This window comes from Salmo salar, chromosome 16, assembly GCF_965601325.2.
Source record: "Salmo salar chromosome 16, fSalSal1, whole genome shotgun sequence".
NCBI lineage: Eukaryota > Metazoa > Chordata > Actinopteri > Salmoniformes > Salmonidae > Salmo > Salmo salar.
Window position 1 is genome coordinate 23521692 of NC_138306.1, and position 72089 is coordinate 23593780.

Genomic DNA, 72089 nt, shown 5'->3' on the forward strand with positions numbered 1-72089 from the left:
GAATGTCAGTGTTCTGTCATGGCCAGCGAAGAGCTCGGCTCTCAATCCCATTGAGCACGTCTGGGACCTGTTGGATTGGAGGGTGAGGGCTAGGGCCATTCCCCCCCCAGACATGTCCGGGAACTTGCAGGTGCCTTGGTGGAAGAGTGGGGTAACATCTCACAGCAAGAACTGGCAAATCTGGTGCAGTCCATGAGGAGGAGATGTACTATAGTACTTAATGCAGCTAGTGGCCACACCAGATACTGACTGTTACTTTTGATTTTGACTCCCCCTTTGTTCAGGGACACATTATTCAATTTATATTAGTCACATGTCTGTGGAAATTGTTCAGTTTATGTTTCAGTTGTTGAATCTTGTTATGTTCATACAAATATTTACACATGTTAAGTTTGCTGAAAATAAACGCAGTTGACAGTGAGAGGACGTTTCTTTTTTTGCTGAGTTATCTCATACACATACATACATACATACATACATACATACATACATACATACATACATACATACATACATATATACATACATACATACATACATACATACATACATACATACATACATACATACATACATACATACATACATACATACACTACCGTTCAAAAGTGTTTGGTCACTTAGAAATGTCCTTGTTTTTGAAAGAAAATCACATTTTTTGTCCATTAAAATAACATCAAATTGATCAGAAATACAGTGTAGACATTGTTAATGTTGTAAATGACTAAACGGCAGATTTTTAAGGGAATATCTACATAGGCGTACAGAGGCCCATTATCAGCAACCATCACTCCTGTGTTCCAATGGCACGTTGTGTTAGCTATTCCAAGTTTATCATTTTAAAAGGCGAATTGATCATTAGAAGACCCTTTTGCAATTATGTTAGCACAGCTGAAAACTGTTGTTCTGATTAAAGGATCAATAAAACTGGCCTTCTTTAGACTAGTTGAGTATCTGGAGCATCAGCATTTGTGGGTTTGATTACAGGTTCAAAATGGCTAGAAACAAAGCACTTTCTTCTGAAACTCGTTAGTCTATTTTTGTTCTGAGAAATTAAGACTATTCCATGCGAGAAATTGCCAAGAAACTGAAGATCTCATACAACGCTGTGACTACTCCCTTCACGAAACAGTGCAAACTGGCTCTAACCAGAATAGAAAGAGGAGTGGGAGGCCCTGGTGCACAACTGAGCAAGAGGACAAGTACATTGGAGTGCCTAGTTTGAGAAACAGACGCCTCACAAGTCCTCAACTGGCAGCTTCATTAAATAGTACCCGTAAAACACCAGTCTCAACGTCAACAGTGAAGAGGCAACTCCCGGATGCTGGCCTTCTAGGCAGAGTTGCAAAGAAAAAGCCATATTTCAGACTGGCCAATAAAAAGAAAAGAAAAGATTAAGCTGGGCAAAATAACACAGACACTGGACAGAGGAACTCTGCCTAGAACTCTGCCTACCCCTAAACAAAAAAAAGTGCTTTACGGTAATTACTCTTGCTTTTGGCATCAAACAGGCAATGAAAACGTTGAAAATTTGACTAATGAAAAAGTAATAAAGAGATCCAAGTGACTGTGACTATTGTCTGTCTGTCTGTTACTGGAGGAGGCAGTCAGGTTCTAGGTTAAAGGTCCAATGCAGATGGTTATATCTCAATATCAAATAATTGGTGGGTAACAACTAAGTACCTTACTGTGATTGTTTTCAATTCAAATGGTAAAAAAATAAACAAAAATAGCTTTTTAGCAAAGAGCCATTTCTCAAGCAATAATTTTGCTAAGACTGTCTGAGTGGGGAGGGAAAAACAGAAAACTAGCTTTAATAGGCAGAGAGGTTTGGAACTATTTCTTATTGTTCTATTAACTAATTTAGCCGCATGGTGATCTAGTTTTTGACTGCACACCACAGATGATTATGGATGGGACATGCCTTTTGGCTTAGCATACTCACAATGATGCACAGACACCAGAGATAAATCCAAATCTCCCCAAAAGCTTTAATGGCCAGATCTCACTATTTGCACCAAGCTGTCTCCTCCTTTCCAGAGACCAATTTCACTGAAGAGGCTAATAGCGTTTCGCACCAGGCAACCACACCACAGCCTCATTTATAAACTAGCCCACCAAATAAGTTCAACAGTGACGCTGACGGAAAGGACAATGAGAGTTTGTTTTATCATTTTGATAAAACCATAAAAAAAAAAAAAAAAACACTGCAAGGAGAGATTACAAAAAAAACTTGATCTTATTGATGTTAGCCTTATTGTTGATATAAGGGTATTAAATATGAAGACTTGTACATAGACAGAGGCTGTGTGTAATGTACGTTCTCTAATGCTGTGCTTAGGCCTACATCCTGAGCGTCCAGTGTGCCATTCATCAACCTCTGATGCTTGTGACACTTTTATGAATATGCCCCCCCCCCCCATATGTCCACTCAGCAATCAAGGTCATGGAGCATGTTAATGGTTTAAGAACATTAGCTAATTTGTGGAGTTACATGCTTGTCCTTTAAATGCATACGAATATAGGAATGTATAGGTTTTGTGCAAACTACAATTATATAATTGTTTTAATGCCCTAAATTTTGTCAAGAAGCATGCTTCCATATCCCATAAAAGGCCACACATCCCTTCCCAATAAGAGCCTCACCAGCTTTTCTGTAGAGAGGTAGAGCTCCACCAGCATGTCAGAGTCCTTGTAAGCAGCAGGGGTTGGGTTCATATGACCAGACCCACTCAGCTAAGTCACCAGTACCTTCTCTGTGCCCGGCCGCGCCAAAGGTACAGAGTCCTGGGAACAACTCATCGCTCACGGACACCTGGAAGCAATTAAATAAAGGTGAATAATAATAATATGTTAGTGAAAGCATCAACATATTTATGTGTGTGAGATGTGTCTACTGTAACTGCAATGGAAACCATTGAAGAATATAGCTAAGATACTAAAAACAAAGCACATAAAATGTGACATTGCTAGCTAGCGCCACTTCTACTGGTGTATCTAACATACTTGTTGCATAAATTCCTAAACAAGACATTCTATTTGAGGCATATTGTCAGAAGAAGTCGCTCGTCTGGCTATTTGGTTAGTTAGCCTTGTTAGTCAGCTAGCTGACATCCCACACTTAGGGGTTGGCGCTGCTGGCTTGAGTATGAAAAGAAGCTCGCTAACTTCTCAATATCATACAAATGTGTTGATTGGCTGCAGATAACAAATTAATTTAAAAGTCCAAATGGAATCACAAATAACTTTTCATTTTGGTTATCCACCAATACCCAATGTCGTATTTTATCTTACCTTAGATAGCTAGCTACATTCGTAAACGTGTGAAGTGCACATTCTTCAGAGAACATTTGCAAAGACACGCACAAGTTTGCTTGGCAACGGCAAATGACTTCCTGGATACGGTGATAAAGAGGGCTTTACCCCTTGGGATATGTAGTCTAAAGTGTATTTTTTTAATCGCATGATCGATAACACTACGATGATAAGTTACCACACATTAATATTAAACATACAATACTAAAGCTCACAGGTTTACTTTATCTGACTGGGCTATGGTTCGAAAATGTGAAACGCATAAATCACGTTAAGATAGGGTACTACGGAATTTGTAGTTGTAATTCTGTATGCCCACACTGCCACTTTTATATTTTGAAGTTATACGGAAACCGCCCAATGTGCTAACTAACGATGGTCAAAACAGGCAACTGAACTGTTCTCGCCGGGGCGGTTCATACAGGGCTGGGCGTGGGCTCTAACAGTCTCCTCTCCCTATTCGAAGCACATTGTTCGCCGTGAGCTAACCTCGCATACAACACTGAACGAATGCTTTGATACATTTCACTTAAAATTGCAGTATCTGGAATAACAACATACATTTCTGTTGTCGAAAACTATTGAGAGACATTCGTTGAGGAAACACCATCTGGACTTCAACGCTTGGAACGCTCAGAAGCTACTGAGTAATAATACATTGTTTCCAGTTGACCACCTCACCCTCTTGATAATTAGGGTAGAGCTCTGCTTATTGTAAGTATTCCGTGCACATTTTCACCTTTTACACAAATGTATGATTTTTGAAATGTGTCGCTCAACGTTGTTTGTGCACTGACCAGGGAACCCATACAGGGGACCAAAATGTGCTACAACTGCTCGAGCTCGTTCACACCGCCACCACTGCGGCGCACCTTTACATTTTGTGTTTTTACGACGTCATTCACGCCTGCATCAGGCTGTCTCGTTGGCAAGCACAACATTGGGAAGTGTAGCCTAACGTTTCGCCAAACAAACTGCTATTTCCGTGATCATTGACGCAACATATTGCTATATAATTTGTTTACTACTATTTTCTCAAATATAGGCTATATTTAGTTCGTAGGCAAAATCCCGGCTCGCCGCCTAAACTTCACGGACAGGAGAGGATCATTTAATGCCGATATGTAAACTAAACCATGGATCACATTTTCATTGTCAAGAAATTCAAGTGTTAAGCTGTTGCCATTTTTTTTGTATGTTATGGCCAGTCAATGAGCGCTCCACAGCCGCCCTGCGGCTGTAGTTTGTAGACCACACAGACACGGGTGACGCCCAGTCACAGTGAAAACCGAATTGGAGCACTGCGGAAGTTGCATTCCATTACTAGGCGTTTGATTAAGAACGCGATTCCATTCCGACGTGCTTGGTCATGGTCCAGGAATAACTGATTTCTAGGCTAGAGACAGTTGGTTATGCCGCGTTCAAGACAACTGGGAACTCGGAAGAAAAAAACTATCTCCGACTGGGAAAAATACTTTTGAATGATCGTCCAAACTATAGACATTATTGCAGCGTTCAAAACAACCGGGAACTCGGACATCATAGATTTCAGTGAGTATAAGACAACTTGGAACTAAAAAAAAATTTAAATTAAAAAACGATCTACGACAGAAAAGTCATTTTAAACAGTCATCCATCTCGAAATTCCAAGTCGGAAACTTGGGCATCTTTCTAGAGCTCCGACATTCCGACTTGAAAATATCAGATCTCATGATTTAACCTTGTTTTTTTCAGAGTTCCCAGTTGTCTTGAAAGCACCATAAAACCAGTAGATAGGGATAACGCTGACGTCATCCACGTATTCCTATGGAAATCTCCCGGCGGGCCTGAATACGGAAGTATTTGAATTTGAAGCGAGCCATATTGCTGAATGGCACCCAAACATTTCTAAGGGTTATGGTGAAATTGGCCGTAACTAGCAAAGGATCATGGTCGATGTAGTCGTTTTCATCCTGCCTGAGAGTTAAATGGCGTCTCCTCATAGCCTGCAAGCCTGTGGTTGGTCCGTCAACATGTGGTCCTGTATGATGATAAATGTAGTAGTCAGAATGGATCACTATTTAATTCAATATCTTGATTTGTAGCAAACTTTAAAATAATTCACTGTGGGTATTGAACTTGATCATAAACAAATTTTAGATCTGAAAACGGACATCCAACATTTTTTGGGGCCTTTCTGGTGATCGTAATTTACAAAGGCTTTCTAGGGTAGACCAGGACTTTTGGCACTGCTAGGTTGCTACGCAGTAGCCGACCAGCAGCGCTCATGACTCCACGCACCAGACCGGACACTGGGGGGCCTGCAACCAACTCGGAATTCCAAATCAGAAACTCTTGCTTCTTTCTAGAGCTCTGATTTTTTTTAAATTTAAATTTCAACCTGAAGATCACTGATATCATGATTGGCCCTTTTATTTTTATTTTTTTACTACTATCAGTCCTACCAGACAAAAATGTCACAAGTTTGTCTATGTTGTCTAGCTTACATTCAAAGTTTAGGCATAGAGTAAGTTACATGTGAAACAATATTTTTGAGTAGCCTGACGTTGAAACGAAAGAAAAGCATGGTATTGCGTGTAGTCTATATGTATATAGCCCACACAAGGCTAAATATAACGCTCATTCAACAACATTGCTACTCCCTATCTATGCCTGCCAAAGTGTAGCAACTCTCACCGGGTTTCCACTAGATAGCACAGCCACAAAGTCAAAATTGACTGTATAGTAAAAATTCCTAAAAACAGCTTGGTCTTAATTTAAGGTTAGGCATAAAGTTAGCTGTGTGGTTGAGGTTAGGTTTAAAGGCAACCCAAGTGGGCTGGGTTTATGACTTTGGCAGTAGTAACTAATGACGACCCTCTCACCGCCCCTCAGTGGGGTATGACATCATCCGTGTAGTGTTGACCAAGAGATTTAAGGTAAATCCACACTACAGAGACGGAAGCTACGGAGCGTAGCGCAGTGTTGTAATGTCGTTTTTGGTCACAAAAGCGGCGACTCCTTGTAATACGCTCCGGCATTTGACACAGTTTTTTGCTAACTGGAAATTGAGAAGCGCCATATCATTCCTTGCAAAGACTTGAGGGGCAGTATTGAGTGAGGTTTGCAATGGAAGTCCCGCCCTGTATCTAAATCACATCCCTTCAGATATAAACACAGAAAAGATGGAAGTGCTGCTACTTCGCTGCAACTGCTATTCTACTTGCAAGCATCCTTTTTTTGTGCTTTTATTTCAACATTTGCTACCCGCAATTATGCCTGTCCAGTTTTGAGGAGTGTCTGCAAGGAGGTGAGACGATACGATAACCTCTACAATCCTTCAATGCAGTTGTATTCAGACAAGAACGAAAAAGATAACCGCTGGAGGGAGATATCACAGAATTGGAACAAGGATACTGATATCAAAGAAAAATGGAGTATGATTCGGGACCGGTATGTTTGCAATCAGAAAAAGGTGAAGGAGACAAGGAGTGTGGCTTCGTGTTTACGTGAAACATCATTGTCAGACATATGCCAGATATGGCATGTACTCTTGTCATGCAGCTGAGTACTTTTGAACAGTGTATGTTTTGATCTTATGTTTAGCAGACCTAGTTAGAACATGTGAAGTCATCTCGTTTCTGGATGGGAGAAATTGTAAGTTGGAAATATCCTGTGCCTGTTTTTGTTATCATAATGATTAGCAGGGCCAGTTTAAACATCTGAAAACAGACACTGTGTGTCTGCTAGTTAGATTGGGATGTATATCAAATCAGTTATTTTGTGTGAGCATTTTAACTCAAAATGGGCCAATGGAGATTGCTGCTTATAGGCGTTGAGAGAGGGATTGCATTGTAGACAGAACTGAGCCCCGAGGGCCCATCTACAGGTGGTTCATCGCCCATTGATTCATCATGTCCCCGGACTAGTTCATCACGTCCCCGGACCCTCTCACTAATGCCTAATGCTCTCTGCCCTGGCACTCCATCAAACTCCACCCAGCTCCAGTGGCCGGACGAGGATGACAGCGGAGGATCCTTAGGACACTGACATTGTGTCCTCTTGTGATCGTCACCCGGGGGAAAAATAAAAAATATAGAGCAAAAGGTCTGACAATGTCTTTGTCTGGTTATTGGCACTTGTGACAGAAAACAATTCTGTTTTCTTAATTAGTCACTCAGTAAACTTGTACTGCTTTGCACATGAGCTATGTGAAGTAGATGAGGTTAATGTCTTGGAGGTCTGTCCTTATTCTATACTGCTGGACAGTCATTCTCACCTATTTACCATAGTAGGAAAGTTCTCATTGAAATGTTGAAAGGCCACTACACATAACACAAGGTTGTACATGTAAATGTGTTGTGGGTCTAGCCTTAAAAGAATATGACAAACTAAAACAACACGAGGATGAAGTGACTGTTATTATTGTACTCTTTATTGTGATTAGTAAAGTGTGAATAAGATAAAGGCCAAAATCCAAACGGCGAAGCTAAGTGTGTCGCTCACAACATGACCTAGAAACAGACATCACCCAGAGGAAGAGAACATATGTCCGCCCATGTTTTCCGTACCACACCAACATTTTGAACATTTATTGTAGGGTGCCACGTGTGATGGCAGCATCTTGGAAAGACACTCAACCAGCTGATATGAGGAAGTAGTCCTTTAGGTTATTGCGCACATCAAGGCCAGCAGAACCTTTTCGAATAAATAATCATTTCCGTTAGCCTTCATGTTCCCGTTCAATACTATTGTGTACTGTAACAACTGTGTAGCCTATGCTTTGGACATAGGCCCCAATCCTCTTATTGGGATGCCAGATCACTTTTATGAGGCATATAATTACAAGTTCTATATTGGTATAATTTTCACACCATATATAATTAGTCATATGCATTTAGCGTATCTACATGGATATGGTCACATCAGGTTTACTCTGTGGGAATGCCTCGTCTCCCACTTAGACATACCGTAATTTCCGGACTATTAAGCGCACCTGAATATAAGCCGCACCCACTGAATAAAAAAAATATATATATATTATTTTGAACATAAATAAGCCACACATGTCTATAAGCCGCAGGTGCCTACCGGTACATTGAAACAAATGAACTTTACACAGGCTTTAACGAAACACGGTTTGTAACAAAAATAAATAGCCTTTAACGAAATACGGCTTGTAACAAAAAATAAATAGGCTTTAACAAAACACGGCTTGTAATAAAAAATTAGCAGTAAGCTTTAGTTGTCTTTTTGCACTGAGTCAGTTCCTCGCGCTGCTGTTTCCAACGTCTTATCATCGACTCATTAAGACCAAGCTCCCGTGCAGCAGCTCTATTTCCTTTTCCAACAGCCAGATCAATCGCCTTCAACTTGAAAGCTGCATCATATGCATTTCTCTGTGTCTTTGCCATGATGAGGGTGACAAAATGACTACCGTACTCAGAATGATGGGAAGTTTGAGAGCGCTCGATTTAATCTAAACAGTAAATATAAAAGTTTTGACCTTAACCCGTTCGGCAATTTCATTGGTCTAATGAAAGCTTCATGCCGCCAAAAAACTGAGCACGTCACAGAATGTGGGAAATGAAAGCGGGAAAAATCCATATATTAGCTGTGTCATTGTTTAAGCCGCGAGGTTCAAAGCGTGGGGAAAATGTTGAGGCTTATAGTCCGGAATTTACGGTATGTGCTCTGTGTTTGGGTCCCCGGTATGCACTCCGGCCTTGGTAGCTGCAATGAGTTGGGAGCCGACCATGCTTCGCGAGAAGATTCCCACGTCTCCCTCCTAACCGTATGCACCCATGTCGATCATAATGAAGCAGTACTTTCATCGCAAACTGCAATTAGTACCATTGAGAAAAAGCCCTTGTAGTTGTGGTACTCGTTGCCTGAGTTTTCCGTCGACAGCTCCTGCACACAACTAATAATTCCAACGATCCCAAAACTCAGCCCATTTTGTCCCATTTTGCCATGGAGGGATGAGCAACAAAATCCTCCTTCAGGACATACCAGATAGCCTGGCACTGTGATTATGGCACACAATGTTGATATTTTAGTTTATAACTTGCTGCGATACTTTGTGTGCTGCCACTCGCTAAAAACCGAAGGGTCATAGCCAGCCTTTCTGCAGCATTTAGCTATGGACAAGCTCGTCCCTTCCTGTAGAGTTCACTGGACGAACATACCATTTTCTCCCATTTTTTTGTTTTTATCTCTCCTCCTGAGTAGTAAGAGCAGTTCAAGGTCTTCCAATTCGTAGAGCGACATGTTTGCTTCTGCAACTAGTTAAATCCTTAAGAAGTGTCTGGGCCTCCTGAGTGGCGCAGCGGTCTAAGGCACTGCATCCGGGTTCGATCCTAAGCTGTGTCGCAGCCGGCCGCGACCAGAAGACCCATGAGGCAGCGCACAATTGGCCCAGCGTCGTCCGGGTTAGGGGAGGGTTTGGCTGGTTTGTCCTAGTCTCATCACGCTCTAGCGACGACTCCTTGTGGCCGCCAGGCGCATGCACGCTGACTTCAGGTCGCCAGCTGTACGGTTTTTCCTCTGACACATTGATGCGGCTGGCTTCCGGGTTAAGCGAGCAGTGTGTCAAGAAGCAGTGCAGCTTGGCGGGTCGTGTTTCGGTGGTTGCATGGCTCTCGACCTTCATCTCTCCCGAGTTCATACAGGAGTTGCAGCTATGGGACAAGACTGTAACTACCAATTGGATATCATGAAATTGGGGTGGGGGGTGGGGGGGGTGGGGGGGGAATAGGTAAAAAGTACACAATAGAACACCATACTAGCTAGTATTTGTAAACAAAAGGCACATAACACCGGATCCGGAAGTTCAAATGTCATCACTAGCTATGGTCAGAGTGCCTCGGACCCTCTTGCTTGGTAAGCTACTCTGACATCCCAAGCCCCCTAGTAGATATACACTACACAAGGCAGACTTCCTCTCTGGGAATGCAGAAGTGCACGCTGCTCCAAAAACATCTGACTCCGCCCATGCACACGCAGGCACGTTGATCGCTGGAGTGATGTCTGTAGAGACCTTTATTGATTACATATTTTCACACTGTATAATCATACATGTCATTCATTGCAGGTCAGTTTCACACATTGTCAGTCATCGGGTGTTTTGATTATGACTTCCTATTTTTGTTTATGATGTTGATGCTTATTAGTAATACAGTAGCCTAGCGGTGCTTAGTAATACAGTACACTGAAATATGAGTGGATGACAAAATCAGTGGTCTGATAAAGAATGATTCGTGAAGCATGACTCATGTCATCAATACCCCATGAGTAACAGGTTAATACAAAAAATAATGATGCCAATGGAAGGTCTCTACTCATTTACACTCAAGCTAGATAAACCATTGATTTGGACACGGTCAAATTTAGAAAGGGTTCCATTCACATAACGGGTATTAAGGTGGTTTGTTACATTTGATGAGGGGTAGCCGAAGCTACCTGAGGGACAAGGCCCCTCTAATGCTTGGGCATGTTGCTTTGTGTTAGGGATTGTTGACTAATGGATTGAATGGTTGGTCTTCCAGCTGCTTCCTATTGTCATAGAGCTGAATAGAGAGAGACTCTGTACACTGATGGTCCTGTCTCGTGTGTGTGTGTGTGTGTGTGTGTGAGATGATCCCTGGTTAACAACCTAAAAGGAGGACCCAGCAGGGAAAAAGGTCATATTTTGCTAAGAGGCTGTCTATTTTGAGGCTAGGGCCCTCACTTCTATTCTCTTCTACACACAGCATTTTATTGGGGAGAAGAGGGCACTGTACTCTCACTCATTTACCACTCCCCCTCCTTTCTGGCCTCCAAGGATCTTGATTAGTTGACTGACTGAAAACTGTCACCTTATTCATAGGAGATGCAGGCTTCTATCTTCACATTGTGTTCTAATGGATGAGCCATAAATGTAATGGGGTTACTCACCATCCAGGGCTCCCATTATCCATCCCTAAAAGATAGGGTTCGATACTGTTAGCAAGCAAATAGATCCAAGTTGGCTAAAGATTAGCTGGCTAATCACTAGCATGTGAGCTTGATTGTTGATGAGACCTGTGTTGATTTTCTGTAAGCCAATACCCGCTACAAAAAGTTAGTCATTATTAGTGAATGTGCATTATGTGTGGTTCTAGTAAATTTGTAAAAAAAAAAAAACATATTCTCATTGACTTGAAAGCCAGATCAGTGATTATTTCAAAATAAATTATTAGTGGGTCTTAAGGTTGTGGAAGGCTTATATTCAGCCTAGGTATAACTTCACAAGCCCTGAATTCATTAGATTATTGCTGACTGTTTTAAATGTGATGTATTTGACCTTTTTATTGTACAACTTTTATTTACCGTAATTTACGGACTATTAAGCGCACCTGAATATAAGCCGCACCCACTGAATTTTATTTTATTTTATTTTTTATTTTGAACATAAATAAGCCGCACATGTCTATAAGCTGCAGGTGCCTACCAGTACATTGAAACAAATTAACTTTACACAGGCTTTAACGAAACACAGCTTGTAACAAAAATAAATAGGCTTTAACGAAACACGGCTTGTAACAAACAAACAAAAAATGTGCAGTAAGCTTTAGTTGTCTTTTTGCACTGAGTCAATTCCTCATGCTGCTGTTTCCAGCGTCTTATCATCGACTCATTAAGACCAAGCTCCCGTGCAGCAGCTCTATTTCCTTTTCCAACAGCCAGATCAATCGCCTTCAACTTGAAAGCTGCATCATATGCATTTTTCCGTGTCTTTGCCATGATAAGGGTGACAAAATGACTACCGTACTCAGATTGATGGGAAGTTTGAGAGTGCTCGATTTAATCTAAACAGTAAACAAAAAAGTTTTGACCTTAACCCGTTCGGCAATTTCATTGGTCTAATGAAAGCTTCATGCCGCCAAAAACTGAGCACGTCACAGAATGTGTTTATAAAAAAAAAAAAAAAAAAAATCCATATATTAGCCGCGTCATTGTTTAAGCCGTGAGGTTCAAAGCCTGGGAAAAAAGTTGCAGTTTATAGTCCGTAATTTACGGTAGGTATTTAAAAAAATATATAATAATAATCAAGGTATACAGTGCATTCTTAAAGTATTCAGATCCCTTGACTATTTCCACATTTTGCTACGTTACAACCTTATACCCTGACTACACCGTGCGTGGCCATTGCAATATAAATGTAGAAATCTATACTATTGCACCCACACTGCTCGCGCGTGCCAATAAGTGTCTGCGTTGCCAAGGGCTAAAACATACGTCAGTTCTATTTGTGATGCAGATCTCGCTGCAAATCCTGCCTCTCCCATCTCCTCATTGGTATATAGAAGCAGGTACCCATGTGCCATCTCCTCATTCGTTATACCCACGTGGGTGACTGAAAGACTAATGAGGTCAGTGGCGGTAATGCACCTAATTTATGAAAGTTACCAATCACAATATAAAGTCCAGAGAATAAAAAGCCTGGAAGGAGGAGAGATGACGAGAAACGATTCGGTTGACCGTTTTATGTGTGGATTAATTGTTGGAGTAGAGGACCTTGTGCATTTCAGGTAAAATAACAACTCAATGTTTATATCCCAGGACAAATTAGCTAGCAACAGCAAGCTAGCTAAATATGACAAATTAGCTAGCAAGTGCAAGCTAGCTAGCTAAATTGCCATAAATGTTTAATGCTTTTCGACCTGTCCCCAAATTAATGTAATTGGTTCAGAGTTTGTTTTGATATTTTAACCTGCGTGTCATGATCGCATTTGGTGTGGGGGGACAAAATACATTTATGCACGATCAACCGGTTTGTGTTCCGTGTTATTCTAAAATTGATGAGGAAATGTTTTATTTAATACATCTACACACAATACACGATAATGACAAAACCAAAACAGTTTTTTAGAAATGTTTGATAATTTATTACAAATAAAAAAACAGCCTCCTTATTTACATAAGTATTCAGACCCTTTGCTATGAGACTTGAAATTGAGCTCGGGTGCATCCTGTTTCCATTGATCATCCTTGATGTTTCTACAACTTGATTGGTCAATTCATTGGACCAGATTTGGCTGGCACACACCTGTCTATGTAAGGTCCCACAGTTGACAGTGCATGTCAGAGCAAAATCTGCAGCATTGAAGGTCCCCAACAACACAGTGGCCTCCATCATTCTTTGGAACCGCCAAGGCTTCCTAGAGCTGGCTGCCATGCCAAACTGAGCAATTGGGGGAGAAGGGCCTTGGTCAGGGAGGTGACCAAGAACCTGATGGTCACTCTGACAGTGCTCCAGAGTTCCTCTGTGGAGTTGGGAGAACCTTCCAGAAGGACAACCATCTCTGCAGCACTCCACCAATCAAGCCTTTTATGGTAGTGGAGAGATGGAAGCCACTATTCAGTTTAAGGCACATGACAGCCCACTTGGAGTTTGCCAAAAGGCACGTAAAGGATGAAACCAAGATTGAACTATTTTGCCTGAATTCCACGCATCACATCTGGAGGAAATCTGGCACTATCCCTACGGTGAAGCATAGTGGTGGCAGCATTTTGCTGTAGGGATTTTTTTTCAGCAGCAGGGACTGAGAGACTAGTCAGGATCGAGGGAAAGATGAACAGAGCAAAGTGCAGAGATCCTTGATGAAAAGCGGGTCCAGAGCTCTCAGGACCTCAGACTGGGGTGAAGGTTCACCTTCCAACAGGACAATGACCCAAAGAACACAGCCAAGACAAAGCAGGAGTGGCTTCGTGACAAGTCTCTGAATGTCCTTGAGTGGCCCAGCCAGAGCCCGGACTTGAACCCGATCGAAACATCTCTGGAGAGACCTGAAAAGAGCTATGCAGATAAGCTCCCCATTCAATCTGACAGAGATTGAGAGGATCCGCAGAGAATAATGTGATAAAGTCTGCAAATACAGGTGTGCGAAGCTTAGAGCTTCATACTCAAGACTCGAGGTTGTAATCGCTGCCAAAGCTGCTTCAACCATGTACTGAGTAAAGTTTCTTAATACTTATGTGAATGTGACATTTCAGTTTTATTTTTTCCTCACATTTTATGTACATTTGTTTAAAAACCTGTTTTTGCTTTGTCATTATAGGGTATTGTGTGTATTAATCCATTTTAGAACAAGGCAGTAACGTAACAAAATGTGGAAAAAGTCAAGGGGTCTGAATACCTTTTGGAATGCACTGTGAATTGCCTAATACGTTTTTTTTTCTTTTAAATGGAACATTTTTAGGCCATATCTCCCAGCCCTATGCAACGGTGCCAGTGAAAATGTACCTGGTCACGTTAGTTTTTGTTTCACAATAAACCAACATTCTGAAAAGGCAACAACTGCACGGTTATGCCCCTCCCTGTTTGTCAGGACTCAATAATCTAGGCTAAATAATAGATTTTTTTTAAAAACGGATGGATTTCCGCCGCTGTTCGTTTTTTTGCCGATTCATATTTTTTTTAAATTCTTTATTTATCACACGCACATTGCACACAGCCTATAGATAATCTGTCGGGCAGAGACCGCGTGCAGCTTTCAAACAGCTGGTTGTTGTGTGGAGCGAAGACCGACAGTGGTAGGGGTAGGGAATATGATCCAAGTTATATCTACCAGTAAATGCTATGGCAAGAATGGGTATGCAAACCAGGTATTGAAAAAAATTTAAAGTCTTGGCTGAATTGCCCATTGTAAATATTGAACCATCATGGAATAGCCTAACATGAAAATCAGACATTTCCTCTAGTCTTGAGTCCTTGAAAATTCATGGAAGTTATGGTAGCCGATTTAGAAGTTCTACTACTCCCAATATAATTATTCCTTGATTTAATTTCTGATCAGTTTTTGTAGGCGCTTTTGTTTGTTAACCACCGTTTCAATTGAATGGTGTTGTGCTAGTCTGTTGCGCATGTTGCTGTAAAATCATTGAATGTTGGCTTCAACTTGGTTTCCATAGTGTTAAAAAAAAATTTGGGGGTCGCTTTCTCATTTTGAAACATGGTACAGTAACCCCTCAATAACTCTTCAACATCCCAAATGGCGAGACTGACTAGCTACCACATATGGACAGGCTTCATTAGTGTGTTTGTGTCGGGAGCATGCTGTCTATACTGAACAAAAAATATAAACGTAACATGCAGCAATGTAAAATATTTTTTACTGAGTTAGTTTATAGAAATAAATCAGTCAATTGAAAAATTCATTAGGCCTTAATCTATTGATTAAACATCACTGGGTAGGGGTGCAGCCAATCATAATGAGTTTTCCCCCACAAAATGGCGTTATTACAACAATGAAATATATAATGTTAAGTCCTCAAATTACAATATAAGTGCCTGGGAAAAGTCCTTGGCAGTCGTGGATTTTGACTTGCCGATGTCTGTATGAACCCAGTAGTTGCAAATGGAAGATAGCAGATGATTTTATTGAAGTTATGCACGCATCATTCGCTTTCCTGTCAGATCTTGACCTGGGACAGTTTTTTTTTTCTCATTTGGGGCCAGTAGCTTTGGCCTGGTGTGCTACTGGCAAATTTACCGGAATATCAAGCCCTGCTATAGGCTTCCCACCATGTCTACCACTTGCGTGGCCGTTAGCGTCGCTAATGATAGTATAACCATTTTCGGTTAGATGCAAAGGCAATTAAAAGGTAACTACAAAGTAGCCTATGCCAACCTTGCATAATCATGGTTATTTGCATCAATCCAGTGGCCATTTGTGGCTAAAGACACCCACTAGCCAAACAGCTGTCTGGCTGGTGCACACCTGAATTAAAGGTTAACTACACAAAAAATCTAAATATCTCATTTTTCCTAGACCTCAAATGGTGCCCTGATGTGGTTTAAGCATTGTTGTGGACTTTTCTATAAAAATAATAAGTGTGATTTTGAGAGTCAAAACCTGAAACATCAGACCTCCTTCCCACTTTTTTATTATTGTTTATTTTTTTGCTGTGGTATCGATTTTGCAGAAAAAAACACATGGCACTTAAAATAAAGTGCAATATTTATTTATTAAGTCTCTTTACTTTGCTGTTACAATAAATCAATGTAAGAACACTGGTTCTGTATGGAATGCATGCACATTTTATGGCACACATGCCAGGTCATTATGTTTTTTGTGCGACAATCACAAGTGGAAAAAGTTAGTGTAGAACCCTGAAAGGCCTGGCTAGTTACATCTCCCTTTGCAAATGGAGGGATTTTCTTAAGCTAAATTGTGTCAAGGCTTGGTTACATTGTGTTGTAGCATTGCAGCCAAGTCTCCTCTAGTGGCGCACTGAAGATGCCATTTACAGAGATGAAGTCATTTGTGTGTGTGTGTGTGTGCGCGTGCGGGGGGGGGGGGGGGGGGGGGGGGGTTGGCTCCATGGTGGTCGCTGTGTTCGATTGTGATCCGTCCCTAGAGAGGGTCGCCTTACCATCATCTCTCCATTAAAAATCTATTATCCCTGCAGTGGGCTTTTGGCTCTGCCAATATGGATCCTTTAACCAATTTAAGTGCTTTAGTTGAGAGGGGGGCTGCATGTGTAGACGCAGGAGGTCCGCTGTTAAGTTCTTTATCCTCGACATAGGATGGGTGGGACCGACAGCAGGACAATTCTTTGTTTTCAGGATGAAAGGTAGTCTCCCTCTCATCAGAAACTCGATTGAGTGGCAAAGAGTAGCCTACTAGTATCAAATCAATGCTGAATACAATTTATTTTCTGCCCGCGCGTACTGTGTCTATGCAGTGGGGTCTGAAATTATTGACACCCTTGATGAAGATGAGCAATAATAACGGTATAAAAATAACAAATTAAAATACTGAGCTATATTGTATGCTAAAAAGGGAAATTACATTATTTAATGTATACTAATACAATTGCTCAGAGAAAGAGATTTTGTTTAACAAGTAACCTCCCTCCCTAACCTCACCATTACCAATAACAGGAGAGGTTAGCATTTCTTGGGGATATGATCTTTCATTATTCTCAATTCATTCAGGATTATTCATAATTATGGTAGCGTCCACATTAATGTAGAAGTGTTTAGAAACATACAGTATTCTATTCTTATTTACCATTCATTTCTATTGGGCACACAATCTGAAACACATCCAAAAAGAACTGCAAATGCATCCAACAAATTTGTAGAGTGACAAGCTTGATGTGACTACAGAGTCACATGACTTGCTAGGAACATCAGGACAAATACTACATTTTTGAATACTTTATTTATAAGATTCTTTAAGTGTCAATTTTGACCTACCTCAAAAAAAAATTGTTCAAGTAATCTCTTGAACAATTTGTTTAAAATAATATAATTTCCCAATTTTTTGGGGAGCTTACAATATAGCTCAGTATTTTATTTATTTTATACAGAAATTAGCAATAATCTTTATTAACGGTATCAATAATTTCAGACCCCACTGTATATAAACCCAATGTGTTGGTAAGGCACTGCTACCTTCTAGGTCCAAAATGTATGCCTAACTCGTGGGGTGCAGTGCATACCAGTAAGGTAAGTTGGATGTCTCTGACTGTCTCAAGTCGATGACCCCCCGTCCAGTGAATCCCAGCTCCCAGCCTGCGCCCTCAATAAACTGTCATGTAAGATTACCCTCATGGTCTAGGCAAAGCTCTAGGGTTTCAAAACAAACTGTTAATGTCCCCCAGCTCAAGATGGCCGTGGGCTATATATAACCCTACACATGTACATGTACCTCTCCTTGAGCAAAAGGGCACAGCCATGTAGAGATTTAGTGGAGTAGGCCATCAGACAGGGATGTGGCCGAAGACAGAGAGTATGTAGACTATATTGTCTGTCCCCACTGGAAAGTGCTTACATGAGGTTTGCTCCTCCATTGTTGACCTCAGGAGCTGTGTGGAATTTAATGTAGGTGCTGATGCAAGGTCCAACGCAAATGCTTTTGGAAACTTCTAAAATATAATATATATATATATAGCACTGTGCCCATCCCAGGCTGTATGTGTTTACTGTAGTGATGGGGTTGGACTGTGTGTCTGCGTGTGGGACTATTGTTGCGGTCTGTGTACTGTAGCGTTGGGGTACTGTGTACTTTAGTGTTGGGAGTATGCGTGTACTTTAGGGGCTAATTAAGACTGGTGGAGAGAGACCCAACGTGTTGTGGCACTAATTACCAAACAGTCAGAGGAGCGAGAGAGGGTATGGTTGGCACTGGGAACTATGTGGGGGTGGGGGGGGGGGGGTCCCGTGTGGTAGTGTCCTCCCTCGTGGTAGTGTCCTCCCTCAGTAGTACCTAGACAAACACCACAGAAGAGCACAGATCCCTACAGACAACAAGTGGTACTGGAGTCAGCAGGCAGGGCTGAAAAAAAAAAAAAATCATCTCTCTGTGTATATCTGGATTATTAATCTCTGACATGGCCTAGATCAGGGGTGTCACATTTATTCCATGGAGGGCCTAGTGCCTGCAGGTTTTTCCATTTTTTTCCCCTTTCAATTAAGCCCTAGACAACCAGGTTTGGAGTTCCTTACTAATTAGTGACCTTAATTCAGCAATTAAGTACAAGGGAGGAGGGAAAACCCGCAGACACTCGGCCCTACATGGAATGACTGACACCTGTGGCCTAGATTGTCATTGAATGGCACGGCTTTGTCTCCCCTCACCCATAGAAGTGTGTAATAGACAGCTCCTCTTACCAACATCCACAATAAAATTCACATCTGCCTAGACTGCCGCTATTGGCTCTTCCCAATGTGGGCACGCCTCAAAGTGATATCATGATATGACTACATATGACGTCACATTACAGAGTTAAACTGTTATTCTCATTATAATGAGAATTTAACGATCCATGATCAATCCCTGATACGGCGTAGAAACAAGGTACTATTAGTGCTGAGCAATTCGTGCCTTTTGAGGTCGTTTTTGGTCGAAAATAATCACTTTTCGATTTCTGTTTCGATTCATTGTTATAGACATTAAATGCATTGTGGGTTGAATGCTGTAACACAGAATAAAACAATTACAATTCCCATGATGGTAGCAACTGCCCATTACTGCTGATCACTTATTAACCATCATTTATTCACATTTACTTTAATAAAATGTTTCATTTTATTACAACGGAGGTGGAACAGGTGAGGGGGGAGCACCAGTGGAGTGGAATGGTTAGGAGTCGGGTGAGGGAAGGTGAGGAGAAGTAATTGTCACTCATTTTCCACCGTCTCCCTGATTTGACCTACCTGCCCAGTCCATCCTGTTGATTGGTTGTGCCTCTCTTCTCCTGTGATGTCATCTAATCCTGTCATCCCTGTAGTTGTGTCCACCTGCCTGTCAGGATTGACAGCCCAGTAAGATCGATCTGCCGCTATAAATCTCCATGTTGAAAAGGCAACAATGGCCTGTATGCAAGAAGCCATCTTCCCTATTGATTCAGAGGGATGGATCAAAGCAGCAGCTTCTCTCTCTGGACCAGACCTCTATCACAATAGAATGAATCACTGATTTGTATTCTGTTACAGCCTCCTGCTTTAGGAGATAACACTACGGTAGCCCAGGTCAGGCTCAGCCAAGAGACGCCTCAAAACATGTCCTCCACCTCTGCTGTAATAACCAGTTAAATACCCAGTATCTGGCTATGTTAGTGCATTGTGTGTGCATAGACGGGAAAAGTGTGCATGTATGCACTTACGTGGCTGTTCCGTGCACGTGTGCGTTTTTTACTGACTTTATTTACAGTATGGAAAGAAGGAAGCTAAATGTTTGCCCACACGATTGAGGTCGTGGTAATTCCCTTCCTGTTGCGTTAGCGAATTATATCGGGGGGGGGGGGGGGGGGGGGGGGGGGGGGGTGTGTGTGTGTGTGTGTGTGTGTGTGTGTGTGTGTGTGTGTGTGTGTGTGTGTGTGTGTGTGTGTGTGTGTGTGTGTGTGTGTGTGTGTGTGTGTGTGTGTGTGTGTGTGTGAGAGAGAGAATTATAGCCATCAAGTTGTTTTCACAAGCCTGTGAGTGTTGACATTGGTGATGGTCTAGCCGATCTGGAGAGCTACCTGTTTCCATGAAACCCTGTGGCAGTCTGGTATAGAGCCTGCTGGAACTGCCCTGCAGGAGAAGCTGTTTTGAAGCAGAGCAGAGGGCAGTTGCTCTGTCAGAAAGAAGCCTGCCGTGACCCAACAGTCTGCTCATCAACAAGTCACCCTGGTCTGGACGACACACACACACACACACACACACATAGGGGCTCAGAGAAGCGGAGTTACATGATCTATTAATACACCCAGAGACAAATATAGGAATTACTTGGTGTGTGTCTGTTGCCTTTGACTCCCCGCCACTGCATTAGCCTTGTAAATGGGTTGTTTTTGGGGATTTTGTCGTGTATCCTGCTCTCATCAAACTGTCCAGAGTCCAGGTTGATGTCACTAGTTACTCCTCTCCTCTAGGAACACTGCAGCTGCTGTGTGTAGGCAGATGTGTCTGTGTGTGTACACACAGGGAGTATGTGTACAGTTTTATGAGCACATGAGGAGTAACAGGGCTTCATGGAGCTCAAACTGTAGAGGTAGGGTGGGGCAGACACTCACACACAGGTCAGGACAGGAGGTTAGTGTAGGATGGGGCTGTTGCGTAATAAAGATATTTCTGAGTGCAGTGAGGATGTACAGTGGCTGGTTGGTCAAGAAGGTTGTGGTGTACTTACTACAGGAGTATGCATATGTGGGGTAGTATCGCATCCGCTACAAGACCATGGTGCTTGCCTACGGAGCTGTGAGGGGAACGGCACCTCCGTACCTTCAGGCTCTGATCAGGCCCTACACCCAAACAAGGGCACTTCGTTCATCCACCTCTGGCCTGCTCGCCTCCCTACCTCTGAGGAAGCACAGTTCCCGCTCAGCCCAGTCAAAACTGTTCGCTGCTCTGGCACCCCAATGGTGGAACAAGCTCCCTCACGACGCCAGGACAGCGGAGTCAATCACCACCTTCCGGAGACACCTGAAACCCCACCTCTTCAAGGAATACCTGGGATAGGATAAAGTAATCCTTCTAACCCCCCCCTTAAAAGATTTAGATGCACTATTGTAAAGTGGTTGTTCCACTGGATATTATAAGGTGAATGCACCAATTTGTAAGTCGCTCTGGATAAGAGCGTCTGCTAAATGACTAAAATGTAAATGTAAATGTAGTAGATCCACAGTTTGTTTGTACGTGATCTGTGTGAGTACAGTAGAAGATAAAGGTGGGGCAGATCCATACACTGGGTTGCAGTGGTGGGAGTGAGGAGGGGTTGGTTGGCTGGCTCATTATACCCTGATGAAGACAGCTTGTCTGTCGAAACGTTGGACATAAATATTTTTGCATCTGAGCTCCTAGAGTGTGCGTCTCTCCTTTTATTTTTTAAGTGTTGTACTCCGCTAGCCAGCACCTCGCCTAAATAGGTGTGTGTTTCTTTCGCCTCTAGACGGTTGGCTGGCTGGCCAGAGGATTGGGTGTCGTACTGGAACTGATTCCACCAGTGTGTTCGGTCTTGTCTATGCTCATCTGCTTATTGCCATTTTGAGATATATATATATATATATATATATATATATATATATATATATATATATATATATATATATATACTCCTGACTTACAGTGAAATGTTTATACGTTTTCCCCAGTCTCTTCACAGATCTGACAACAGCTCTGATGATGCTATATCACTAATCTACGTCCTCTATTACATCACTCTGAATTTGTGTAACTAAAGGAGGGGTTCTGCGGTTGCCAAGAAGCATCAGTGAAATTATCTTGTGGTTAGCTGAGGTCCTGGTTACATCCAGAAAATAAAGTTGCAAAACACAATTCTACACATTTTGCTATGGCTTATGCCGTGTTATGCTGAGTGAGTCAAAAATTCTAACAAAATCAATGGGGGCCTCATGCCATGACATGTTTTGAATTTTTGATTCTCCCTAACTGTCTAGTTTTTATTTTGGTGATTTGTTAGTTCTCAAAGATGATCTTATTTAAAAAATATATATAGCTCCATTATCTTAAACACTTTATCTGGTTTTAGTAATTTAAGTTTACATTGAACTTTTTACATCCCAATGTTTTTTTTGCATTATTATTATATAAACTCAGCAAAAAAAGAAACGTCCTCTCACCGTAAACTGCGTTTATTTTCAGCAAACTTAACATGTGTAAATATTTGTATGAACATAAGATTCAACAACTGAGACATAAACTGAACAAGTTCCACAGACGTGTGACTAACAGAAATTGAATAATGTGTCCCTGAACAAAGGGGGGGATCAAAATCAAAAGTAACAGTCAGTATCTGGTGTGGCCACCAGCTGCATTAAGTACTATAGTGCATCTCCTCCTCATGGGCTGCACCAGATTTGCCAGTTCTTGCTGTGAGATGTTACCCCACTCTTCCACCAAGGCATCTGCAAGTTTCCGTACATATCTGGGGGGAATATTTTTTTAATATTTATATTTTAGTCATTTAGCAGACGCTCTTATCCAGAGCGACTTACAGTAGTGAATGCGGAGGGTGAGGCCCTAGCCCTCACCCTCCGACCCAACAGGTCCCAGACGTGCTCAATGGGATTGAGATCCGGGCTCTTCGCTGGCCATGGCAGAACACTGACATTCCTGTCTTGCAGGAAATCACGCACAGAACAAGTAGTATGGCTGGTGGCATTGTCATGCTGGAGGGTCATGTCAGGATGAGCCTGCAGGAAGGGTACCACATGAGGGAGGAGGATGTCTTCCCTGTAACGCACAACGTTGAGATTGCCTGCAATGACAACAAGCTCAGTCCGATGATGCTGTGACACACCGCCCCAGACCATGACGGACCCTCCACCTCCAAATTGATCCCACTCCAGAGTACAGACCTCAGTGTAACGCTCATTCCAACGATGATAAACATGAATCCGACCATCGCCGCTGGTGAGACAAAACAGCGACTCGTCAGAGAAGAGCACTTTTTGCCAGTCCTGTCTGCTCCAGCGACAGTGGGTTTGTACCCGTAGGTGGCGTTGTTGCCGGTGATGTCTGGTGAGGACCTGCCTTACAATAGGCCTACAAGCCCTCTGTCCAGCCTCTCTCATCCTATTGAGAACAGACTGAGCACTGATGGAGGGTTTGTGCGTTCCTGGTGTAACTCGGGCAGTTGTTGTTGCCATCCTGTACCTGTCCTGCAGGTGTGATGTTCGGATGTATAGATCCTGTGCAGGTGTTGTTACACGTGGTCTGCCACTTGATGATCATCCGTCCTGTCTCCCTGTAGCGCTGTCTTAGGCGTCTCACAGTACGGACATGGCAATGTATTGCCCTGGCCACATCTGCAATCCTCATGCCTCCTTGCAGCATGCCTAAGGCACGTTCACGCAGATGAGCAGGGACCCTGGGCATATTTCTTTTGGTGGTGTTCAGAGTCAGTAGAAAGGCCTCTAGTGTCCTAAATTTTCATAACTGTGACCTTAATTGCCTACTATCTGTAAGCTGTTAGTGTCTTAACGACCGTTCCACAGGTGCATGTTCATTAATTGTTTATGGTTCATTGAACAAGCATGGGAAACACTGTTTAACCCCTTCACAATGAAGATCTGTGAAGTTATTTTGATTTTTACGAATTATCTTTGAAAGACAGGGTCCTGAAAAAGGGACGTTTCTTTTTTGCTATATATATAATAATATTTATTTATTTATTTATTTATTTATTTACAGTGGGGGGGGGGAAAGTATTTGATCCCCTGCTGATTTTGTACATTTGCCCAATTATAAAGAAATGATCAGTCTATAATTTTAATGGTAGGTTTATTTGAACAGTGAGAGACAGAATAACAACAAAAAAATCCAGAAAAACACATGTCAAAAATGTTCAAATGATTTGCATTTTAATGAGGGAAATAAGTATTTGACCCCTCTGCAAAACATGACAATACTTTTTTCCCCCCACTGTGTGTGTGTATGTATGTATGTATGTATATCTCTATCTCAGTACAAGTCAAAAGTTTGGACACACATACTCATTCAAGGGGGTTTCTTTATTTTTGCTGCGTTCTGCATTGTATAATAATAGTGAAGACATCAACTATGAAATGACACATGGAATCATGTAGTAACCACAAAAGTGTTAAACAAATCGAAATATATTTGAGATTCTTCAAAGTAGCCACCCTTTGCCTTGATGACAGCTTTTCACGCTCTTGGCATTCTCTCAACCAACTTCACAGGAATAACTTCCCAACAGTCTTGAAGGAGTTCCCACATATGCTGAGCACTTGTTGGCTGCTTTTCCTTCACTCTGCGGTCCAACTCATCCCAACCATATCAATTGGGTCTCTCACATACTACATGACTCCATATGTGTTATTTCATAGCTTTGATGTCTTCACTGTTATTCTACAATGTAGAAAATAGTAAAAAATAAAGGAAAACCCTTGAATGAGTAGGTGTGTCAACTTTTGACTGGTACTGTGTGTGTGTGGATATATTTTATTTATTTATTTATTTTAGGAATATTTGTTTAATCTTTTTTTTGGGGGGGGCAACAATTTAGCGGTGTGGCTGTTTTATCCACGCTACACTACCATCCACCCAGTTCACTGGCATATTGGGTTTGACCCTGTCAGATCAGAGCTTTACTGGTTGGCTCGGTCTACTAAGGCTGGCCTGGGATGCATGTGCTGAGATCATATGGGACAATTACAAGTTGCTAGCTTTCTGTTAGCGGTTTTTGTTTTACAACACTGATGTCCTATAAGTAAGCCACTAGTCTGACGCTGTTATATAGTTACAGGTGACACACTGATTGGAGCCAGTGGGGCCAGTGTGTAGTGACAGACATGTATCAAAACCCATCACCAGTGTCTTCTAGGCTACATTCATATCTGATGCGGTGGGTTATCTCTGAATCCCTCTCACACTCTCCATTCCACCATCTGTTGCAGTGAGAGACTGGATATGTACAGACAGTTTACCCTTCCACTTGACAGTTCACTGTTTATTGGACAATACTCTTATGGCTCCCTTTCCTTGCCTCCTCTCCTTCATAATCAATGATAGGTGAATGGATTGGATATGGTAGATTTCTACCTTTTTATAGCTCACCTGTCAAGAGGATGCATTTCTAAAGGCAGACATTTTGCAGATGCTTTAATCCACAGCAACATACAGGAGCAATTAGGGTTAAGTTGGCTCAGGGATTTGAACCAGCAACTTTTTGGTTACCGGCCCAACGCTCTTAACCGCTCGCCTACCTGCCACAGCCTGTTGTTTTGAGACTCTCTCTCCAGTCATGTCAGATCAGTGACGAGATGAAGTTGCCTGGCTACCCAGACTCCTTGCTTCAGCCAAACGCTACGCCCATGGACGTACCTCCCCAATCTTTCATCGAATGTGAACACATTGCGGGCCGTCTGATTGGTCCAGAAACCGATGGGTTGAGCCAGAACATGTGGGTAAAGTGTCGGTTTCAAAATTCGTCATTAGCTTTGATAATCTGATTGGTTAGAGACGATCTAATCGCTGACGTTTTGTACAATGCCCCTCATCACCACAAACGACTTCACTAAAGTATGTAGTGAATGACAGAGTAGCGGAAGACAATCGGGAAGGATGTGTTCTGGAATAGAATAAGGCCTGGGCGTATTTACTATTAGCCATATGGAAGCAGACAGGACAAAAAAGGACGTCTTGCTTTCGTTGCAAAACGTTTTGCACTAAGGAATACGACCCAAGTTGTTTAGTGAGAGCCAATGATTTATGGGCAGGGCAGCCGTTTGTAATGGCTATTGCTGTGCCTGTTAACTGGACCCACATGGTAGTCCTAAAACCTTCTGACTGCAGGGCCTCCCCTTCTCTGTCCTCTCCTTTCCACTGCCCATCAATGCTGCATTGCCACCATGTACTTTGTATTCAACAGCTGCATGGGCTACATACAGACTTTCAGAGAAACAGCACCTTTACGCTGTATAAAAAAACAAAAGGCTTCAGATTGTGAGGTAGGCAATACTAGGCATCAATGAGGAGCACTCTGCCAGTGTCAAACCCCCTCCCTCTTTTCCCTCCGCTCTCTCCCTCCCCCTCGTGTTGAGCGGGAGTGGATGGAAACATTGAGTACCTTCAGCACATTTTTCACATTCCCCTATGGGGGTCTCAGCCCCCCTACACACACACACACACACACACACACACACACACACACACACACACACACACACACATCTCACCTCTGGGCAGAGGTGGTGGTAAACTCAGTAGCACGGTAGGGGTTCAGGGAAGCTAATGTCAGACTCAGAATACTGCCAATCAATATACAGTACCCCAAATGTATACTGTACATTGAAGAATAACAAAACATGATCAAATGTATTAACCTTTCTCTTCACTCCCTGTTTTTCTGCTGCTCTCCTATTTCTTTCTTTCTCTCCTCTCTCACGCTCTCCCTCTCTCTCGCAGAAGTGTGTGTGGGGTGCAGTGAGGATGACGGAGTACAAGTTGGTGGTGGTGGGGGCAGGAGGTGTGGGAAAGAGTGCACTCACCATCCAGCTTATCCAGAACCACTTTGTGGATGAATACGACCCCACCATAGAGGTATGTGTCCAGAGCTTCTGTCCACATCTGCAGCTGATCACTGTGGGTGATGTCATGCGGATGTGGCCCCTCCCCTCCCCTGGTCTACAGTGAACGGAGTAGAGTAACCTAGTGTGACTCCGCTGGCTCGTTGGAGAGACCACTGTTCACTATGGCTGTGACGATACCAGTATCGCAATATTGTTTTCCATTAAAACACAAAGCAGACTCCTCTTTGATCCTTTAAAACCTGCTGTATGTAAAATAGTGTGTTATAGCTTGAAAAAAAAATAAACGTGACTCTGGATGACATCATGTTGTTTCCAACATTAGGGATGTTTTCCTAAAACCACTTTGTGTTTTGTTTCCTTGCCACGACACTAACGAGTATTCCATTACTGGTATTGTCCCGTCCCTGCTGTTCACTACAAAATCTCATTACCATATATGGCCACTCACTATCAATTCAATTCTCCAAATGTACTACACCTCCACTCCGAATGTCATTCCTCTCCGTTCACTATAAGAGGAGAGAGAGTCTGTCAGATTTCTCCACTACCCTCTCTCTCTCTCCCCCTTTTTCTCTCTCTCGTTCTCACCACGCCTGCCTCTGGACAGACAATGTCTTTTTTGTGTGTGTGCATTCCTGTCCCCTATGCACTAGCACACAAAGGCCCCGCACCACATGTTTGTGCCTGTGTGTTAGGACGCTAAACATTTGCCCTGCTACTCTGCCCTTTTGATACCACTACCTCTTCCCTGGCCAGTCACACAGCATAGGGATTTAGCGTATATATCAACCAGCACACTTTGTGTGTGTGTGTGTGTGTGTGTGTGTGTGTGTGTGTGTGTGTGTGTGTGTGTGTGTGTGTGTGTGTGTGTGTGTGTGTGTGTGTGTGTGTGTGTGTGTGTGTGTGTGTGTGTGTGTGTGTGTGTGTGTGTGTGTGTGTAAAACTAGGTCCCAGGCTCATGCTTTATGCCTAGTCGAGAGTCGTGTGTAAATGGTTAGTTATTATATTGAACACGCATCAATGGATTTCAGCTTATACTTCATTACATATTGCTAGTATGTTAATTTAGTCAATAATGGAATTTATTTGCAAAGAATTTGCAAAACCCAATCAGATTTCGACAGAAATATGGCTGACACGCAAAGAAAATGAAAGGAGAGGGGTAAAAAATGGTCAGATGAATACCGCCATTTAGAAAATTCAAAACAAATCGAGACATGATCTCTTTCAGTGACGGTCTCGCAAAAAGAAGCATTCTTGCATTCTAACTACCCACTATTCAAAGTGCTCTGAACAAATGAAAGGAATCGATAAAAAATTCAAAGATCCGATGACAGTATCGGTATTCTCACCGACAACACCATTCTGTATACTTCTGGCCCTTCTTTGGACACTGTGTTAACTAACCTCCAGACGAGCTTCAATGCCATACAGTTCTCCTTCCGTGGCCTCCAACTGCTCTTAAATACAAGTAAAACTAAATGCATGCTCTTCAACCTATCGCTGCCTGCACATGCCCGCCCGTCCAGCATCACTACTCTGGACGGTTCTGACTTAGAATATGTGGACAACTACAAATACCTAGGTGTCTGGTTAGACTGTAAACTCTCCTTCCAGACTCATATCAAACATCTCCAATCCAAAGTTAAATCTATAATTGGCTTCCTATTTCGCAACAAAGCATCTTTCACTCATGCTGCCAAACATACTCTCGTAAAACTGACCATCCTACCGATCCTCGACTTCGGCGATGTCATTTACAAAATAGCCTCCAATACCCTAGTCAATAAATTGGATGCAGTCTATCACAGTGCCATTCGTCTTGTCACCAAAGCCCCATATACTACCCACCACTGCGACCTGTACGCTCTCGTTGGCTGGCCCTCGCTTCATACTCGTCGCCAAACCCACTGGCTCCAGGTCATCTACAAAACCCTGCTAGGTAAAGTTCCCCCTTATCTCAGCTCGCTGGTCACCATAGCAGCACCTACCTGTAGCACGTGCTCCAGCAGGTATATCTCTCTGGTCACCCCCAAAGCCAATTCCTCCTTCGGCCACCTCTCCTTCCAGTTCTCTGCTGCCAATGACTGGAACGAACTACAAAAATCTGTGAAACTGGAAACACTTATCTCCCTCACTAGCTTTAACCACCAACTGTCAGAGCAGCTCACAGATCACTGCACCTGTACATAGCCCATCTATAATTTAGCCCAAACAACTACCACTTCCCCTACTGTATTTATTTATTTATTTATTTATTTATTTTTGCTCCTTTTCACCCCATTATTTCTACTTTGCACTTTCTTCCACTGCAAATCTACCATTCCAGTGTTTTACTTGCTATATTGTATTTACTTCGCCACCATGGGCCTTTTTTGCCTTTACCTCCCTTATTTCACCTCATTTACTCACTTTGTATATAGACTTATTTTTCTACTATATTATTGACTGTATGTTTGTTTTACTCCATGTGTAACTCTGTGTTGTTGTGTGTGTCAAACTGTTTTGCTTTATCTTGGCCAGGTCGCAATTGTAAATGAGAACTTGTTCTCAACTTGCCTACCTGGTTAAATAAAGGTGAAATAAAAATAAATAAAATAAATTCTCACAGGGCTCAGAGATCAATTGGTACACTCTGATTTACCACCCCAAAATATCCCTGCACAGCGTCTACTTGCCCCTCGACCGGATGGAAACTACAAGTGTAATGGCTGTGCTCAATGCAATGGCACTTATAAATGTAGATCCTTCAAACACCCCCAAACAGGGAAATCGATCCCAATCAAAGGTGTTATCACATGCTCCACTAAGGCAGTTATTTATCTTAGAACTTGTCCTTGTGGTAAAAATGATGTGGGTAAAACAAAGCGCGAATAGGAAGTGAGAATCTTGGAGCATCGTAGCACCATTAGGTGCAGGAACTCGACTTACCCAGTTGCAGCCCACTTTTTGGAAGTGAACAACTCAATTTTGTCCCTACGTTATATTGGCATCGAACATGTCACCCTCCCTAGGAGAGGGGGTGACCTCGACAATTTATTGTTAAAACGAGAGGCTGCCTGGATCTTTCATTTAAAGACCCTTGCTCCTCTCGGTCTCAACGTAGACTTTGATCTGAAGCCATTGTGAGTATTAGGATTTTGCTATTGTTATTGTTTGTGTTTCCTATGTAGCCAAATTGTATCTATGATTGTATGCTATCCATTCATGTGTTTTGTATGTTATTTTTATATCTGAGAATGAACCAGTGATATCAGGCCACAACCGGCCATGATTACAGACACCTGTGTGTGTCCTTTGACACTATATAAACTAGTGACCTGCAGTGTTTGTCTTTATACCCTGATGAAGACAGCTTGTCTGTCAACATTGGTTATTAAATTATTGCATCTGAGCTCCTAGAACACTATTTCAAGTGTTCTACTCCCCTAGCCATCACCTCTCCTAATAAGGTGTGCGTTTCTTTCACCTCCAGATTACAGCCATCTGAAACCTAACAAGGTGGCAGGTAGCCTAGCAGTTAAGAGCGTTGGGCCAGTAACCGAAAGGTCGCTGGTTCAAATCACCGAGCCAACTAGATGAAAAATCTGTCTGTGCCCTTGAGCAAGGCACTTAACCCTAATTGCTCCTGTGCACACTTGGTTAAAGAATACGTAGCCAGCCTGTCTGTAGCAGTGTAACTGGAGGATGTCCCTCCCCCTCCTTCAGGACTCGTACAGGAAGCAGGTGGTGATTGATGGGGAGACATGTCTGCTGGACATCCTGGACACTGCAGGTCAGGAGGAGTACAGCGCTATGAGGGACCAGTACATGAGGACAGGGGAGGGCTTCCTCTGTGTCTTCGCCATCAACAACACCAAGTCCTTCGAGGACATCCACCAGTACAGGTAGGTAGGGGGGGGGGGGGGTGTGTGTGTGTGGACAGAGGGCTGTACAAAGCTTTAAAAAAAAGCTTAGCCTGCAACTGAGGGGATTACAGCACGCTGTCAATTAAATCGATCCTGACTCAATTGGACCAGAGAGAGCAGTGTTAATTTCGTCAACAACCTTTTTCCTAACTAAAACTATGACGATAACGAGATGATATGCTCTTGAAAAACGCAAACTATTACAATTTTAATTGACAAATGTGACAACAATTCCACTTGAGACTAATGGACATTCAATTTCACATGAAGCTCCTTTACATCAGTTTTTTTCCAATCTTAAGTGTTGCAGCAAAAGCGAGTTGCGGTAGCTTTGTTCCAATGGGAAAAATGAATGCTATTTATTGAATATTAGGAGTACAGTAATACCAGGTCCTCTCCTAATACTATCGCTGCACCATTGAGAGCATCCTGACTGGTTGCATCATAGCCTGGTACGGGAATTGCGCCGTCCACGACCGTCCAGCAGGTGATAAAGACGGGTCAGTAAATCACTGGGACTGGACATCTACTCGAAACGGTGCCCGAGGAAGGCATGCAGCATCATCAAGACCCCACATACCCAAGCCACGAGCTGTTCTCTCCTTTACCGTGGGGCAGACGGTATCAGAGTATAAGGTCTGATACCAACAGGCTCAGAGACATTTTCTATCTACAAGCCACCAGACTGCTGAACACTTGAACTGAACTGACCACCTGCTCTGATTCTTTGCACCTTAGCACACATGTACACACCCACACAAATAGATGTGTGTGTATATCTATCCTATCTATCTATCCAGTTGAAGTCTGAAGTTTACATACACCTGAGCCAAATATATTTAAACTCAGTTTTTGACAATTCATGACATTTAATCCTAGTAATAATTCCCTGTCATAGGTCAGTTAGGATCACCACTTTATTTTAAGAATGTCAAAATAATAGTAGTGATTGATTTCAGCTTTTATTTCTTTCATCACATTCCCAGTGGGTCAGAAGTTTACATACACTCAATTAGTATTTGGTAACAATGCCTTTAAGTTGTTTAACTTGGGTCAAGTGTTTCGGGTAGCCTTCCACAAGCTTCCCACATTAAGTTGGGTGAATTTTTGCCCATTCCTCCTGAGAGAGCTGGTGTAACTGAGTCAGGTTTGTAGGCCTCCTTGCTCGCACACGCTTTTTCAGTTCTCCCCACATATCTTCTGTAGGATTGAGGTCAGGGCTTTGTGATGGCCACTCCAATACCTTGACTTTGTTGTCCTTAAGCCATTTTGCCACAACTTTGGAAGTATGCTTGGGGTCATTGTCCATTTGGAAGACCCATTTGCGACCAAGCTTTAACGTCCTGACTGATGTTTTGAGATGTTGCTTCAATATATCCACATAATTTTCCATCCTCATGATGCCATCTATTTTGTGAAGTGCACCAGTCCCTCCTGCAGCAAAGCACCCCCACAACATGATGCTGCCACCCCTGTACTTCATGGCTGGGATGGTGTTCTTCGGCTTGCAAGCGTCCCTCTTTTTCCTCCAAACATAACGATGGTCATTATGGCCAAAAAGTACAATCTTTGTCCCCATGTGCAGTTGCAAACCATAGTCTGTCTTTTTTATGGCGGTTTTGGAGCAGTGGCTTCTTCCTTGCTGAGCAGCCTTTCAGGTTATGTCAATATAGGACTCGTTTTACTGTGGCTATAGATACTTTTTGTACCTGTTTCCTCCAGCATCTTCACAGGGGCCTTTGCTGTTGTTCTGGGATTGATTTTCACTTTTCGCACTAAAGTACGTTCATCTCTAGGAGACAGAATGCGTCTCCTTCCTGAGCAGTATGACGGCTGCGTGGTCCCGTGGTGTTTATACTTGCGTACTATTGTTTGTACAGAAGAACGTGGTACCTTCAGGCATTTATAAATTGCTCCCAAGGATGAACCAGACCTGTGGAGGTCTACAATTTTTTTCTGAGGTCTTGGCTGATTTCTTTAGATGTTCCCATGATGTCAAGCAAAGAGGCACTGAGTTTGAAGGTAGGCCTTGAAATACATCCACAGGTACACCTCCAATTGACTCAAATTATGTCAATTAGCCTATCAGAAACATCTAAAGCCATCATTTTCTGGAATTTCCCAAGCTGTTTAAATGCACAGTCAACTTAGTGTATTTAAACTTCTGACCCACTGGAATTGTGATACAGGGAATTATAAGTGAAATAATCTGTCTGTAAACAATTGTTGGAAAAATGTCCTAACCGACTTGCCAAAACAATAGTTTAACAAGATTTGTGGAGTGGTGGAAAAAATAGTTTTAATGACTCCAACCTAAGTGTATGTAAACTTCCAACTTCAACTGTATATACATATGTGTACACACACACATACACACATTCATGCTGCATGCACATCACAACTGCTGCTACCAGACTCTTATTATCCTGCTTAGTTTATACACTTCCCCACCCCCCCTTCCCTTCCCCAATACGCAAGTGAATATTGGACTGTAAATGGTGCCTTCCTGTATTATACTTATGCTAAAATGTTTATTCTATTCTACTGAGCCATTTACTTTATGTTCGTATACTTATCTTTTATTTCTTATTTTTGCATTGTCGAAGGAGCCTGCCAGTAGGCATTTAGTTGAATGATGTATACAATGTGTATCCCACACATAAGACTACTAAAACTTGAAACTTCTGGCATTTTTGTAAAGCTGAAATTCTCCCCTTTTCAAGGAAACAACTGTTATTTACCCCTCTTGACGGTTATTGTTTAACCTGTAGGCAAGACTTTTATTGCCTATATAGTTAATTATGGCTGACATTGGTTACAATCTGCCACTATCAATGTTGCCTGCTAAGGTATACTACTGGATAGTAGGCCTAGTTGGACAAGCTTATCTGGATGTGCACATAATGGAAATGAGAGGTGGCCTAATTATTCATTATTTAATATCTAAAAAAGCAGACTTATGTGATTAAAATGTGTGTGACTAAAACTAAATAAAAATGGTCCCGCATTTTAGTCTACTGATAACTAAAACTAACAAAGGGTGAAATTACTCAAATGTGACTAAGACTAAAGGGTATTTTAAGACTAAAACTAAGACTGTAACTAAATCTAAAATAGCTGCCAAATTATCACTGGACCAGAGAAGAGCAGCAGGAGAGGAGAGGGGGAGCACCCCCAAGAATGAGGGAGAGATGGAGGGAAGAATTCCAGATGACGATGAATCTATTCTGCTTCTTCCCTCTCCCCACCCCTGTCTCTCTTTCTCTCCACCTTTCTCTCTCCCTCTTGTTTGTTTTATTGGTAATGAGAAAGATTGTTATATTTGGGGATCATGATTAGAACAGAACCACACACTCTAACAGCCAGTGGCTATTTTAGCATATACATTTTTTTTGGGGGGGGGTGCATGCCAGCAAAGCCACTACACAAAACAACATTAAACAATACATGAATTGCACTATAAGGTGACATACTGTGCCCACAAACTGTTAGGGCCAACACCTTACCACTGCTACACCTGGCTATCAGCGGAGCCTTGTCTGGCAGGGAAACAGTTCATTCAGCCTAATTTACTGCCTTTTAAAAAAACAAATCTGATATGGCTGACTTGCTTAAACAAATGTTGTTTCTACTGATAATTGAGATGTGCAAACTATGGCATAAGGGGACAATAAGAGGCAATCCGAAATATCGAATAAGACATTAATGAGCGAGCTAGGACGGACGTAGTCAATAACTATTTGTTCAGCACTTTTGAAATGTACAGGACAGAATTCACAACATGGGCCGTTGTAAGTGTTCACCCTGTACACCAAGTCAGAACCGTAGGATAAATAAACTGGGCATATAAGCAGACAATGAAAGCTCTTACAATATTCAATGATGACATTTCTCTAAAACAGGTTATAGGCTACATGTGCACCACCAAGTCAGAACAGTAGGCAAAATTTAGAGTGGAAAATAGACCAAATGATTAGGGTGAGGCACATGGGCTACTAACAGCTTACTACACAACATACTTAGTATTACTTTCTTAGCTACAGTATACATATGTCATTGGCATATTACATCATTTATGCAGCAGCGTACAATACATTTTTGGACTCACCTTGTTGTGCTGTGCTCACTTGAACATAGTGGTGCGGTTCTCCTTCGTGGGCAAATTTTTTTTGGGGGGGGGGGGGGAACAAGGTTGAATAATGTTGAAGTCGGTGATCTAGAAAGAGGCCCAGGTTCCCAACTTACAATTTAGTGTTGGATGACCATTCAAACTTATTTTCCCAGTTGGAGCTCGTTTTTTCCCCAAGTTCCCAGTTGTCTTGAACTCATTGAAGTCAGATTTCTCAGTTCCGAATTTTCCGGTTGTTTTGAGCGCGGCAGAAATCTTGCTGGATTGACAGCATGGCCAATGTTGAATGTTTTTATAATTTTAAGATTGGAATAGAGTTGGGACCACACACCCACTCCACTGAATAGTAGGCTAGTGATTGCTTTGCGATGCTTGCAGTTAGCTACTGATGACTTCCAAACCACTCATTGTCAAATTTGCGATTTCCAAATTGTTGTGTAATGTTTATTGCCTATGAGCACCGGTACGTTTTATCTAGAATTTATTTTTGTTATTTCACTTCATATGACAAGGATTAAAAAGGATTTGTCACTAGATTGTCGACTTGATTCATGATGTTGACATAAGTCCAATCAAAGCTACTGTTCAAATAAAGTGATTTGATGTCATTTTATCTTCGGCCAGTGACCTCGAGCCTTCTTGGATGGGAACTTCTAATGTAACTCTATGGCAGCACTCATGGGGCTTGAATTTTTGAGCTTAACCCTTAGATTTGGCAGTGACGTAGTGTCCCCTGAGTGACAGAACACTGAGCCAATCACGGCACAACTAGAGAACATTACCAACCCCCTACGCTCCGTATTTTCTGTTGGCTGCCCCACCACCGCAGAAAGCACTGAGATAGGCTGAAACACCTGCATTTTGGAGCTGCCTTACAGAAGAAACCAAAAAATAGACCATGTTTGTATGCGGCTTTATTCACTTTTTTTTTTACACATTATTTGTAAACTGATATGTGACATGTATTAATGCCAAAATAACATGCAAAGCAGGCAACCCAAAACCCCACCTGCCCTGAATGACGGGTCGCCGCTGCTAACAGCACATTTGTCTCCCCCCTGTTTTACTCCTGACAACCTGGTGTGCCAGGCTCCAATGCTGTCAGTTAACACCACATCACTGTCTAAAGATGGACAGACACTCGGTGCTGTAATAATACTCCCCAACCTAGAACCCGGGCCAGAATGGAGGATGACTACTGAGTTACACTAGTCAAGTTATTTAAAGATGTATTGTTCATGTGATAGACAGAGGGAGGGTGCAGTTCCTTCAGTGTCTCTGTGTTAACTCCAGCTCTAATGCCAGGCTGCCAGCTGTGGAATTGGTAAAGCGTGCCTGTTGCCAACCATTTGGCCTGCACTATACAGGGAATCGACAAGGCCATAGCGCTATGCAGAGTCACTGATCCACAAATCACTCCAGACGGACCATAGATCAGTGTTGGTGGGTTTGCATTGGCTATTGTGTGTACTGCTAGGTGATGAAGGTAAATTGAGGGGTTGATTATATAGATCTGACCCATTACCCTCGGTCTCCTCACACGGTCATACAATCATCTGACTGGCTGTTTTTGTGGTGAGCTCATGTTCCCTGCCTTTCCCATCCATCTCCATAGACATTGAGCATGCGCGTCCCAGGTTGTCTTTATTTTCACAGCGTGGATAAAGACAGCCTGGAATGCCACCACTACAACTCCTCCTCCTGGTGTTAGCTGTCCTGCCGGTGACTGTGCTGAGTTACGGACACAGAGGTGGCACGAGCTGAGTTGATGGATAGATCTGACCCACTCCCCTCACACGCTCACACTCCCCTGGCCTTCTAGCTAGATGGCTGCTGGAGAGATGAGGTCATACTGTTTGCTGCCCACCTGCCTGCTGTCCACCTCCCTCCCTCCAGCAGTGCTGCACAGCAAGGCCTGCTCCTCTGGGTCATAGAGCCCCTTGTTTGTCTGACTGGTGGTGTTTATGGAGGGAAGGAGAGGGAGGTAGGATCCAATACAGAAGGGTGAAATGACCCACGAACACTGAGCTCCTTCATTGGGAATTGATTATGGCAACTTTACATAATGCTTTAGTTGTGGAATGACTTTGTAACAGGTGGGTATGTGTACAGCCAGTCACATAGTGTTTGCCTAGAGGGCGGCAGGTAGCCTAGCGATTGAGCGTTAAGCCAGTAACCGAATGGTCGCTCGTTTGAATCATCGAATCCTAGGTGAAAAATCTATCAACGTGCCCTTGAGAAAGGCACTTAACCCTAATTCCTCCTGTAAGTCGCTCTGTATAAGAGCGTCTGCTAAATGACAAAAAAAATGTACTTAAAATGTTTACAGTCACCATGACGGGGTTCTCCATAGCTGCAAGTGCGTACCACTCTACTACAAGGTATTGACATTACACCAGTAATTGTCCTGGTAGTTCCTCTGGTATACGGTTGATGTAATGTGGAGTACGGTCCTAATTCTGTACACAAAGGTTAAAAGAGAAACCGGTTAGACCAAGTAAGGAACTGACCAGTGTCTTCTGTCCTCCTGTAGGGAACAGATCAAGCGTGTGAAGGACTCTGACGATGTACCGATGGTGCTGGTGGGTAATAAATGTGACCTCCCGGCGTGTACCGTGGACACGCGGCAAGCACAGGAACTGGCCCGCAGCTATGGAATTCCCTACATTGAGACCTCAGCCAAGACACGACAGGTACGCTTCCACACACATTTTCTCGTTTCTACCATTGCAAATGTTCTATTGGTTGCATCCGACGTGATTGCCATCTCCATGGTGATACCGATCCGACTTTGAAAAGCTCACAAGTTTTTGAGATTTCATTTGTTTTAATTCATTTGTTTTCAGTGTTAAAGAACTGCTCAAACAAATACAGAGAAAAGTCATGTTGTTGATGGCCATGTTTACGAGCTTGGTAATATGTAATGCCCACTTTGCAGATTGATGTAGTTCTGAAGGTGTGTGTGTTTGCAGGGGGTAGAGGATGCCTTCTACACACTAGTGAGAGAGATCAGACAACACAAGCTGAGGAAGCTCAACCCTCCTGACGAGAGCGGGCAGGACTGCATGAGCTGCCGCTGTGTGGTGTCTTGATGGAGGTCAGTCATAGACTCAACTTTATCGCAAGCAGGGATGGGCAAAAATGACAAAATACAGTTACAAAATACCATAAAGATCAATATATCATAATAAAATACAAAATACAAGTATTTTGTAATGTATCTAATTTAAAATGCATGCATTTTAAAATACATCAACATCATTCTCAGTAACGGTTACAGAAACATTTTACTTCCTATGACTGATATTGTTTTATTTCACCTTTATTTAACCAGGTAGGCCAGTTGAGAACAAGTTCTCATTTACAACTGCGACCTGGCCAAAATAAAGCAAAGCAGTGCGACAAAAACAACAGAGTTACACATAAACAGACGTACAGTCAATAACAGAGAAGATCTATGTACAGTGTGTGCAAATGTAGAAGAGTAGGGAGGTAGACAATAAATAGGCCCTTGAGGCAAAAATAATTACAATTTAGCATTAATACTGGAGTGATAGATGTGCAGACGATGATGTGCAAGTAGAGATACTGGGGTGAAAAGGAGCAAGAGAGTACCGTAATTTCCGGACTATTGAGCGCACCTGAATATAAGCCGCACCCACTGAATTAAAAAAATGTATATTATATTGAACATAAATAAGCCGCACATGTCTATAAGCCGCAGGTGCCTACCGGTACATTGAAACAAATGAACTTTACACAGGCTTTAACGAAACACGGCTTGTAGCAAAAATAAATAGGCTTTAACGAAACACGGCTTGTAACAAAAAAATAATAATTAGCAGTAAGCTTTAGTTGTCTTTTTGCACTGAGTCAATTCCTCACGCTGCTGTTTCCAACGTCTTATCATCGACTCATTAAGACCAAGCTCCCGTGCAGCAGCTCTATTTCCTTTTCCAACAGCCAGATCAATCGCCTTCAACTTGAAAGCTGCGTCATATGCATTTCTCCGTGTCTTTGCCATGATGAGGGTGACAAAATGACAATCAGAATGATGGGAAGTTTGAGAGCGCTCGATTTAATCTAAACAGTAAACAAAAAAGTTTTGACCTTAAATCGTTCGGCAATTTCATTGGTCTAATGAAAGCTTCATGCCGCCAAAAAACTGAGCACGTCACAGAATGTTTTTTTGTAGAAAAAAAAATTGAAAGCGGGAAAAATCCATATATTAGCCAAGTCATTGTTTAAGCCGCGAGGTTCAAAGCGTGGGAAAAAAGTTGCGGCTTATAGTCCGGAACTTACGGTAAGTAATAATATGGGGATGAGGTAGTTGGGTGTGCTATTTACAGATTGGCTGTGTACAGGGACAGTGATCTGTAAGCTGCTCTGACAGCTGATGCTTAAAGTTAGTGAGGGAGATATAAGACTCCAGCTTTAGAGATTTTTGTAATTCGTTCCAGTCATTAGCATTAGAGAACTGGAAGGAAAGGCGGCCAAAGGAAGTGTTGGCTTTGGGGATGACCAGTGCAATGTACCTGCTGGAGCGTGTGCTACGGATGGATGTTGCTATGGTGACCAGTGAGCTGAGATAAGGGAGGGCTTTACCTAGCAAAGATTTATAGATTAGCTGGAGCCAGTGGGTTTGGCAATGAATATGTAGCGAGGGCCAGCCAACGAGAGCATACAGGTCGCAGTGGTGGGTAGTATATGGGGCTTTGGTGATAAAACGGATGGCATTGTGATAGACTGCATCCAATTTGCTGAGTAGAGTGTTGGGGAATATTTTGTAAATAACATCGCCAAAGTCAAGAATCGGTAGGATGGTCAGTTTTACGAAGGTATGTTTGGCGGCATGAGTGAAGGAGGCTTAGTTGCGAAATAGGAAGACAATTCTAAATTTCATTTTGGATTGGAGATGCTTAAGTCTGGAAGGAGAGTTTACAGTCTAACCAGACACCTAGGTATTTATAGTTGTCCACATATTCTAGGTCAGTTGTTGTTGTTTATCTACTGTAAGTCACTGTGGTTAAGAATTTTTGTAAAATAATCTAAATGTGTATGTGAAAATGAACATACCAAAATGAACTGCGAAGCACACTATTATTATTTGGCCTTCTTTCGGGGCGGAGCTCATTAGAATAATACTCAGCATGCTTTGCAGTTGTTTGTTTTTACATATACATTTATATTTAATTAATTTAGCAGACACTTTGATCACACCATAGTGCAATCAGACTTATTATACGAATGGAGGGTGAAAGGGAGCACACAAAATTGTGAACCGCTGTAATAAAAAATAAAAAAATTATATATATATTATATTATATATATTATAGCTCTCGATAGCATCTGGTTACAAAATCATTGGAGTGTAGTTCAGCCCAGTGTAATACAAATGACTAAATACTCAAAAGTAATTTAAATACTGCCCATATCTGATCTCAAGAATAATCAACAACATAGTTCATCCAGCACAGCCAGAAGAGGACTGGCCCCCCTTAGAGCCTGGTTCCTCTCTAGGTTTCTTTCTAGGTTCCTGCCTTTCTAGGTTTTTCTTAACCACTATGCTTCTGCATTGCTTGCTCATTGGGGTTTTAGGCTGGGTATCTGTATAGCACTTTGTGACAACTGCCAATTTCTTAAAATTACTTCAATAAAATACATTTGATTCATTTATTCACAGCAGAGACGCTGAGTCCTTACACAATGTCTTAATAATGTATCCTTCTCTCCCACAGCTCACCAATTCGCGGTGAGGAGTGGACCTATGGCGCGTAGTGGCAGCATGGACTTGAAGACTGACGGTGGAAGCTGAAACAACAACAACAAACTTTGAAACTAGAGGACGGTCAAAGAAAGGCAGAGCAAGCAGATGCATCAACAAGCTATCTGTGTACCGTAGACGTTTGGGAGAGGAGTACCTTGCCCCTGCCAGGCCAGGCTGTGCCATGCTAGTCTTGTCTAGACTAGGCTGTCTGTCCCCTCTTTTTGAGTCCATGTCTGCCAGAGCAACACCACTAATGACTGTTTTTCTCCAGTGTGATCATGCCAAGCATCTCCAATGAGTTCCTGTGAAGTTATTGTTTAACAGTCTCAACACTGGTCTTAAAGAGGGGTGTCACCAACCCCTGGTGAGTCCCCCCACCACCTCCTCACACCTCAAAACCCAGATTTTACATTTGACCCCCTGAAAAGAGTGGGCAGTAGTTGCCTATATCCCCATGCCTAATTAACCTCCCCCCAGCCTCCCTGTTCCACTCTAGAGGGGCTCTGCAGAAACCTCATTATTATGGATACAAGTAGGGGACAGAGCATGATACAAGACACACCACATAGGAATGGTGCCTTTTTTTACGGTTAGTCCAGCCGTCAAACCTAACTTTATTTTCTTCTTAAACACATTGTTTTTGCTATGTGATTTTTGTTGTGATTGAAGGTGGTCATGCTCAGCGCTGTAAAGTAAGTCAGGATGTTTATTTTGTGTGATGGGAGGTTGCCATTTTAAGACCTGTCTTGGGTGGAGAAGTGAGTGGTACATGAGTGATGTTTTACTTTCTGTTGCCTTCAAGGTTGGGCTGAATTGTGGTTGGAGGCTGGGAGACTAAAGTCATTGCTTGGTCCATGCAGTGCCATTTATTTATCATGGAATGGTTACGCAGCGAAAGATTCGCGCACAGCTTTTCAAGGAAGTGGAACAAAATATGCTTTGAGCTTGATTACCGGTGGCATTAATTTCTTTCAAGTTCCTTTGCTTAAATAACTTCCTGGTGTTTAGTATAGTTTTCCAGTTGTAGATAGCAGGTATCAGTCTTCCCTGTGTTTTTATTAAGGCTCAGGAAATAGGAATGTCCAGAAATGCCTCGCCTTTTGATCCTGGAACATAAGATAGAATGACAGAATTTCAACTTCACAGATTGTAATGCACAAGACCTGCCTTAAATTACTGCTAATATGCGGGATAAAACTGGTTGTTTGGCCACAGTAACCGTCTCGCTCATTCTACTCACTACTGCTGCCTCAAAGATATTTGGTTCCCTGAGAAGATGATTTTATTTAAGATAGTCATGTCTGAGCCAACTTCTATTGGAAGAAAAGTCAGCGGAAAACATTCTTCATTTCAGGGGTTCTCGGGATATTTCTCAATATTGAATGGTGTAGGTAGGACTACTAGCCTTTGTGCTCTCTACAGCACTAACATCAGCATAGGGCTGACAGTACAAATGAACACTGCTTGGTCCTGTTTAACTTGCCTTATTTGTTAGCTAGTACTTCATGCCCTGTACATGTTAGAGCAGTAAGTTTGTCGGAAGCAAGTGTTTCTGTGGTGGTCTGTGTTTGCTTTCCTCTGTGGATAACTGTTGTTGTGAATGACTTATGGCGATTGGAGATTGTTTTCCTCATGTCTGGAGGGAAAGAAGGAGCACAAACAAACTCTGAAACACTCCAACCAGATGTGATTTTGTACTGCATGCCCTGTCTGAGTAGTTAGATTGTTTATGTTTTAGTCCAAACTAAATATGTTTAATGACTCCAATCTTAATTCATTAAGTGTTCTGGGTTTTTTTTTACTGTAAAGGGCCACTTTATTTCGATTTCCTCCTCTTGTTTTTGAAGGTACTTATCCCCACAGTTCAGCCACAGTGACCCAGTAGAACATTGTGATGCCTCATTAGACTTCTGTCAAAGCCAAGTCAACACCCCTTGACCTCTTGTGTAGAAGATAGACCTAAATGTTGGAAAATAATCATTTTATTTTGTTTCTAGAAATGCTTAATTTCACTCTGACTTTTTGCTGCTATCATACATGTGAGTGGTGTTCCTTAGTATACGTACAGTAGGTGCTCTTGTATGTGGTTTTCCAGGAGCTCCCCCTCCAACAAACACTCTGCTGAGTTGCCCCCTATCTTGCCTGAACACAATAACACCTGTTGGCATATAAGGGCTTTTTGACCTGCACCCTCTACCATGAGAGGGCCCTGCAGTCAGACAAGACTCCCCCAGATCCTGTCACCTTTCCTGGTTTGCTACCCTTCATATGACCCCTTGGATCCAGGGAATGGACAAACTGTCATGGAGGTGGGCTGTGGTCTAAGGATGAAGACACCAGGCTTGGTGCCGTAACCTCAGACGACAGCCACTACACTTATTCTGGCTCTGTCTGGATATAACTTCTCCACTGCATTGTGTGGACCACAGATTATATTCTGGAGCTCAGAGGGATTCCGAGACTGGGACGATGTTGACCTTGTATAGGTTGATTCTCAATCATTTTTTTGTGGGGGGGGGGTCAAACTGATCAAACTGTGAAAAAAGGTGCATTTTAACAGAAAATATTGTTTGTTCTATTAATATATGGCACTCCATAACCGTATAAAGTAAATCTATTCTGTACCTTGAAAAATAAATAACCGATCTTAAATCTTTGTCCACATAGTGATCTACTGGGTAACGTTAAACAAATCAGACATGCTATGTAACTTGTGTATCAGGTGGACCTCTGGTGATTGAAGACATGTACTGTACAGTTGTCTGAACTATAGTTGCCAGTTAATTATTTTCTGCCATTTCCCTTCCCTTGTCTGTCTGTACTATATTGTACACTGACTGACAGGCAGTGATGGACACACATCTAAAGGTAAATTCTTACAAACTGGACACCAGTTGTCGTCAAGAGAAATACAAGACCAGCAGGCCACTGGTAATCATGTCTGAATGGAGGGGAGATTGGGGGGGTTTGCCCAAGTACTGAAATCACATAAAGGGCTTGCTTCTCCCTGTAAAACTAGTTTGAACAAGCGAGAGAGGACGTGGGTTTGGAAGTTTGATTGTGAAAATATCAACTGTTTGAACTATTTAAGATGTATTTACTCTAACAAAATAGCAAATGTACAGCAGGGCAGGAATAAAGATGTCAAGATAAACTCATTCACCTGACTGGCTGTAGTTCTTTTAGCTACCATCTCTCCTCTCTCCCCCCTCAGTCCTTCCCTCTCTCCAGGCTAAAATATGAATGTAAATACTATGAACACCACATTTGTTTTTAGTGCAAAAACAAGGAATTTGTTTGTGGGGAATTTTACAAGATTCATTGGAGCAGTTAAATATAACTATTTATCCACATGATTTAAGATGTCTAGTGATCAGAGCAGAAGTGTGCAAATCACAGTAACAAACTGAATTGATAGCACAGGTTACAGAGTTAAGAATATGTAAAATGCACAAAAATGCAATACTACACTGTCACAAAATATCTCTTAATCTGGATAAAGGTGATGTAATTTATCCCCTGTGACCTAAATTCTAGTCTAGCCTACACCCTTTCCAGTGCGTGAAATTGTGTTTTTTATTTCTCCACAAGAGGGCACAAAAGCTCTTTCAGAAGGAATGTGATGATCATAATTGTGTTTTTCAGTTAAAATAATAACAAAGGCTGTGTTTACACTGCTACCCTAAGAACCCAAATCAGATTTTTTTCCCCCTGGTTGTCCACTCAAAATTTTACATGTGAGCCATATTTAAATGTATATTTTAGTCAGTCACAGGGCATATTCCTCTGCCCAGGCGTTGCTGACTCCTGACAGATCTTACAACGCCTGGATAGGTATTTTACGTATCAGCTAACTATATAGGGCTCCGGAGTTGCGCAGCGGTCTAATGCACTGCACCTCGGTTCTAGAGATGTCACTACAGACCCTGGTTTGAATCCAGGCTGTATCACAACCGGCTGTGATTGGGAGTCCCATAGGGCGGTGCACAATTGGCCCAGCGTCGTTAGGGTTTGGCCGGGGTAGGCCGTCATTGTAAATAAGAATTTGTTCTTAACTGACTTGCCTATTAAATAAAGGATAAATAAATGTTATAGCAATCTGACAGTCGATGAGCAGGGGAACACGACCACACTGATGCGGCCTCTGAGTCCTTAGGAAACTATGCAGTATTTTATGTATTATTTCTTACATTGTTACCCCCAGGAAATCTTAAGTCTTATTACATACAGCCGGGAAGAGCTATTGGATATAAGAGCGAAGTCAAACTACCAACATTACGACCAGGAATACGACTTTCCAGAAGCGGATCCTCTGTTGGACCACCACCCAGGACAATGGATCTTATCCCAGAAGCCGACCCGAAACAACGGCGCCACAGAAGGGGCAGACGGAGGCTCCGTAGACATGCACATCTCCCACCGCTCCCGAGTATACTACTCGCCAATGTCCAGTCTCTTGATAACAAGGTAGACGAAATTCGAGCAAGGGTTGCCTTCCAGAGAGACATCAGAGATTGTAACGTTCTCTGTTTCACGGAAACATGGCTCTCTTGGGATATGTTGTCGGAATCAGTTCAGCCACCGGGCTTCTCCATGCATCGCGTCGACAGAGATAAACACTTCTCTGGGAAGAGGAAGGGTGGGGGTGTATGCTTCATGATTAATGACTCAAGGTGTAATCATAAAAACATACAGGAACTCAAGTCCTTCTGCTCACCCGACCTAGAATTCCTTACAAACAAATGCCTGTCATATTACCTCCCAAGAGAATTCTCGTCAGTTATCGGTACAGCTGTGTACATTCCCCCTCACGCAGACACCACGACGTCCTTCAAGAAACTTCACTGGACTCTATGTAAACTGGAAACCATATATCCTGAGGCTGCATTTATTGTAGCTGGGGATTTTAACAAAGCAAATTTGAGAATAAGGCTACCTAAATTCTATCAGCATAGGGGGGGGGTAATGCACTCGATCACTGCTACTCTAACTTCCGCGATGCATACAAAACCCTCCCCTGACCTCCCTTTGGCAAATCCAACCACAACGTCATCTTGCTTCTACCGTCTTAAAGGCAGAAACTCAAACAGGATGTACCAGTGACTAGAACCATTCAACGCTGGTCTGACCAATCGGAATCCACGCCTCAAGATTGTTTTGATCACGTGGACTGGGATATGTTCCGGTCGGATATGTTCCGGTCGCACAAAACTGAAAGCGCGAACCATCGCATTTAACCATGGAAAGAGGTCTGGGAATGTGGCTGAATATAAACAGTGTAGTTATTCCCTCCGCAAGGCAATCAAACAAGCAAAATCCCGGTACAGGGACAAAGTGGAGTCGCAATTCAAGGCTTAGACACGAGACGTATATGGTAGGGTCTACAGGAAATCACGGACTACATAAAGAAAACAAGGCACGTCACAGACACCGACGTCACACTTCCAGACAAACTAAACACCTTCTTTGCCCGCTTTGAGGATAATACAGTGCCACCGTTGCAGCTCACTAACAAGAACTGCGCCCCTCCCTCTCCTCCTCCGTGGCCGACGTGAGTAAAACATTTAAATGCCATCTGCTGGCCCAGATGGCATCCCTAGCTGCGTCCTCAGAGAATGCGCAGACCAGCTGGCTGGTGTGTTTACGGACATATTCAATCACTCCCTATCCCATTCTGCTGTCCTCACATGCTTCAAGATGGCCACCATTGTTCCTGTACCCAAGAAGACAAAGATAACTGAAATAAATGACTATCGCCCCATAGCACTCACTTCTGTCATCATGAATTGCTTTGAGAGACTAGTCAAGAATCATATCACCTCCACCTTACTGGCCACCCTAGACCCACTTCAATTTGCATACCGCCCCATCAGGTCCACAGACGATGCAATCGCCATCACACTGCACACTGCCCTATCCCATCTGGACAAGAGGAATACCTATGTAAGAATGCTGTTCATTGACTACAGCTCAGCATTCAACACCATAGTACCCTCCAAGCTCATCATCAAGCTGGAGGCCCTGGGTCTCAACCCTTCCCTGTGCAATTGGGTCCTGGACTTTGACGGGCTGCCCCCAGGTGGTGAAGGAATGAAACAACATCTCCACTTCGTTGACCCGCAACACTGGGGCCCAACAAGGGTGCGTACTCAGCCCCCTCCTGTACTCCCTGTTCACCCATGACTGTGTGGCCATGCACGCCTCCAACTCAATCATCAAGTTTTCAGACGACACAACCGTAGTGTGCTTGATCACCAACAACGACAAGACAGCCTACAGGGAGGAGGTGAGTACACTCTGAGTGTGGTATCAGAAAAACAACCTCTCACTCAACATCAACAAAACAAAGGAGATGATTGTGGACTTCAGGAAACAGCAGAGGGAGCACCCCCCTATCCACATCAAAGGGACAGTAGTGGAGAGGGTGGAAAGCTTTAAGTTCCTCGGCGTACACATCACAGACAAACTGAAATGGTCCACCCACAGACAGTGTGGTGAAGAAGGCGCAGCAGCCCCTCTTCAACGTCAGGAGGCTGAAGAAATTTCGCTTGTCTCCCAAAACCCTGACAAAAATTTACAGATGCATAATCGAGAGCATCCTGTTGGACTGTATCACAGCCTGGTATGGCAACTGCACCGCCCTCAACTGCAAGACTCTCCAGAGGGTGGTACGGTCTGCACAATGCATCACCTGGTGCAAACTACCTGTCCTCCATGACACCTGCACCCCCCGATGTCACAGGAAAGCCAAAAAGATCAAGGACAACAACCATCTGAGCCACTGCCTGTTCACACCGCTACCATCCAGAAGGTGATGTCAGTGCAGGTGCATCAAAGCTGGGACCGAGAGACTGAAAAACAGCTATCTCAAGTCCATCAGACTGCTAAACAGCAATCACTAACTCAGAGAGGCTGCTGCCTACATAGAGACCTAATCCCTGGCCACTTACTCATATCACATGTACAGTTGAAGTCGGAAGTTTACATACACTTAGGTTGGAGTCATTATAACTCGTATTTCAACCACTCCACAAATTTCTTGTTAACTATAGTTTTGACAAGTCGGTTAAGACATCTACTTTGTGCAATTTTTCCAACAATTGTTTAGACAGATTATTTAACTTATACTTCACTGTATCACAATTCCAGTGGGTCAGAAGTTTACATACACTAAGTTGACTGTGCCTTTAAACAGCTTGGAAAATTCCAGAAAATTATGTCATGGCTTAAGAAGCTTCTGATAGGCTAATTGACGTAATTTGAGTCAATTGGAGGTGTACCTGTGGATGTATTTCAAGGCCTACCTTCAAACTCAGTGACTCTTTGCTTGACATCATGGGAAAATCAAAAGAAATCAGCGAAGTCCTCAGAAAGAAATTGTAGGACCTTGTGAAGATGCTGGAGGAAACGGGTACAAACGTATCTATATCCACAGTAAAACGAGTCCTATATCGACATAAACTGAAAGGCAAGGAAGAAGCCACTGCTCCAAAACCACCATAAAAAAGCCAGACTACGTTTTGCAACTGCACATGGGGACAAAGATCGTACTTTTTGGAGAAATGTCCTCTGGTCTGATGAAACAAAAATAGAACTGTTTGGCCATAATGACCATCGTTATGTTTGGAGGAAAAAGGGGGAGGCTTGCAAGCCAAAAAACACCATCCCAACCGTGAAGCACGGGGGTGGCAGCATCATGTTGTGGGGGTACTTTGCTACAGGAGGGACTGGTGCACTTCACAAAATAGATGGCATCATGAGGACGGAAAATTATGTGGATATATTGAAGCAACATCTCAAAACATCAGTCAGAAAGTTAAAGCTTGGTCGCAAATGGGTCTTCCAAATGGACAATGACCCCAAGCATACTTCCAAAGTTGTGGCAAAATGGCTTAAGGACAACAAAGTCAAGATATTGGAGTGGCCATCACAAAGCCCTGACCTCAATCCTACAGAAGATATGTGGGCAGAACTGAAAAAGCGTGTGTGAGCAAGGAGGCCTACAAACCTGACTCAGTTACACCAGCTCTGTCAGGAGGAATGGGCCAAAACTTACCCAACTTATTGTAGGAAGCGTGTGGAAGGCTACCCAAAACGTTTGACCCAAGTTAAACAATTTAAAGGCAATACTACCAAATACTAATTGAGTGTATGTAAACTTCTGACCCACTGGGAATGTGATGAAAGAAATAAAATCTGAAATAAATCAATCATTCTCTCTACTGTTATTCTGACATTTCATATTCTTAAAATAAAGTTGTGATCCTAACTGACCTAAGACAGGGAATTTGTACTTGGATTAAATGTTAGGAATTGTGAAAAACTGAGTTTAAATGTATTTGGCTAAGGTGTATGTAAACTTCCGACTTCATCTGAATATACTGTATTTTATACCATCTATTGCACCTGGCCTATGCCGCTCGGCTGTCGCTCATCCATATATTTATATGAATATATTCTCATTCACCACTTTAGATTTATGTGTATTAGGTAGTTGTGGGGAATTGTTAGATATTACTGCACTGTTGGAACTAGAAGCACAAGCATTTCGCTACACTCACATTAACGTCTGCTAACCATGTGTATGTGACCAATAAGATTTGATTTAAAGTAGTACACATATGTAATATTCATGTGCAAAAAAAACAAAAAAACAAACACTTCAGAGCAAAAATATCTGATCTGAGCGTCCACATAGAGGTCACATGGAGGATCAGGTTTGTTACAGGATTCAGATCCACATATAGAGATGTTATAAATCGGAAGTAAACGATCAGGTTGCATGTGTTTTTTTCTGTTTACCCATTAGGTAAAAGAGCAGATGGGTTTCAGATATGTAAATAATTGGCAAAAGATTTGAATTGGGCTGCCTGTGTAAACTCAGACAAAGTTTATTACTTATAGTAGGAGCCCAGACACAACAGAGTTGATGGAAGGAACTGAGCTGTTCGCATCTCAACGGGTCTTTATCGACAAGGCTCAGGAACAGTTTGACTTTCTCTTTCTTCCTCACACACAGAGGGCATTTTTACCAAGACTCACAAAGAAAATGGATATTTCTATTTTGTTCAGCATAGTTTTACAAATAAAGACTTTATTGAATGTTGATTGTGACCGAAATGAAAAGACAACAAAAGAAACATAATTCCACAAGATACTCTTGACCTAAAAGTGAATTGTGCCACAAAATGTTTTATTGAACATTATTATAGTATATTCCAGTGTTGCAAATAACTGGTTCTCCAATTTTGAGTGAAAGGTAAGCAATTGATTTTAACAGTGCTCCATCCCAAATACAGGGCCTTTAGAAAGTATTCATATCCCTTGACTTATTCCACAATTTGTTGTTACAACCTGAATTCAAAATGGATGAAATATTATTTTTCTTATCCATCTATACACAAAACCCCATAATGACAAAGTGAAAACATGATTTTAGAAATGTTTGCAAATTTATTGAAAATGAAATACAGAAATATGTAATTCTTCAAGCTCTGTCAAATTTGTAGTTGATCATTGCTAGACAACCATTTTCAGGTCTTGCCGTAGATTTAAGTCAAAACTGTAGCTCGGCCACACAGGAACATTCACTATGTTCTTGGTAAGCAACTCCAGTGTAACTCCATTTGACCTTGTGTTTTAGGTTATTGTCCTGCTGAAAAGTTAATTCCCAGTATCTGGTTGATAGCAGGCTGAACCAGGTTTTCCTGTAGGATTTTGCCTGTGGTTAGCTCCATTCTGTTTCTTTTTCATCCTGAAAAACTCTCCAGTCCATAATGATTACAAGCATACCCAAAACATGATGCAGCCACCACAATGCTTGAAAATATGGAGAGTGGTACACAGTAATGCAATGTATTGGATTTGCCCCAAACAAAAACATTTTGTATTCAGGACACAAAGTGAATTGCTTTGCCACATTTTTTGCAGTATTACTTTAGTGCATTGTTGCAAACAGGATGTATGTTTTGGAATATGTGTATTCTGTACAGGCTTCCTTCTTTTCACTAGCTAGGTTTCCATCCAATTGTCAACAGATTTTCATGTGAATATTAAAAAATATGCATAAAAACAATATGCACATTTTCCCACCAGAGATGTTTCCATCTCATTGACTTGTTGCAAGAGTAGTAGGCTACAACCGCAACAGAGCATCCAAGTGTATTAATTATTCCGCTAAACTCTAGCTACTGACTGGGAAATTATTGTTTACATAACTTTGAGTGATGTAGTGCAGGCTAAAGAAGTAGCATATTACACAACACAACAAACACCTTCACCCAACATCTGTCAATCAACATCACGTGTCTGTCTTCTAGGCGGGCGCTATCTTCTTATATTTTTATTTGCAGATCGCAACCATTTACATTACATTTACGTCATTTAGCAGACGCACTTATCCAGAGCGACTTACAAATTGGTGCATTCACCTTATGATACCCAGTGGAACAACCACTTTTTACAATAGTACATCTATATCTTTTTTTTGGGGGGGGGGGGGGGGGTTAGAAGGATCACTTTAGCCTATCCCAGGTATTCCTTAAAGAGGTGGGGTTTCAGGTGTCTCTGGAAGGTGGTGATTGACTCCGCTGTCCTGGCGTCGTGAAGGAGCTTGTTCCACCATTGGGGTGCCAGAGCAGCGAACAGTTTTGACTGGGCTGAGCAGGAACTGTGCTTCCGCAGAGGGAGAGGTAGGGAGGCGAGCAGGCCAGAGGTGGATGAACGCAGTGCCCTTCTTTGGGTGTAGGGCAACCGTGTGGTGCATACACTGCCACCTACTGTACCGGAGTGTGAGGCCATCCACAGCCTCCCAATTCATCTATTCCTCTCATCTAGCTCTGTGTTTCTACCTACTGTTCTGAAATCTGCGTTCATTAAACTTGCCCTACCACCTAACCCTACACCCATTAAAAAACTTCACCACTATTCCACTGCTTGGCCCTATCTGATCCAACACTGGGCCGGCAGCCTGGGAGGATGGGACACTCCTGCTCAACACAGCTTGTAACTCTTCTGCAGTTAAATCTCATACACCCAAGTACTTCTCTGCAGCTGCCACCACATCTATTTTCTGTGATTTGCGTACCATTTCTGCAGCACAGTTCATAACCATGGCTATGAACGCTTAGAATTCAATCTTACTGAACTACATGTCATTCCTATCACTCTCTATTGGCCTCGGCCTACTCACAGGGATCCTCTTAGGATCCCTCGTCCTGGACCCATCTGCCACTATTACTGTCTTCCCTGCCTCAGCATAAGACACCTGTAGCAACCTCAACCTGCTTTTCTCTCACCGGACACTTCTGATCTCCAGCACCATGAGTACCCCTACATTTAACACACACAACCTCTTCCACCAGTACTACACAATCGTTTGTCTCATGTCCTCCTGCACACTTCTCACATCTAGGAATCTCCCTCCTACACACTGATGCAACATGACCATAGGCTTGGCACCTAAAACACTGTAATGGGTTCAGGACAAAAGCTCTCACGGTGTAACTGACACATCCTAACTTAACATTTTCAGGGAAAGACTCTGAATCAAAACTTAGCAGAACAGACAATGTTTTCTCTGTTTCAACACACTCTCCACCAGGTCTGCGTCGCACCAAATGGCGGACGTCACAGACACCGGGAATCTTTCATTTCAATTGCTCCTCCCCAACACTCTTTTCAATGGCACCCTGCTCCAGAGAACAAAGCAAGTCACAGTACTTGTCCCTAGGCGTTTAGTATGAAGCGCCCGCTCCCTCTGGATGGTAGAAAAACAAAAAAATCATCATGAGTTAACTTCGAGTTGCTTTCACCAACTCAACAGTCCCCAACCTCTTCTCCACCCAACCTAACACCACATCTGGATCCACCTTCTCTCCCCCCAAAAAACTCACACCCAATGTGCCAGAATCATCTTTATCATCATCAGGACGAGGCTCAATCTTGGGGGTCTTCACCACACCTACCACTAGGTGTAATAGTAGATGTTGCCTTCTTCTTTCCTTCTTTCTGTTTTCCTGCCATGCTGGATTCCCTTCCTTTGACGTCGTCTTCTTCCCACCCATCTTCACTCTCCTCAGGTGTAGTGGTAGATGTTGCCTTCTTCCATCTTTTAATTTTCTGTTTTCCTGCCATGCTCAACATACTTTCATTCCAAATCAAATCAAATCAAAGTTTATTTGTCATGTGCGCCAAATACAACAGGTGTAGACCTTACAGTGAAATGCTTACTTACAGGCTCTAACCAAAAGTGCAAAAAAGGTGTTAGGTGAACAACAGGAACAGTAAAAAGACAGGCTATATACAGTAGCGAGGGTATAAAAGTAGCGAGGCTACATACAGACACCGGTTAGTCAGGCTGATTGAGGTAGTATGTACATGTAGATATAGTTAAAGTGACTATGCATATATGATGAACAGAGTAGCAGTAGCGTAAAAGAGGGGTTGGCGGGTGGGGGGTGGCGGGTGGCGGGACACAATGCAGATAGCCCGGGTAGCCAATGTGCGGGAGCACTGGTTGGTCGGCCCAATTGAGGTAGTATGTCATGAATTGACCTCCACGCTCTGCCGTCGCATGCTGTCTATTTTCCCTGCCATCTTCCTTTAGTCCGTCATTTACCTTCGCGGGAGCTAGCTACATTATGATTTCCTTTTTCTTTCTGCAAACGGCGGGAAATTCATGGAAGCAAGTTTCACCGGGCTGGCAGATGCAGCATTGTGGGCAGCCTGGAGACTGGATAAATCTTTTTTTTCATAATCTAATTGTTCTTTGTTTTGGACCAGATTGAAGACAACTGTTGGTCTCTCAGGTAAGAATTATCCCGAGTTAGCGTTTATGGCTACTAAACCCCGAGTAGTATTACGTGGATAGAGGAGCTTATTCAGCAGGTTTAAATATTTAGAATAGAAAAAGGCTATTTGCTGATGCAATTATTTTCCACTTGCCATAGAATCTTGTATGCTTCTACAATATTTATATGAAAGTTCTGAATGTTATTTATTTCTGAATGATCTGAAACCATGACATCCTCAAAATAAAATCTTAAATCATGTCAGCAGCCAGGCACAGTTGCGCATACAGTTGCTATTCATTATCACTTCAGATATCAAGACTTGCAATTGCGTCGAATTCTCAAAGCAAAGTGGTTCTTCATGACCAGTGACTTGACTGACTGTCTGTTTCTCATTAAGTTGATCTCAGATAGAAAACCACCAGTCGTGATCTGTCCAGGAAAAGGCTTGGGACTGAGGCCCAGCATTCACACTCGAGCCCAGCCCTCATACACAAGGACCCAGCACCGGAACTAGCCACCGGCCCAGGGTCCAGTGCCCCATTCCACCAGCGCACGATTCTCAACCCGAAGATCCTCTAAAGCCCCTGCTTGAATCTGCTGCACCTCTCCGCACCCTCCTGCTCCTTCAAACCTCTTCCGCTCCAAGCTGACCAGTACAGCAGGGCCTAAACACACCAGGCAAACTGCAACCCCTGCTGCCCTGCCTAAACACCTTCCCTGGAGTCCTGAATCCACCTCCCTCACACCACACCTTTCCACCCTCAGCTCTAGCACAGCCTCTGAGTCTAGGTCAGCCCACCACGACATCACCGCTATTCGGAACCCCAGTTACCCCACCTCTAAACACCACCCTTATCCCCAACCCCACACCCTTCACCACCCGTTTGCCCACTCCTACCCAAACCTCACAACCCCTGTCCCTGCCACCATGCCCCGCTCCAAGGTCCCCCACAGCTTGACATGGACACTGCAGAAAGTGTTGTGATCTGGAGGGTTTAGTATTTTTTTTATCTAGTCCAGGGGAGGGTAATGTAATTTGTAATTGATGAAATGTCAATATTTCTCAGTGTTTATAATTAGTTGCTTATAAGGCTATATATTGATGTGTGCCCGATGCCTCCCCTCATCTCTGATTCTCCACTGGGCACACAATATCAAGTGCACCTATAGGCTATTTAGTGTGGTCTGAATCAAATGATCCATAACCTATAGGCTATAAGCTACTAAGTGCATGCTCGGAGAAACACAGAGCAAAGTTATATTTCTAAGATAGCTGCTGAGATGGTGGAAATAAAAGGCTGCATTACACATGGCAATGGATATTCCAACCCTGAGCCCTGGCCTGCACTGCTCTTGCTGATCAAAAACATTATTTTGTGCTGCCTAAACAATAGCTGTGCTGTATAGGCGAGAGTCAAAGACATTTTATTACTGCATTTTTTAGACTATGCCTATCTTATGCCGGACTAGCCTATAGCCTATGTTCCGAAGATGAGGAGTGTGAAGATGAGGAGGACGGTGGTCAACTTTGATAGCTTTCTACTACTAGAATAGATTTTATTAAAAACAATATGTTTCTTGCCCATGATTTAGACCTCTTTATCAGAGTTATAGAGTACCACAGTCATAATGCCCATAAAACCTAACAGTCAAACAGGAAATGGTTCCAATTGTTTTTCCAGCATACATTTTTTTGCATAGGGGATTTTAGAAATACTTCAAATAAGGGGTGTTTTGTTTAGGCTTAGTCTGGCGTGACGTTTTGATAACCGTGTTAATCTCTCTAGGACAAGGGGACTTATATCAATATATTTGCCTGTTTTTACCCTCCCAAAAATGAAATGCTAATTGCTGCTAATGTGGCTATCATATGCCATGATAATCTGGGCGAGGCTGCAAAATCGAGGCAAAGGTAAGAAACTCTGGATTAACTAATGTTAGCTAAATGTAGTAATTAATAAATTGGCAAAATATCTTTAAATTAATAATTCTGTGAACTGTCTTGTGCAATTTTTTAATTGACACAATACCTGTTAGCAGAGGTGTCAGCTAGAGATAACCTGCAGAAGCTTGCAGGGATTTGCTAGGGACTCTTTTGGAAGAAGCTAGCTAGCTAACGAAGAACAACAAAGAATATCTAGTTAACAGAAGAAAAGAAAGAGAAAATCAGGACAGAAGAAAAAGGATATCAAAGTGAAACAGTTCTCTAAAGACACAGGAGACAATAATACAAGAAACAACACTTCTGTAGCTTGTCAACTATGTCTCTGTCTATCCCTGTTCTCTCCTCTCTGCACAGGCCATACAAACGCTTCACACCGCGTGGCCGCTGCCACTCCAACCTGGTGGTCCCAGCGCGCACGACCCACGTGGAGTTCCAGGTCTCCGGCAGCCTCTGGAACTGCCAGTCTGCAGCCAACAAGGCTGAGTTCATCTCAGCCTATGCTACCCTCCAGTCCCTAGACTTCCTGGCGCTGACGGAAACATGGATTACCACAGATAACACTGCTACTCCTACTGCTCTCTCTTCGTCTGCCCACGTGTTCTCGCATACCCCTAGAGCATCGAGCCAGCGGGGTGGTGGCACTGGAATCCTCATCTCTCCCAAGTGGACATTCTCTCTTTCTCCCCTGACCCATCTGTCTATCTCCTCATTTGAATTCCATGCTGTCACAGTTACCAGCCCTTTCAAGCTTAACATCCTTATCATTTATCGCCCTCCAGGTTCCCTTGGAGAGTTCATCAATGAGCTTGACGCCTTGATAAGTTCCTTTCCTGAGGATGGCTCACCTCTCACAGTTCTGGGTGACTTTAACCTCCCCACGTCTAACTTTGACTCATTCCTCTCTGCCTCCTTCTTTCCACTCCTCTCCTCTTTTGACCTCACCCTCTCACCTTCCCCCCCTACTCACAAGGCAGGCAATACGCTTGACCTCATCTTTACTAGATGCTGTTCTTCCACTAATCTCATTGCAACTCCCCTCCAAATCTCCGACCACTACCTTGTATCCTTTTCCCTCTTGCTCTCATCCAACACTTCTCACTCTGCCCCTACTCGGATGGTATTGCGCCGTCCCAACCTTCGCTCTCTCTCTCCCGCTACTCTCTCCTCTTCCATCCTATCATCTCTTCCCTCTGCTCAAACCTTCTCCAACCTATCTCCTGATTCTGCCTCCTCAACCCTCCTCTCCTCCCTTTCTGCATCCTTTGATTTTCTCTGTCCCCTATCCTCCAGGCCGGCTCGGTCCTCCCCTCCTGCTCCGTGGCTCGACGATTCACTACGAGCTCACAGAACAGGGCTCCGGGCAGCCGAGCGGAAATGGAGGAAAACTCGCCTCCCTGCGGACCTGGCATCCTTTCACTCACTCCTCTCTACATTCTCCTCTTCTGTCTCTGCTGCTAAAGCCACTTTCTACCACTCTAAATTCCAAGCATCTGCCTCTAACCCTAGGAAGCTCTTTGCTACCTTCTCCTCCCTCCTGAATCCTCCTCCCCCTCCCCCCCCCCTCCTCCCTCTCTGCGGATGACTTCGTCAACCATTTTGAAAAGAAGGTTGACGATATCCGATCCTCGTTTGCTAAGTCAAACGACACCGCTGGTCCTGCTCACACTGCCCTACCCTGTGCTTTGACCTCTTTCTCCCCTCTCTCTCCAGATGAAATCTCGCGTCTTGTGACGGCCGGCCGCCCAACAACCTGCCCACTTGACCCTATCCCCTCCTCTCTTCTCCAGACCATTTCCGGAGACCTTCTCCCCTTCCTCACCTCGCTCATCAACTCATCCTTGACCGCTGGCTACGTCCCTTCCGTCTTCAAGAGAGCGAGAGTTGCACCCCTTCTGAAAAAACCTACACTCGATCCCTCCGATGTCAACAACTACAGACCAGTATCCCTTCTTTCTTTTCTCTCCAAAACTCTTGAACGTGCCGTCCTTGGCCAGCTCTCCTGCTATCTCTCTCAGAATGACCTTCTTGATCCTAATCAGTCAGGTTTCAAGACTGGGCATTCAACTGAGACTGCTCTTCTCTGTGTCACGGAGGCTCTCCGCACTGCTAAAGCTAACTCTCTCTCCTCTGCTCTCATCCTTCTAGACCTATCTGCTGCCTTTGATACTGTGAACCATCAGATCCTCCTCTCCACCCTCTCCGAGTTGGGCATCTCCGGCGCGGCCCACGCTTGGATTGCGTCCTACCTGACAGGTCGCTCCTACCAGGTGGCGTGGCGAGAATCTGTCTCCGCACCATGCGCTCTCACCACTGGTGTCCCCCAGGGCTCTGTTCTAGGCCCTCTCCTATTCTCGCTATACACCAAGTCACTTGGCTCTGTCATATCCTCACATGGTCTCTCCTATCATTGCTATGCAGACGACACACAATTAATCTTCTCCTTTCCCCCTTCTGATAACCAGGCGGCGAATCGCATCTCTGCATGTCTGTCAGACATATCAGTGTGGATGACGGATCACCAGCTCAAGCTGAACCTCGGCAAGACGGAGCTGCTCTTCCTCCCGGGGAAGGACTGCCCGTTCCATGATCTCGCCATCACGGTTGACAACTCCCTTGTGTCCTCCTCCCAGAGTGCTAAGAACCTTGGCGTGATCCTGGACAACACCCTGTCGTTCTCCACTAACATCAAGGCGGTGACCCGATCCTGTAGGTTCATGCTCTACAACATTCGCAGAGTACGACCCTGCCTCACACAGGAAGCGGCGCAGGTCCTAATCCAGGCACTTGTCATCTCCCGTCTGGATTACTGCAACTCGCTGTTGGCTGGGCTCCCTGCCTGTGCCATTAAACCCCTACAACTCATCCAGAACGCCGCAGCCCGTCTGGTGTTCAACCTTCCCAAGTTCTCTCACGTCACCCCGCTCCTCCGCTCTCTCCACTGGCTTCCAGTTGAAGCTCGCATCCGCTACAAGACCATGGTGATTGCCTACGGAGCTGTGAAGGGAATGGCACCTCCATACCTTCAGGCTCTGATCAGGCCCTACACCCAAACAAGGGCACTGCGTTCATCCACCACTGGCCTGCTGGCCCCCCTACCTCTGAGGAAGCACAGTTCCCGCTCAGCCCAGTCAAAACTGTTCGCTGCTCTGGCACCCCAATGGTGGAACAAGCTCCCTCACGACGCCAGGACAGCGGAGTCAATCACCACCTTCCGGAGACACCTGAAACCCCACCTCTTTAAGGAATACCTAGGATAGGATAAAGTAATCCTTCTAACCCCCCCCCCCCCCCCCCCCCCCTTAAAATATTTAGATGCACTATTGTAAAGTGGTTGTTCCACTGGATATCATAAGGTGAATGCACCATTTTGTAAGTCGCTCTGGATAAGAGCGTCTGCTAAATGACATAAATGTAAATGTAAATGTAATTTGTAGTTTTGCATGATGTCTACTTTAATGCTAATTAGCATTTTTGAATCTGAGAGAAAATAGAACTGAATATATTGATAAAAGTCACCTTGTCCAAGAGAGATTTACATGGTTATTAAAATGTCACGCCAGGGTAAGCCTACACGAAACACAGCCCTTATTTTAAGCATTTCTAAAATCCCCTATAGAAAAAAATCTATGGTGGAAACGCGATTGGAACCATTTCCCTGTTTGACCGCTAGGTTTTATGGGTATTAGGACTCCACTGTTGAGCCCTATTGACCTCACAATAGGCCAGATTTCTAGTAACTTACATTGGTGCTGAAACTTGAAGCAGCTGCAGCACAATGAATTGGAAATGGACAGCTCATGGTGCTGAAAGTAGGCAAATTCGAGTAGGCATAATTAATTTTAACGTCATCATTTTAATTAAGCTTTACTAACAACAAGAAGGCTTTGTGTTGGAGCCTATTTCTCCCTATTTAAGAAATAAGTATGCCTACCTGTTTGACAGACGAAATTAGGCTACGGGCTGCTATATCCATAGATTTGTAGGTTAGTTCTTCCACCCACCATGCACTCTTTAAATAGTCTACCTCCATGTCAGTGAAGGGCTGTTAAGTTAAAACCAAGACTCGAGTTAAGGGAATGCAATAGGCCTACTTTTTATTAAAGAAAATGGCAACAAAAAAAATTCTAAAAAAGAACAGGCATACAGGCCTTGGTAGGATAAGATTGAAGAAAATAAAGATTCGATTTTATAAAGTGATAACAGCGCTTTGGTCGGCGATGCTTTATGCTAGAATCAATTCAACATACCCACGAAAAACATGACTCGGATGCATATGGGGATAGCATTGTTTTGTTTCTTTGACATTCAGAGGCTGTGCTAAAACCTTCTATAGCCTAGGAGACAAACAGTTGACTTTGCTTGGGAAGTAATCTAATTCTGTCACTATCAACTGATGAAGCTATTCACTTTCTGTACAACAGAAGATGTTTTAACCCAGACAGCTTTTAGGGAAACGCGTGTGACATTCTGTCGTTGGGTTAGTTAAACCACGGAAGAAAAGTAGCTTACATTTTTATGCGTCATACTCTGTCTGTGGTGGAAAGGTTGGTTTAACTTTTGAAAGTACCCCGCTCAGATTCCTAATGACATCTTCTTACGTTCTCCCCTCCGGTGTAGTTACTCAGTTCGTCTGAGGAGGAGACGTAAATGCCTGTGCCTACGCACACAAGGTAAACCAGATGGATGGGTAAGAAATGTGGGGTGTAATGAGCGGAAATAACCAGACCACAACCAGAACTCAAGGTTAGCCCTCGGGGGATGTTTAGTTAAGCATTTAAACAAGCAATTAAACAAATATAAAACACCCATAAAGAATCAGTAAGAAAAGAAAAAAGAAAAAAAAACAACCAGGGAAGGTAAGAGAAGGGATTGTTTGGGATCGGGGTCCAATTAATGAAAATAAACCAAAAGTCCCTCCTCTTTGACACACCTAATCCTTCCTAACACTCTAAACCCTAACCCACTGTCCTACCTGGTTCCTAATCCTTCCTAACACTCTAAACCCTAACCCACTGTCCTACCTGGTTCCTAATCCTTCCTAACACTCTAAACCCTAACCCACTGTCCTACCTGGTTCCTAATCCTTCCTAACACTCTAAACCCTAACCCACTGTCCTACCTGGTTCCTAATCCTTCCTAACACTCTAAACCCTAACCCACTGTCCTACCTGGTTCCTAATCCTTCCTAACACTCTAAACCCTAACCCACTGTCCTACCTGGTACCTAATCCTTCCTAACACTCTAAACCCTAACCCACTGTCCTACCTGGTTCCTAATCCTTCCTAACACTCTAAACCCTAACCCACTGTCCTACCTGGTTCCTAATCCTTCCTAACACTCTAAACCCTAACCCACTGTCCTACCTGGTTCCTAATCCTTCCTAACACTCTAAACCCTAACCCACTGTCCTACCTGGTTCCTAATCCTTCCTAACACTCTAAACCCTAACCCACTGTCCTACCTGGTACCTAATCCTTCCTAACACTCTAAACCCTAACCCACTGTCCTACCTGGTTCCTAATCCTTCCTAACACTCTAAACCCTAACCCACTGTCCTACCTGGTTCCTAATCCTTCCTAACACTCTAAACCCTAACCCACTGTCCTACCTGGTTCCTAATCCTTCCTAACACTCTAAACCCTAACCCACTGTCCTACCTGGTTCCTAATCCTTCCTAACACTCTAAACCCTAACCCACTGTCCTACCTGGTACCTAATCCTTCCTAACACTCTAAACCCTAACCCACTGTCCTACCTGGTTCCTAATCCTTCCTAACACTCTAAACCCTAACCCACTGTCCTACCTGGTACCTAATCCTTCCTAACACTCTAAACCCTAACCCACTGTCCTACCTGGTACCTAATCCTTCCTAACACTCTAAACCCTAACCCACTGTCCTACCTGGTTCCTAATCCTTCCTAACACTCTAAACCCTAACCCACTGTCCTACCTGGTACCTAATCCTTCCTAACACTCTAAACCCTAACCCACTGTCCTACCTGGTTCCTAATCCTTCCTAACACTCTAAACCCTAACCCACTGTCCTACCTGGTTCCTAATCCTTCCTAACACTCTAAACCCTAACCCACTGTCCTACCTGGTTCCTAATCCTTCCTAACACTCTAAACCCTAACCCACTGTCCTACCTGGTTCCTAATCCTTCCTAACACTCTAAACCCTAACCCACTGTCCTACCTGGTTCCTAATCCTTCCTAACACTCTAAACCCTAACCCACTGTCCTACCTGGTTCCTAATCCTTCCTAACACTCTAAACCCTAACCCACTGTCCTACCTGGTTCCTAATCCTTCCTAACACTCTAAACCCTAACCCACTGTCCTACCTGGTTCCTAATCCTTCCTAACACTCTAAACCCTAACCCACTGTCCTACCTGGTTCCTAATCCTTCCTAACACTCTAAACCCTAACCCACTGTCCTACCTGGTTCCTAATCCTTCCTAACACTCTAAACCCTAACCCACTGTCCTACCTGGTTCCAAGAAAATACAAGGGTGACACCCGCCCGGTGACCTAGTGTATAAAACAATGAGTTATCTACGTGGGAATGTACACCCATGGGCAGATCTACCTTTTCCCTTCTCCAGGACCTAGGTAGGGTGGAGTACATCAGGAGGACAGGCTGAAACACAAACAAAGATAAATTAAAACAACAAATCATCAACTAGCCAAAAAAAAAGTGTGTTTTTTCTCTGTCTGTCTGTCTGTCTGTCTGTCTGTCTGTCTGTCTGTCTGTCTGTCTGTCTGTCTGTCTGTCTGTCTGTCTGTCTGTCTGTCTGTCTGTATATATATATATATATATATATATATATATATATATATATATATATATATATATATATATATCTAAGGCTCTGGTCTGTCCAAGAAGTGAGGGTAAATGATCTGACTTTTATATAACAAAAATAAGAACCTAAAGCAAACAGCACCACCCTGTGGTTTTATGGCAATGATTGAATCTGAATGTAGATAGACCATTATTTGGCTGAGGCACTGCGTGCATGTTCTCTTTTTCTAGGATCCTTGAGGAAAAAATCTTATTGAACTTTAAAACAATGAAGGTGAATAATTCCACTAGGGACAGCAAAGTCAGCAGGCTCAACTACATCGCAAACCACTGTCGTTTCTACTGGGAATCCCACAAGGGCGGCGCATGTGACAAATGGGATTTGATTTGAAAGTTATCGCACCTCATTCAGTTTTCACTTTTGACACAAATGAACTAGGCTGATGTATAGAAGGTTACTGGCCATCTCAAATGTTTAATTTGTTTGACTAGAGAATGTTTTCTGAGTGAGTCCTCAGTTCGTAGATAGCTTACCTGTCCTCCTTCCCCTGATGGCCCCAGATGAGTGATAGTGCTGGATAGATCTCCACCATACCACTTTGACCTACTGAGTACTTTAAAATCAGAGATGAAGCAAAGGAGAGTTGGAGAGGTGGCTGTTCCAGGATTGCTGGGACATGTCTTCCTTTGAAGTAGTTAGAAGTTGCCCATAATAACTGATACTGGATCAGATATCTTTGCAACAGCCTATTGATTATGTTCAGGACTAGTTGGAGGCTGATATGATCCTAGATCTGTAGTTTGGCCCTGACTTCATCACACTTCCCTGTACCACCCAGGAGGGTACTGATCAGATTGAGGCCAACTATAGATGGGGTGTGGACAGCTTCTGGCTGCAGAAACACTGGCTGTTGATGTACTTCTTCATCCTGACCCCGTGGAACTACACCACAGGCTCCACCAGCAGGGTCAGGCGCAGACCCGCTACCTACTTACAACACCCTCCAAGACCACACCTCAGGTAGCATGCACATAGTCACAGGTTATCTTCCACAGAGTCATGGATATGGTTATACACAAGGGCATTCACCAAATCAAACCAATTCAAAATACACTATTACATTTGTGATATGGAATTGTCCTGTTAAAAAACATTGATGTAATGTTTACATTAGTTAATATCACATTTCACTGTGGATGTTGTTCATACTGTCTTTTACATTAATTACCGCACAATGTGAAAATGTATTATTATATCCGGTGTCACGTCTTTGGCTATACCGGATTAAGTGATATGACATGCTATTCTATAAAATCCTTTCTCTGTAATTAATATTACCTGATTAAGCTAATCATGTAAATGTAATTAACTAGAAAGTCGGGGCACCACGAAAGAGTGTTTATAGAGCTGTTATCTTCCGAATAAACTCTTAACCTGTTAGGGCTAGGGGGCAGTATTGACACGGCTGGAAAAAAAAGGTACCCGATTTAATCTGGTTACTACTCCTGCCCAGTAACTAGAATATGCATATAATTATTGGCTTTGGATAGAAAACACCCTAAAGTTTCTAAAACTGTTTGAATGGTGTCTGTGAGTATAACAGAACTCATATGGCAAGCCAAAACCTGAGAAGATTTCAAGCAGGAAGTGGCCTGTCTGAGAAGTAATGTTTCATCTTGGCTCTTTTTATTGAAGACTCGGGATCTGTGCAATAACGTGACACTTCCTACGGCTCCCATAGGCTCTCAGAGCCCGGGAAAAAGCTGAAGGATATCGAGGCAGGCTCTGGCTGAAACACTTTATCGCTTTTGGCAAGTGGCCACTCAGAGTACTATGGGCTTAGGCGCGTGCCACTTCGACCGAAAGATAAGACTCTCGTTAATCTAACCACACTGTCCGATTTCAAAAAGGCTTTACAACGAAAGCAAAACATTAGATTATGTCAGCAGAGTACCCAGCCAGAAATAATCAGACACCCATTTTTCAAGCAAGCATATAATGTCACATAAACCCAAACCACAGCTAAATGTAGCACTAACCTTTGATGATCTTCATCAGATGACAACCCTAGGACATTATGTTATACAATACATGCATGTTTTGTTCAATCAAGTTCATATTTATATAAAAAACCAGCTTTTTACATTAGCATGTGACTAGCATGTGACTAGCATTCCCACCGAACACTGCCGGTGAATTTACTAAATTACTCACGATAAACGTTCACAAAAAGCATAACAATTATTTTAAGAATTATAGATACAGAAGTCCTCTATGCACTCGATATGTCCGATTTTAAAATAGCTTTTCGGTGAAAGCACATTTTGCAATATTCTCAGTAGATAGCCTGGCATCACAGGGCTAGCTATTTAGACACCCAGCAAGTTTAGCACTCATCAAAGTCAGATTTACTATAAGAAAAATGTTATTACCTTTGCTGTCTTCGTCAGAATGCACTCCCAGGACTTCTACTTCAATAACAAATGTTGGTTTGGTCCAAAATAATCCATCGTTATATCCAAACAGTGGCGTTTTGTTCGTGCGTTCAAGACACTATCTGAAAGGGTAAATAAGGATTACGAGCATGGCGCAATTCGTGACAAAAAAATTCTAAATATTCCATTACCGTACTTCGAAGCATGTCAACCGCTGTTTAAAATCCATTTTTATGCCATTTTTCTCGTAAAAAAGCAATAATATTCCGACCGGGAATCTGCATTTAGGTAAACAGACGAAAAAAAATAAAGCATTCGGTCGACTCGGGCACGCGCCTAAGCCCACAGTACTCTGAGCGGCCACTTGCCAAACGCGATAAAGTGTTTCAGCCAGAACCTGCCTCGATATCGTTCAGCTTTTTCCCGGGCTCTGAGAGCCTATGGGAGCCGTAGGAAGTGTCACGTTAGAGCAAAGATCCTAAATCTTCAATAAAAACAGCCTAGATGAAACACATCTTGTCAGACAGGCCACTTCCTGCATGGAATCTTCTCAGGTTTTGGCCTGCCATATGAGTTCTGTTATACTCACAGACACCATTCAAACAGTTTTAGAACCTTTAGGGTGTTTTCTATCCAAAGCCAATAATTATATGCATATTCTAGTTACTGGGCAGGAGTAGTAACCAGATTAAATCGGGTACGTTTTTTATCCGGCTGTGTCAATACTGCCCCCTAGCCCTAACAGGTTAATGCAAGTGTAGCGAAATGCTTGTGCTTCTAGTTCCGACCATGCAGTAATATCTAACAAGTAATCTACCAATTCCACAACAACTACCTTGTACACACAAGTGTAAAGGAATGAATACGAATATGTACATAAAAATATATAAATGAGTGATGGCCGAACGGCATAGGCAAGATGTAATAGATGGTATGGAGTACAGTATATACATATGAGATGAGTATTGTAGGGTATGAAAACATATAAAGCAGCATTGTTTAAGGTGGCTAGTGATACATTACATCAGGATGGCAAGATGCAGTAGATGGTATAGATTACAGTGTATACATATGAGATGAGTAATGTTGGTTATGAAAATATTATATAAAGTGGCATTGTTTAAAGTGGCTAGTGATACATCTAATTACATCAAGATGGCAAGATGCAGTAGATGGTATGGCGTACAGTATATACATATGAGATGAATAATGTAGGTTATGTAAACATTATCTAATATAAATAATATAAAGTGGCAAGTGATACATTGATTATATCAATTTTCCCATTATTAAAGTGGCTTGAGTTGAGTCAGTATGTTGGCAGCAGCCACTCAATGTTAGTGATGGCTGTTTAACAGTCTGATGGCCTTGAGATAGAAGCTGTTTTTCAGTCTCTCGGTTCCAGCTTTGATGCACCTGTACTGACCTCGCCTTCTGGATGTTAGCGGGGTGAACAGGCAGTGGCTCGGGTGGTTGCTGTCCTTGATGATATTTTTGGCCTTCCTGTGACATCGGGTGGTTTAGGTGTTCTGGAGGGCAGGTAGTTTGCACCCGGTGATGCGTTGTGCAGACCTCACTACCCTCTGGAGAGCCTTCCGGTTATGGGCGGAGCAGCTGCCGTACCAGGCGGTGATACAGCCCGACAGGATGCTCTCGATTGTGCATCTGTAAAAGTTTGAGTGTTTTTGGTGACAAGCCGAATTTCTTCAGCCTCCTGAGGTTGAAGACGCGCTGCTGCGCCTTCTTCACCACGCTGTCTGTGTGGGTGGACCATTTCAGTTTGTCCGTGATGTGTACGCCGAGGAACTTAAAACTCTCCACCCTCTCCACTACTGTCCCGTCAATGTAGATAGGGGGTTGCTCCCTCTGCTGTTTCCTGAAGTCCACGATCATCTCTTTTGTTTTGTTGACATTGAGTGCGAGGTTATTTTCCTGACACCACACTCCGAGGGCCCTCACCTCCTCCCTGTAGGCCGTCTCGTCGTTGTTGGTAATCAAGCCTACCACTGTAGTGTTGTCTGCAAACGTGATGATTGAGTTGGATGCGTGCATGGCCACGCAGTCGTGGGTGAACAGGGAGTACAGGAGAGGGCTGAGAACGCACCCTTGTGGGGACCCAGTATTGAGGATCAGCGGGGTGGAGATGTTGTTACCTACCCTCACCACCTGGGGGCGGCCCGTCAGGAAGTCCAGGACCCAGTTGCACAGGGCGGGGTCGAGACCCAGGGTCTCGAGCTTAATGACGAGTTTGGAGGGTACTATGGTGTTAAATGCTGAGCTGTAATCGATGAACAGCATTCTTACATAGGTATTCCTCTTGTCCAGATGGGTTATGGCAGTGTGCAATGTCATGGCGATTGCGTCGTCTGTGGACCTATTGGGTCGGTAAGCAAATTGGAGTGGGTCTAGGGTGTCAGGTAGGGTGGAGATGATATGGTCCTTGACTAGTCTCTCAAAGCACTTCATGATGACGGAAGTGTGTGCTACAGGGCGGTAGTCATTTTGCTCAGTTACCTTAGCTTTCTTGGGAATAGGAACAATGGTGGCCCTCTTGAAGCATGTGGGGACAGCAGACTGGGATAAGGATTGATTGAATATGTCTGTAAACACACCAGCCAGCTGGTCTGCGCATGCTCTGAGGACGCGGCCGGGGATGCCGTTTGGGCCGGCAGCCTTGCGAGGGTTAACACGTTTAAATGTTTTACTCATGTTGGCTGCAGTGAAGGAGAGCCCGCAGGTTTTGGTAGCGGGCCGTGTTAGTGGCACTGTATTGTCCTCAAAGCGAGCAAAAAAGTTGTTTAGTCTGTCTGGGAGCAAGGCATCGTGATCCGCGACGGAGCTGATTTTTCTTTTGTAGTCCGTGATTGACTGTAGACCCTGCCACATACCTCTCGTGTCTGAGCCGTTGAATTGCGACTCCACTTTGTCTCTGTACTGACGCTTAGCTTGTTTGATTGCCTTGCTAAGGGAATAGCTATACTGTTTATATTCGGTTATGTTTCCGGTCACTTTGCCCTGATTAAAAGCAGTGGTTTGCGCATTCAGTTTTGCGCGAATGCTGCCATCAATCCACGGTTTCTGGTTGGGGAATGTTTTAATAGACGCTGTTGGTACGACATCACCGATGCACTTGTTAACCTGTTATGGCTAGGGGGCAGTATTTTCACGGCTGGATAAAAAACATACCCGATTTAATCTGGTTACCACTCCTACCCAGTAACTAGAATATGCATATACTTATAACATATGGATAGAAAACACTCCAAAGTTTCTAAAACTGTTTGAATGGTGTCTGTGAGTATAACAGAACTCATTTGGCAGGCAAAAACCTGACAAGGTTTCAGGCAGGAAGTGGCCTGTCTGACAAGGTGTCGTTCTTCTTGTCTCTGTTTATTGAAGAGTGAGGATCTTAGCTGTCCCGTGACACTTCCTACAGCTGCCATAGGGTCTCAGAAGGCGGTAAAAAGCTGAATCGTGGCTTTGCAGGCTCTGGATGAAAAAAAGTAGCGCGTTTGGGTAGTGGCTGGTTACAGTACTGTGAGACTCAGGCTCGTGCCCGCGTCGACCGAAAGCTTTGTTTACTTTCCTCAGTTTAGCTAAAAGGAGATTCCTGGTCGGAATATTATCGCTTTTTTTACGAGAAAAATGGCATAAAAATGGATTTTAAACAGCGGTTGACATGCTTCGAAGTACGGTAATGGAATATTTAGATTTTTTTTGTCACAAATTGCGCCATGCGCACGACCCTGATTTACCATTTCAGATAGTGTCTGGGACGCACGAACAAAACGCCGCTATTCGGATATAACGATGGATTATTTTGGACCAAACCAACATTTGTTATTGAAGTAGCAGTCCTGGGAGTGCATTCTGACGAAGACAACAAAAGGTAATGAAACTTTTATAATAGTAAAGCTGATATTGGTGAGTGCTAAACTTGCCGGGTGTCTAAATAGCTAGCCCGTGATGCCTGGGCTATGTACTTAGAATATTGCAAAATGTGCTTTCACCAAAAAGCTATTTTAAAATCGGACATATCGAGTGCATAGAGGAGGTCTGTATCTATAATTCTTAAAATAATTGTTATGCTTTTTGTGAACGTTTATCGTGAGTAATTTAGTAAAATGTTAGCGAATTCCCCGGAAGTTTGCGGGGGGTATGCTAGTTCTGAATGTCACATGCTAATGTAAAAAGCTGGTTTTTGATATAAATATGAACTTGATTGAACAAAACATGCATGTATTGTATAACATAATGTCCTAGGTGTGTCATCTGATGAAGATCATCAAAGGTTAGTGTTGCATTTAGCTGTCTTCTAGGTTTTTGTGACATTATATGCTAGCTTGAAAAATGGGTGTCTGATTATTTCTGGCTTGGTACTCTGCTGACATAATCTAATGTTTTGCTTTCGTTGTAAAGCCTTTTTGAAATCGGACAGTGTGGTTAGATAAAGGAGAGTCTTATCTTTAAAATGCAGTGAAATAGTCATATGTTTGAAAAATTGAAGTTTTTGTATTTTAGAGGAGTTTGTATTTCGCGCCACGCCCATCATTGGATAATGGAGCAGGTGTTCCGCTAGCGGAACGTCTAGATGTAAGAGGTTAATGAACTCGCAAACTGAGTCAGCGTATTCGTCAATGTTGTTGTTTGCAGCAATGTGGAACATATTCCAGTCCACATGATCGAAGCAATCTTGAAGCGTGGAATCCGATTGGTCGGACCAGCATTGAACAGACCTGAGGGCGGGAGCTTCCTGTTTTAGCTTCTGTCTATAGGCTGGGAGCAACAAAATGGAGTCGTGGTCAGCTTTTCCAAAGGGAGGGTAGGGGAGGGCCTTATATGAGTTGCGGAAGTTCAAATAACAGTGGTCAAGGGTTTTGCCTGCCCTGGTAGCACAACCGATATGCTGATAGAATTTGGGGAGGCTGGTTTTCAGATTAGCCTTGTTAAAATCCCCGGCTACAATAAGTGCAGCCTCAGGATATGTGGTTTCCAGTTTACATAGAGTCCAATGAAGTTCTTTCAGGACCGTCAATGTGTCTGCTTGGGGGGGATATACACGACTGTGATTATGATCGAAGAGAATTCTCTTGGTAGATAATGCGGTCGGCATTTGATAGTGAGGAATTCTAAGTCAGGTGAACAAAATGAGTTGAGTTCCTGTATGTTGTTATGATCACACCACGTCTCGTTAATCATAAGGCATACACCCCCACCCTTCTTACCAGAGAGATGCTTGTTTCTGTCGGCGCGATGCGTGAAGAAACCAGGTGGCTGTACCGACTCAGATAGCGTGTCTCGAGTGAGCCATGTTTCCGTGAAACAAAGAACGTTACAGTCTCGGATGTCTCTCTGGAATGCTACCCTTACTCAGATTTCGTCTACCTTGTTGTCAAGAGACTGGACTTTGGCGAGTAGTATGCTCGGGAGTGGTGCGCGATGTGCCCATCTACGGAGCCTGACCAGAAGACCACTCCGTCTTCCCCTTCTTCTACGACGTTGTTGTTTTTGGTCGCCTGCTGGGATCCCATCCATTGTCCTGGGTGGTGGGCCAAACAGAGGATCCGCTTCGGGAAAGTCGTATTTCTGGTCATAATGTTGGTGAGTTGACGTTGCTCTTATATCCAATAGTTCCTCCCGACTGTATGTAGTAAAACCTAAGATTACCTGGGGTAACAATGTAAGAAATAACACATAAAAAAGCTAAATACTGGATAGTTTCCTAGGAACGCGAAGCGAGGCGGCCATCTTTGTCGGCGCCGGAAAACGTGTTACTAAATACCTAACTAATCACACAGAATTACAAATACACAAAATGGATCATACATTGATTACTAATTATGTCCTACAAGAAAACGTCCCTGGGGGACGGAAACTGTATGACGGCTGGTTACACAAAGAAAGGGGGTTGGGCTTGAATGAAAGCGCGGGAGGACTGAAGAACAAAGGGACAAGCTATGCTATCATAAATACAGAATCTTATGCATTCTAAATAACCACCCATTTGGAAAAGGAAAATGCAATAAATATTTACTCTGAGCTGCGCTTCGGTAGGTTGGTCGTAGATGCTGGCCGTGTTGCCCAACAGAGATCTTCCTTGTCCCTTTAAGAGTGTCTCTGGTGGTAAACTGTACCCGGAACAGCTTATTATCTGAATCCTTCTGACATCGGACTGTCGCCCTAATGTACCCGGAACAGCAAGTTATTTGCCCTTTTAACGCAGAGGCTGCAGGCCTCGCATACTCGGAACCGGAAGTTCCGAGTATGAACCGGAAGTTCCTTTCCCCCCACCATTTGATGTTCCCAGACTCTCTATGTTTAACAAAGGCTATTCAAGGGTCCTTCAGTAGAGTCAAGAGAGAGAGGGAAGGGAGAAAGGTATTTATGGGGGGGTCATAAACCTTACCCACAGGCCAACGTCATAACACCGGTATTACTAATAAGGACATTAATTAATGTGAATGTGATCTCCTAGGACACCCCCAGATGTGTGTGTGTTCAGCCTCCACTACCACCCAATCTGAAGCCTGAGCCAAGGGAACACCTTCTGCAAGCTGAAGGTTCCCCCTGGGACACTGGTTTACAGGACGGTCCATGACCTGTTCTACAGAACCATGTCAGAGAGCCAGGCCCTGATCATCAGCCTGCAGCAGGTCCAGAACACCTTCCAGTGGGACAAGTATAGAATGTAAGACTTGACCCCGCTAACATTGAGCACTTCAAATACATTCAAAATACACATATTTTCTGTGCGTGAGTAAATCTTTGACAGTGTATTGTGTGTGTTCCCTTGGCAGAAGCAACACATGCAGGTGGACCCTGGCACAGTCCTGCAGAGAGACCTGTTCCATTGAACCTCAGAGAGTGCCATCGGGGATATCTCCCGACAGAACTTCAACCCGCGTGTGGCTTGACCCACTAGCCGTCACAGCCGTAGCGTTTACTTTGCAGTTTTGCCCAGCAAGCTCACCGCTACTCCGTCAGAGAGCCGAGACACTGGGTTCATGTGGGTAAAACCTGATTAGGAACGATAGATTACGTCCCTCGACTCCCCAACCAAACAAGCTCAGGACAGGATCACTATGATTCCTGTGTGAATCGGATGGAGAATCCTACTGTTTTTGTTGTGTTTGACAGCGGTCAGTGCTACCCCTACTACCCCATCAAGTACAAGGTCCTGGAAAACAATGGCAGTGTTGTGTGAAGGGCCCAGAAGCAGAACCAGGACTGTTCAGAAAATAATTAATCAATGCCTTGAGTAAGAGCAAAGTTCCTTGTCTTGGTTAAAGGCGCTCTGTTTGTGAGGAATAAAGAGATAAAGAAGGCAAGCTGTTCCTGAGACTTGTCTACGAAGACCAGTTGAGATGCTAACACCTGAGTTCCTTCAATCGACTCTGTTAAGTTGTGTCTGTGTTCAATGAGAAGTAATACACTTCTGAGCCTTTCAGTTGTATTTGTGCTCTTTTTCAGCAAAAACATTA

The 72089-nt window shown here is 43.2% G+C and overlaps 1 protein-coding gene across 1 annotated transcript; it reads left to right on the plus strand.

The window, feature by feature from the left end:
• Positions 1–3731: 3731 nt before the first annotated feature.
• On the plus strand, positions 3732–43785 carry LOC106573361 (GTPase HRas). The gene is made up of 6 exons (XM_014148345.3): positions 3732–4029; positions 26699–26833; positions 30532–30710; positions 37394–37553; positions 37833–37957; positions 40599–43785. The coding sequence occupies exons 2-5, from the start codon at positions 26723–26725 to the stop codon at positions 37950–37952; spliced, it is 570 nt and encodes a 189-aa protein (XP_014003820.1). The 5' UTR covers positions 3732–4029; positions 26699–26722; the 3' UTR covers positions 37953–37957; positions 40599–43785.
• The last annotated feature ends 28304 nt before the right edge of the window (positions 43786–72089 follow it).

Bases quoted from the DNA above. Each gene is read 5' to 3' on its own strand.
- LOC106573361 (XM_014148345.3), top strand. From the start codon at position 26,723: ATGACGGAGTACAAGTTGGTGGTGGTGGGGGCAGGAGGTGTGGGAAAG. The intron at 26,834-30,531 runs GTATGTGTCCAG...CCCCTCCTTCAG, and splicing joins AATACGACCCCACCATAGAG to GACTCGTACAGGAAGCAGGT. The intron at 30,711-37,393 runs GTAGGTAGGGGG...GTCCTCCTGTAG, and splicing joins GAGGACATCCACCAGTACAG to GGAACAGATCAAGCGTGTGA.